At 53.5% G+C, this 52,643-nt stretch overlaps 1 protein-coding gene across 1 annotated transcript; it reads right to left on the bottom strand.

Annotated features, from left to right (window-relative positions):
• Positions 1-29,620: 29,620 nt before the first annotated feature.
• Positions 29,621-36,348, bottom strand: LOC144274629 (C-type lectin domain family 2 member B-like). The gene is made up of 5 exons (XM_077833616.1): positions 35,976-36,348; positions 34,777-34,878; positions 33,497-33,684; positions 32,755-32,858; positions 29,621-30,037 (listed from the first exon to the last, which is right to left on the bottom strand). The coding sequence occupies exons 1-5, from the start codon at positions 36,067-36,069 to the stop codon at positions 29,887-29,889; spliced, it is 639 nt and encodes a 212-aa protein (XP_077689742.1). The 5' UTR covers positions 36,070-36,348; the 3' UTR covers positions 29,621-29,886.
• Between the last annotated feature and the right edge of the window lie 16,295 nt (positions 36,349-52,643).

Below are 52,643 nucleotides of genomic sequence, written 5' to 3'. Positions count from 1 at the left end.
TCACTTAAAAACTACTCGCTTACAAAATCAGACATAAAAAATACAGAATCGTCACAGCCACTATCACTGAAACGGCTGACTTTCTCATTGTTAGTATATAATAAAATAAATCAATGGAAATATAAATCTTGTACTTCCATTTCAGTGTAGAGGGGATAGAGCAGTGTAAACAAGTCACTATCTGAAACTTTAGTTTGTACTGACTTCGCTAGTGCTTTTTATGCAGCCTGTTTTAAAACGAGGTAAATATCTGGATGAGTTGATGTATCCCCAGGAAGACCTCTGCATATGGCCAGGAGTACATGTTCCCCTGGTGGAGAACCAGTGGTCTACAGAATAGTTCACCAAAGGGGGCATGCGAGGTCTGTATCAAGGGCCAGTTTTAGGTGAAAAATGCCAATTCAGCAGTTTGCGAATTCATGTCTGGTCTGCTGAATTGTTCACGTCCAGCCCCTCCCCCCAGGTGTTAAAAAGTCGAAGCATTTCGTTTAGACACTTTCCAAACAAACCATTTTGATTTTTCAGCTTGAAACAATTTTTTGTTTAAAAATGGGTTTCAGAGTAACAGCCGTGTTAGTCTGTATTCGCAAAAAGAAAAGGAGTACTTGTGGCACCTTAGAGACTAACGAATTTATTTGAGCATGAGCTTTCGTGAGCTACAGCTCACTTCATCAGATGCATACCGTGGAAACTGCAGCAGACTCTATATATACACAGAGAATATGAAACAATACCTCCTCCCACCCCACTGTCCTGCTGGTAATAGCTTATCTAAAAGCCATTTCCAGCACAAATCCAGGTTTTCTCACCCTCCACCCCCCCACACAAATTCACTCTCCTGCTGGTGATAGAAAACCTGGATTTGTGCTGGAAATGGCTTTTAGATAAGCTATTACCAGCAGGACAGTGGGGTGGGAGGAGGTATTGTTTCATATTCTCTGTGTATATATAGAGTCTGCTGCAGTTTCCACGGTATGCATCTGATGAAGTGAGCTGTAGCTCACGAAAGCTCATGCTCAAATAAATTCGTTAGTCTCTAAGGTGCCACAAGTACTCCTTTTCTTTTTTTTTGTTTAAAAATGTCCTTCAGTTTTATTTTAAAAATTCAAAAAGTTACAACCCTTGAAATGTTCCTGGGTCTTTTTTTTTTTTAAAGCTTTTCGATTCATCAAAAACTTGGAAAAATTTTAGTTTTATTCAACCTGCTCTAGGGGCGGGTGAGGATTTTAGTGGTTATATTGTGGGTCTCTGAGTCTCCTTGTTGCTCAAAGTTTTCTTACTGTAACAAATGTATTTGGGATGAGGGCAGGATGGGCAAAAGCTTCCTAAAAGTGGGGGGGCTGCTGGCAGCCACACTGTGGCCCAGCCCCTGTGCCACCCCTTCTCCTTGAGGTCCTGCCCCCTCAAACTGCCCCTATCCCTGAAGCCCCCCCCTCACGCCACCTTTCTCCCTGAGCTCCCAGTTCATGCTGCCCCTTGCCCCCAAAACACCCCCCCCCGCTCCTTTCTCTCCCCCCTCATGCAGTCGCTCACACTTACGGCTAGTAAAAAGTGGTGGGCCCTGGTCTCCCATGGATGAGAGTGGGAGAGGATGAAGAACTCATTTCAAATATAACTCCCCCCCACCTCAAAAAAGCACAATTCACCAGCAACAGCAAAACACACACCTAACCAACCCGGGCCAGTCACGCTGTGTTGTGTGTGACATTCCCGTCCTGGGGCGGTTTATGTCTCTGAGAATGTGAACCCTGCAGGTCTGGGTGTTTCTCTGCGTAATGTGACCTCAGTGCTCCTGCTGAGAGCCATTGTTTGTAAATGTTTCAGTAGCAGACATATTTATCATTCATGGACAGACAGACATTTATTCATAATTAGAACTGGTCAACAAGATGAGTTTATTTGTCATGATGCATTGTTTGGGCCAAGTTGCAAGTGGTATTTCAGTTTTTGCACAGATCTTCTCTTCTTGCATCTGCCCCTCTCATAAGCTGTGGCCTTAATCTCGGCCCTGGAAACACTTACGTGCATGTTTAACTTTAATGACTGCTGTGAATAATTCCATTTCAATGGGACAACTCTGAGGTTGGGTTTATGCTACGGCCCTATATCGGTGTAACTACGTCATTTATTTAATTTTCTTTCTTTTATTTGTGAAAGTTCTTGAGAGCTTAAAGCAGGTAAAATACATGAACAGGTTCGGACAGTCCAAGTTTGTCAGTGCAAAGTGACAGCAGAGATGTGGTATCTGCTAGTTTTCCATAAGTCTCTCAGGGTTACCCAGGATAACTTTGGGGATCTCTGTCTTGCATCTGGAATGTTCCCTGAAAGTGTCCAAAGTGTCCAAACAGCTCAGAGATGCAGAACGATTCCCTGGATCCATTCTTATAGCTGTCTTCCCCGGAAAGCAGTCTGGCAAGTGTTCCTGTCAGCTCATTGCTAGGTTATCTGCCAAAACACTAGAGTTTTCAGGTGCCTAAATAGCCCCTGGAATCATGGTGAAATTATCCTCCCCACCACCACCAAAATTTGAAATGGTGCCCTGAGTGCACGGGACCCTACCGTGCTCCCACAGAGGAGCTGCATTAACAGGCAACTCTGCAAGTTCTCTGCATGCCTCTGCCAGTGACCCCCATGCCTCTCCATTTCCTTGGCCACGTGTATCCTGTCCCCTTGCTGGCGGCTAATCCAGAGAAAGGGGGAAAGAGCTCACCACTGCAACCACCTGAGGGATGTGTTGGGCTGAGATCAGCTGGTCAAAGCAGGCAATAGGGACAGAATTGGAGACTTGAAGCTCCTCGAGTGACCTCTGACCTTTCCAGACCTGCCCTTCAATCAGACACAGCCATTGTAAAGTTGAATGTGATAGTAACTAGACCCATTTTAAACCCTTCACCACACAAGACAAAGCCCGTAGGATTCATCATGAACTATTTATTTCTCCTCCCCTGGATTCCTGCAGCCACCAGCCACCTTGGAGCTTTCCCTCGTCTCTCCCAGGCTGGGCTCACTTGATTGCAGGAGCTCAGCGGAGGGTCCAGCTTTGCTCTTTCGCTTCCTTTCTTCACGTCTTTGGGTGGCTGCATTTGCAGCTGAGCAGCCTGATGGAAACACTGAGTCCTCTGTCTCGGCAGGCAGGCCCAGCCGCCAAAGCCAAAGACTCCCTGAGAACAGGGGCAGGTTCGCCTCAACTCTCAGGAGTGGAGGCTGGGCCCATAGGGTAGGGTTACCATATTTGAACTTTCAAAAAAGAGGACACTCGGGGGAGGGGGGGGGTTTGTAGCCCTGCCCCCTATCTACTCTCTCCCACTTCCTGCCCCCTGACTGCCCCCCACAGAACTGCTAACCCATCCAACCCTGGCTGCTCCTTGTCCCCTGATCACCCCCCCCAGGACCCCGCCCTCTGTCTAAGCCTTCCTTCTCCCTGTCTCCAACTACCTCCTCCTTAGACCCCCCCACCCTAACTGCCCCCCTAGAACTTCCCCCCGTACCTGTCTCCTGACTGCCCCGCCCCCTATCCGCACCCCCACCCCCTGACAGACCCCCAGGTCTCCCACACCTATCCAACCACTCCCTGTCCCCTGACTGCCCCCGCTGAACCCCCGACCCATCTAACCCCCCCTGCTCCCTGCCCCTGACTTTGCCCCCGAACCTCCGCCCCATCCAACCCCCCCTGCTCCCTGTCCCTTGTCTCCCCCGACCCCTTTCCATATGCCCACCCCCTGACAGGCTCCCCCCAGAACCCCGACCCATCCAACCCCTCCTGCTCCCTGTCCCCTGACTGCCCCTTGGGACCCCATGCCCCTTCTCCAGCCCCCCAGCCCCCTTACCCTGCTGCTCAGAGCAGTGTGTCTGGGGTGCGGAGCCAGACACAGTGCCGTGCTCCCCCGCAGAGCACACAGCTCCCCCCCCCCAGCCCCCAGAGTGCTGCATTGGGAGGGAAATCCCGGCCCTTTGGAGAGTTTTACAAATTCCTCCCGGAGGGTGATTGAAAACCCCAAAAGCCGGACATGTCCGGGAAAATCCGGACGCATGGTAACCCGACCACAGGGACTCCAGGATCTGCAGCTGCTGCCACCTCTATGGTGATTCCTCCAACTCATCACCAACCAGCTCTTCCCAATTCTGCCAGCCGGCCCCACGGTCTGACCGTGCAGGAGAACAGAAACCCTTTGGGACAGCAGGAGAGTCTCCTCAATGCCGCACTCTTTGCATGGCTTCCCGCGGTCACCGGGAAACGCGACTGCCCTGCCCCAGGAGTCTCTCAAGGAGCTGCCGGCGCAGTCAGCGGGCACCCACTCGTGATGGTCTCGGGCAGAGGCATTGCAGAGGGAGCTGAGCAGACCGTCCCTTCCGTGACTTCCTGAATTGCTGCCAGGACGGATTCTCCTCTGCGCTAGGGAGAGTCCCCGAGGAAAAGCAGCTGTGGTGGGGGATGGGGCAAGACAAGCTCTCCCCCTGAGCCCTTGACTAGCAGGCAAGCAGGACTCTGGGAGCCAGGGATCGGTGTGTCTTGCTGGGAGAGCAGAGCTGGAGAGCAGAAAAGGGCACTGGAGGAATTGTAGAAAAGTCAGTGTCATGGCCGGGTCATGAGCAGCCAGACCTAGTGGTCAGAGGCAGAGTCCACACTCACAAGACAGGAGTCGAGAGTCAGCTGGGTCAGGACACGGGAAGAGCAGAAGCAAAAGACCAAATTGTGTTCAGCACCTCAAGTCAGATGAGTCACCCCGAGTCCGCATGCCAGGAAATCAAGCCTGGGGAGCGGGAGCAGGAACAGCCAACACACGGTCCAGAGGGGGCGGGTGGGAGTTCGGGTGTTCAGACAGCTCCTTGTTCCCGCTGCTGGTTTAAGGAGGTCCTGGGGGCTGATTAGCTGCTCTGGGACTCCGCCAACAGAGCCTCAAACTGGGTCTGGACTTCGTCAGTCCTAGGTAAGCAGTTTTTCGTAGGCTTCCAGGTGGCGTCCTGGAGGGTAGCTGCTCCCAGGAACCCTGCAGACCCGGGTTAATGACCCATGAGACATGGCAGTGACTGATCTCTCCCTGCTCAAACCTCCTGCACGAAACAGTCTGCAGGGTCCCGGACGCATCCTCTGAGAATAAAAAAACCACAGTCATGAGGACAAATAGGCTATGGAACAGGAGCCCCCTCTTTGTTGCAACAGACCCAAGTGCCCAGAAGAGTGGACGGTTCTTACCTCCAGGAGATGCCTGGGATCTTCCATCTAAGCCTCACTGGGACCCCTGTTTCTTGGTCTGACGGGATGAGATCATCTGTCCCCACTGCTCCCTGTGCTGGGCTGGCTGCAGCACGCATCTGTGTAAGAGGCTGGGCCAGAGAGATGTTACAGTCAGGGTCCAGGCAGCCCAGAAAGAGAACAGAAGGTCTGAAACCAGAAGACGAAGCAATCAAATCCGCAGATTCGACAGAGAAGTTTTGTACCCACAAGGACATCAAAGAAGGTCTGTTAGGAAAGCTGAGATGTTAGTCTGGAAACTGCTAAGGCAAAGATTGTGACTTGTTAACGTTCAGTTTAAGTCACTACAAAGTGGGTTTGGTTTTGTTTGTCTGTTTGAAATTTGTCTTTTTCTCTTGCTTAGTTTCACTTAAATCTCTTCTTTGTTACTGTGCTTCCCAAAGCACCTCAGCGTTGTGTGTACGAGTGAAGTGTGAGTCTCCAGCCTACCCAACAGGCTGAGCTGTTCCCTGTCTCTCTGAAGGTAGCGAATAATTTCTGAGCGGTGCTGGGCCCAGAGTCCAAGGGCAGTTCACCAGACATCTCCTGTGAAGTCCAAAGAGACCAAAGGAGCAGGAGAGATTCAGGCCCCACTGATCCATGGGAACTTCCCACAGAAGAGGCTACACAGGGCTCCAGACACAGCCAGCAGGATCCCTCCCACAAGCTGGGCCATGTCCTTCCCCTCCCAGCCCCACAGCTTCCTCCCCACCCCAGCCTCAGGAACCCCTCCCACCTCCCTGCTCTCCCCACCCACTCTCCAATACCAGGCTGTTTCCAGAATGGAAGCAGGTGCGTACCAGAGTTCACTCACCGCTAGATGCTGGCCAGGCCTCGTGTCACCGCTTTCTCGCTGGGCTAGCAACCCCGCTGATACTCACTCTTGCAGTTTGTTGGCTGGAAACTCAGCCCTCCAGCCAGGTGACTGGCCTTTACTCCACTCCTTCCTGGGTCGTGTTCCTTCCAAACAAAGTCCAAAAATGTCTTGAACAGAAACAAGGCCTTCCACCCTCGTGGGGAGTTCTTCCTCCGCCTGATTTCGGCTCGGCCTGCCCTTCTTGGGTTTCTATGATCTTCTGTGTCCCCTTCCTTAGGGACGGTGAGAGAACCCAGTCCTACCCTGGACTCCAGGTTTTGGCCCAAGGCCGTCGACTGAACAGCTCGCTCTGCTTCTGTACTTTTGCTGCTGTTTTCCCTTGTTTCCTCTCAGGTGGGGCTCACTTGGTCATCAGTTTGGCCTAGCCCCAGGCTAGGCAGCCATAGGCCAAGCCACCCTGTTAGATACCCTCCTCCTTCAAATCCGGTCCAGCCCGGCTGACAGGTTTGCTGAGGGGATGGTGAAACCCGATTGCTGATCAGAAGGAGGTCAGAGTCTTTTCTCTAGGAGCTGAAGGTCCGTTTGTCCTGCTGCGGGAAGTGGAGCTGGAGAGCAGAGATGTTAGGTGAAAGAGACTGCATGATGGAGTTGGAGACTGAGGGACGGGAGCCTCCTCCCAGAAACGCTCCCAGGAGAACAGGTTTGAGGAGTTCTCTGGGGAGCCTCTTGCTAGGAAAAAAACAAGGGTGGCACATTGCTGGAGATGTCTCTGTCCCAGGGATGGGGGAAGCTCCCAGCCAGGCTATGCAGCAGGGATCCCATTTCTCCCCCAAGAAACCCATATGCCCAAAGAAGTCAATGGCTCTTACCTCCATGAGGGAGCGGGGTCTTCCCTCTCAGCCTCTTTGAGAACTACCACTGCTTGGTTTCCTCGGACAAGGGACCTGCCCCCACTGCTCCCTGAGGTGGTTCAGGTTCCGACTACACCCATCTGGGAGGCTGTCAGACGCTCCAGGGCCTAGAAGACACGGGCGGAGGAGGCTCCTCTTCATGTCAGACTCTGAGAGCCCATAGAGGGGCCAAAGGAAGAATAAAGGGCAGGAGATGAAGCTAGCCCTGAGCCTCTGTCCCATCCTCACCTCCTCAAATGTGGAGCTTCCTTAGCTTCAGTTGGGCAGACAGTCTGTAGCCCTGACCCAAAGGTCCTTCTGCGCCATATGGGGCAGGAAGATCTCTGCCTGGGAGCACGGGGAATGGGATGGGGGTGAGACCACGGAAAGAGGGGAGGGGTATGGGTGGAAGGGAAAGAGCTCCTGCCCCAGATGAAGGAATTTGGGGGGCCGAGGGAAGGACCCGGCTCCACAGAGAGGGGAGAGAGTTTCTGTGAGTGCCAGGGGCCTCCATTTCCGCTTCCACTAGCCCCGCATTTACAGTGAGACCGAGCAGTACCTGCAGCAGGGAGGGGACTTGCTGAACAGGGAGGGGAACCTTTCAGAGCATCAGAGGAGCCACAGCCCTTGCAGCACCTCGGGCATCTGGTGCAAGTGCCGGATGATGTGAAGCTGGCCCATGACCTTGGCTGTGACATCCTCGTGCTGCAGGGGAACGAGAACCTGTCAGAGACTGAGACGCTCCCCAGGAATCAGGGAGGATTAAGGGCACCTGGAACCAGCACCGTCATTTCCACCCAGCAGCTGCTCATGTCTGAGTGGTGGATTCAGCCTCCCGACCCCCAGGATGGAGGCTTGCTGTCCTCTCTAGTGACCTCCAGTGCCAACCCGCCTCCTTGTCGGGTGAGCTCCTGCCACCTCCCCATCCGTGCCCCTGACAGCTGTTCCACCTCCAACCCACCTGGGGACACCGCTCAAGTTCGTAGAACCCTCTCCTCCACCCCCACCTCCATCCCCACCCAGGTAGGGCAGGGAGGGGGCTGTAGCAGGGTGGCGGGGGGCAGGAGGGATTCTGGCAGCAGTGAAGTGGGATGGGGAGAGGTTGAGACCTTTCCCCAAGTCACCCTAGTGACAAAAGCTGAAGCCACAGGATGGCAGCCCTGGTGAAGGGGGCAGGTCAGCAGCCCCTGCTGACTGAATCCTCCCAATCTCTCGAGAGCGGGTCCAGCCCTACCAGCAGCAAGACCAGCTTCCCATGCCCATGTGCCTCAGCCCTTCCTGCTCAGTCGCCATCACCAGTCAGTCCTTGGCCTCCCAGGCTGCCGGGGAAGGGAGCAACTCTCGATGGTGGCTCAGGTGACATGGACACTAGGCTATGGGGAAATGGGTGCAGCTCTGTGGGGCAGAAAAGGTTCCCAGAGGGCTCTTAGGGGACTCTCCTGTCCTTTCCAGGAGTGATAGCAGAGCACCACATCCTAAGAACAGAAGTCCATGAAGTCCAGAAGTCCCCACTAGGCTCCTTGCCACCAGGCCAGCGAATGGCGATAGGATGGGAATGAGGCCCTGGCCCCCACCCCAAGCTCCTGAGTCGATTGCAGCTGCTTACCGTGACCCCCATCAGTTGCTGGGCTTCCCCCAGGAGGGAGTAGACGAGCACCAGCCCAGCCTGGCTGACTCGTAGCACGGGGTCGTGGATAGCCAGCACTGCTGTCTGAAGGAAGGATCTTTTCTGACCGATGGAGAAGAATTTTCTAAAGACCTAGAACCAAGAGGACATGAAGCTCAAGCAGATTGACCAGAGCCAGCCTCCAAGTCCTGGCGGTACAATGGCATCACCGTCTAGTGCCCCAAAGGGCGGGGAAGAGAGCTGCTGTGGCCAAGGCAGTTCACTCCCCAGGAGGCTTTCAGGGTCCCAGGGCTCAGGGAAGTCCCTTTATTAAAAGGTCGCAGATGCTGAGGGACCAAAGCCTCCAGTGGCTCTTTCGGGAGGGCAATTTCTGGCAGGGGCCAGGATGGGCTGGAAATGGATCTCTAATGTGTGTGAGCAGGCCCACTCTGCTGTGCAGGGCACAGAGACGACAGGGGACCCTGTGTTGCTTCCAGCAGAGAGATCTCCTGCACCTCAGCGGCTAGAGGAGTGTGTGTGTGTTGTGGGGGGCGAGGGGGTTGGAGCTGACAGACCAAAGGTCTCTTCACCCCAGCTTAGTGATTTCTCTCATTGCTGGGAATGGCCTCTGCATCTCCTTGGTTTCTTCAAGGGGAATCCAACCTGCAGCCTCACAAGGACAAGGAGACTCATGGCCCAGTCCCCATCCCAGACGCTCCTCGGAGACTGATGTTCTTCCGCTGCAGCAATTCAGCTTGTGTGAGGCGGGACAACCTCACACAGTCTCTCTCACAGGGCGTCTGTGGAGCAGCGTTCTGTGAATGCCCTTGTCGATCCAGGAGCCACTCCAGGGCCTCCTCTGTGATGTTGTGGAAATCACCCATTTCACCTTTGACTCCAGGCTGGGGGCACTGTGTTACGGTGTGTTCGAAGGTTTGGATATTCTCACCACAGTTGTGAGACGGGCGCGGGGGGGTGTCTTTGATTTTCTACTTGTGCAGCAAGTAGCCGCAACTTGGGTCAGTGACAATGTGTTTCTTTGGAACAGTGGCTGAGGTCCAGATACTCTGCCATTCCCTGGCCAGGGCTGGAGACATGAGGGGGGCACATGTGATCCATATTGGCTCTGGAGCGCACTATGTCCCCTACCCAGTTCCCAGGTTGGGGCATTCTGCTTCCTGACCGGCAATGGAATTGGGCAAAGCCCACCTCCTTTCTCTGCTTCTACAGGGTGCAGGGAATTAAACAAGGGTCTGATCAAGGAATCGTGACTGACTGACCCAGGGCTCTCCTCTCAGACACTTCTGGATCAGCCAGGGGGACAAGGAGCAGAGAGACACCCAGAGCCATAATCCTATATTAACTCACCCACCCGGGGATCCTCCTTATGCTACGTAGCAATGCAGCCACGTAAGACACTCAAATCACGGCAACTAGCGAGGTTCCAGTGTGGGACCTTTAGCACCAGCCTGTCCCACTGGTTGCTGGATGAGGAGCTCTGAGCTGGAAATAAGGAGTGGGCTCTTTTCCTGTCTCCAGGAGGCATCCACTGCAGGGAACCCAGCCAGCCCCACTCCCCGGGCTGTGTCATGCCCTGGCACAGTGCCCTTACCTCCCCCACTCTGGCTGTGTTCTTGTAGCCCAAGAGCCTTCTGTCCTGGTGCCAGTCATAGCACCAGAGATCTTCCGCGTCATGTATGGTCAGGCCTGGAAGAGAGAGAGAGAGAGAGAGAGACTTTTCTCATTCTGGTTGCAGGTTCTGTGTCCTTCCAATCCCATTGGTGGCTCCACAGTGGAGTGGAGAAGACCAGAGGCAGAGAGAGACTTGTCCTCCAGCTGGGGTCAGTCTGAGAGAAATGGTCTGGGGTCCCATTATCCACCTGTGGTCACTCTCAGTCCCCTGTTGGATTCCGTGTCCCAGCTGGGTTCCTTACCCCTCTGTCGGAGCAGCAGCTGGTAGAGCCGGTAAGTCCCCTCCCTGGCCTGCCGGCTGATGTCCTTGTCTGGATCGCTGACAAATAGAGCCAGCTGGGCCACATGGTGCCCCATCTTAGGGAACTCGGCTGAGATCTAATGGAAGGGAGAGGAGAGGGGACTCCATCAGCATTTTCCTGTCAGCTCCCTGTCCCCCCTGGGCCAGAGGGCTCCTTCCCCTTAGCCCCTCTGCAGGAGATGCTGGGGGAGAGGAGCTTGAGATCGACCCTTCATTTGCTCTGCTGCCAAGGGAGCCCGGACCTGCTTTGGGATGCCAAGCAGGGGTGGAGCTTGGTCCCCATAAAGGCCCAGGGACAACACTGAACCGGGAGAAGAAGAACTTGACTCAAGCCTAGCTCAGTCCCTGCTCTGCCTCTGCCTCCCCATGAAGAACCCTCCTAAGCCACAGCCCCGGCAGCAGCAGATCCTGCAGCCCGCCGGAGCCAGCCCGCCTCCGCCGGGAGCCAGCGAGCTGGGGTCGGAGGTCACTTACGTCAAACTCAGGGAGGGTGACTGTGTATCTCAGCAGGGCTGTGCTGCTCCTGATGGCCCTGGCTCGCTCCTGTGACACCCTGGACACGACCCACAAGTTGATATCCTGTGGGGAAAGGAGGCAGGTCAGACTCAGTGGCCAGGTGCACCTGCTTTGCAAATGAGCCCCCCACGCCCCCAGCCCCAGGGGCCTGAGACATTCTGAGCAGGGGGGAATATCTGAGGCCTTGATGGCAGAGCTTTAGAAGGGGATTCTTTCCCCCAGGACGCAGCTTGTACCCTGCAGGTCACAACTTGTCAGCGTCTCTCTCGATTGGGACAATGTTCGGGGTCGGGGCTGGTCCCATCCTCCCAGAACTCCTGATTCCTGAACAGTTCACCAGAAAGGAGACTGAACCCTCGGCCCTTCCCTGCTACGAAAATCCTTGGGGGGATGTAGGGAGTGACTGAGAACACAATTCCCCCAGGAATTTCAGAGCAGATCAGAGGGAAGGGCTGATTCCCTGGGGTCCTCCTGTTTCTCTAGGAAGAAGCGTGTGCCTCTTCTCTGAGAACCATCTCCCGAATCTCATGGGGTGTGTGTGTTGGAGGGGTGGGGGAAGGGTGGGTTTTCAGACTCTCACTCCCCAAGACAGCCAGGAGCCCTGTGGTTCGTGCTCCGCAGAACCAGGCAGAGCTCTGGCTTGAAGTCCCAGCTCCTTCCTCTGTCCCTCAAGAAGGAAGGACCTGACACTGCATTGCACTGACCTCCCCAACCAAGGATGGCCCACTGGGGACCCAGCTAGGAGGACAGAGTGGAAAATGGATCTTCCAGTCTCTCCTTACCAGTCCCCCAAAGAGTTCAGGTGAAATGGGGCTCACCTCCAAGATGAAGTGGAGTCTGTCTGTGTCTGGGGACTCTGCCAGCAGGTTCCCCAGCATGGCATCCAGGACCTCTGGGATGACTTTGTGCAGAGCCTGCAAAGCATGGGTCAGAGTTAGGGAACCTGGGCCTACACCTGCCACAGGATGGGAAGAGGGGTCTCTGGGAAGCACTGGGGAGACTCCAAACACATATCCTGGCCTCTCTCCTTCACATTCCACTGCAGGCAATTCGCAAGAATTGATGACCCCTGGACCTTTGATCCATGAGCTTAGGAGGTCTCTGCAGAGGGCCTTGTAGGCAGAAGAGTATGAAACAGCCAAGTTGCTATGGATGGAAGCTGGGCTTCTGGGCAAAACACGGCTTATGGAAGAAAGAAAGAAAGAAAGAAAGAAAGAAAGAAAGAAATGCCCCAGGGAGGGGTAATCTCTTCCCTGCTGGAGGGAAGGATCCAACCCTGCAGCTTGTTCCAACTCCGTTACCCCACCCCTAAATCTGGAGCTCCAGCGAATCAAGGGAGCAGGGACCAAGGACCACTCTGGAAAAGTAAGAGGATGGAGGAGGAGGAGGTACCTGGATGTCGGTGGTGTCCTTCTCCGTGCCCAGGGTGAAGACGGAGTGAAGGGCAGCTCGCAAGAGGTGGGTCTCTAGATCTGGCTCCAGGGCAGGTTTCATGGTGCTGGCAAGAGAGAGGAGCTGGTATTAGACTGTGCAGTACGGGGGTGGGACTGTCGCCAACACGGACACCAACCCACAGGGATAGAGGCACAGGCTGGTGAGAATGGAAACTGAGGCACTTAGCTAGGGAATGACAAGGCCAAGGCGTCCCAGACAGACAGTGGCAGGACAGGAATAGCTCCTGTTCCCTGGAGCCTGCTGCCCCTCCTGTATCTGAGCCCGGGAGTGAGCCCCTCCCCAAGGCCCCTGTCATGTTATGGGAGTGAAAAGAAGAGCCCCGCCAGGAGAGAGTGACCCTCCCCACCCCACCATCTCTGCCAGAGGCGCCACTCTTGGGAGGTGACCTGAGCGGGACAGTGACGGTGACTCCCAGCCGTGGGCCTGAGCAGCACTGGGGTGAGGGGAGCCGGCGGGGTGGGGGGTGGGGCTGTCTCGGTACCAGAGGTTGCCCACTGCAGCCAGGGAGTGGGCGAGGACGGCGCTGGGTGACGAGTCATCGGGAAGCTCCTCGATGAGCTCCTGTGAGACGCGAAGGAGACAAAGGAGCGTGTAAGATTCAGGCCCCACTGACACCTCCCAGTGAGGAGATGACACAGCCAGTGCCCCACATGGCCAGCAGGATCCCCCACCACCTCCCGTTCCTCCGATTCCTTCCTGCCCATCCGACTTGTCCCCCTTCCCGGATTCCTGCCCAGCTCACTCCCAACCCCTTCTCTCCTCCTCCCTGTCAAAACTGCCCCCATTCAGCCCCATCCCGATGACCGATCTGGGACCATGGGATTCCTTGTCCCCCACTCTCAGCTGCCCTCCAGCCCCACAATTCCCCCCCTGACCATTACCCACCAATCTCAGAATTTCTCCCTTCTCTTCTCCCAAGTCTTCAGCGACAGCAATCCCTGCCCTCTGCTGCCCCCTCCAACAGTACCCAGCCCCCACCCATTAGCCTGGCCATACCCCTGCCAATCCCATGTCTCTCTCCTCCCACCAGCTGCCGTATGGCGTGTCTCACTCACCACGATCCTCTTCACCACAGCCGCCTTGCAGCAGCGCGGCTCCAGCGTGTCCTCCCCTCTCTCCCGTGCAGCCAGACATGCGGGGTAGATGGCCTGAAGGAACAGGAGCTGCTGCCCCTCATCCTGGACCCACCAGGAGTGGGGTATAGCGAGAGAGAACCTGTTAGCGAGGGACCTTCCTGCCCCACCCACACCAGCTCCAGGGCTCAGGCCTCAATGGGAGATTGTGGGGACCCGCCGATTGTCCAAATCCCCCGCCACTCCTACGCAAGCAGGATCAGGAACTGGGACAGTGCCTGTGCGGGGAAACGACCACGGCTGTTGTGGGACAAACACCCCCATCTGGGGGTCCCACATCATGATGTAAAAGGGCCCCATTAGGGGTGGTGGATTAGGAGGGACAAGACCCTCGGCAGGGGTGGGGATGCTGGGAAGGGACAGGGCCATCTTGGTCCCAGCCCAGGTGGGGAACATTTGTACCTTATCTCTGCACTGGAGCTGCTCTCGGATGGCCTTGAGAGCAGCTTCATCTTTGGCCACGTCCACCCCTTCCTCCTGCTCCGAATCCAGGGGGGTCCCTGCACCAGGGAGGGAAGGACAGGGGCGTGGTGGGCAGAGCAGGATTCAAGACCCCCCTTCCCACCTCAGGCACCCAGGGCAGATGCGGCCCCAGACCTCCCTCTCAGGGATGCCTTCAGCCCCCAACAGCTGCCGAAGCCCAGAGCAGAGCCCCCCTCCCCTGCCCAGGACCCCATGGGAGGTGCCTGTTCCCCCGCCCGGAGCAGCAAGGACCAAGGTGGCAGCAGCTCCTCACGCCCCCACCCCCAGGTCCCCGTGCGAAGGGGCAGCTGTGTGACGGCTGCTGCTGTCCGTGGGGTTCGCGGGGCTCAGGCCAGACACCTGGGCTGGGGACCCCCCCCCGTATCCCTGGGAGAGCGTCTGGGCCCAGGGGGTTCACATCCCGTCCTCAGCCCTCCCGGACCCCAGCCTGGCTCCTCACCTGGAACAAAGCCGTGGCGCCCGTCGGCCTGTCTGCTGCCAGAGGCCCAGGTGCTGCCGCGGTCCCAGGCTGAGCTGCCGGTGCTGGGACAGGGACCTTCCCCCTCCTGGCCGGCGGGGGCTGGAAGGGCCTCAGAGAGCGGGCAGGGCGAGGCCTCCTGATGGGAAGGAGGGCTGGGCTCCTGGGGCCGCTGCTGCCCACACAACCAGCCCCAGAGCCACCCTGCCCGGCGCCCCTCCTGGGCTGGGTCCTGTCTGCCAAACCGCAGCCTGGGCCAGCTCCACCGGGGCCTGGTCGGGGCCGCTCCCAGCCCGGCGCCTGCACCGGGAGCCGGGGTCCTTTTCCAGAAGGCCGGGCACTTCCGCCGTCTGGCCTGGACGGGAGCTGCTTCCCCGCCAGCGGGGACGCAGGGCTTGCTCTGCCCCTCGGGAAAGCGGCAGCTGCTTCCCTCAGGCTCTGGGGCCACCTGCAGAGCCTTCCTCCTGAACATCCGCAGGAGCCTGGCCATCCTGGAACCGAGCGGGGAGCAGGGGTGAGTCTGGGCTCAAGGCAGCCTTTCACTCCTGGCCCTTTTCCGGCCCTCCTCCTCCCTGCTCCAACCACAGCCGCCCCCTCTGCCCCCACAGGAGTGCAGGGAGAGCCATCTACACACACGGGCAGGAGTTCGTTGCACGATCTGCTCCCAACGTTCCCCCTCGTAATCCCTGCTGCTGCAATATCCAGGAAGTCTCATCCTTTTCCAACAATGGGGTCAGACCCAAAGACCATCGGTTACTCTGGACAAGCAGCCCCCTCCTGTTGTCCCAGGCCACTCTCCCACCCAGGCTAGAGAAGAAACAGAACCCAGGAGCCCGGACTTCTCCTGCGAAACCATTCTCCATGTCAAAGTCACAAAGACCCCAGGCACAGGAAGACCAGGGCCCTCCTCGTTCCCCATTGATTTCCAGGCTCAGCAGCTCACAGGGTCTGGCCCAGCTCAGAGACTCAGCCTGGGGAACAGTGTCCCACAAGGGAAGGGCTGGGAGCCCCATTGCTGGAACCTTTCCAAACACACTGGAGACCCCTCTGGAGAAGCCCCTGCCTGGCCTAAGAGTGAGGGGCTCTTGGGGGCTGTTTGCAAATGAAATCCCCCTTTGGAGATAGTCTCTCCCCCTGTTTCTCCTCTCCCCAGACAGACAGGGGAAGACACGGAGGAACCCGAATGCCACTCACTTGCTCTCAGTGATAGTACAATGGATGGCGGATGTTCAGGGTCAGCAGACGTCCCTCGCCCTCCTCCTCACTCTCCAAGCCCAAGGCAGGCTGGAGAGGGTGGTGACCTCAGGAGTTACCCTGCCCAGCCAGCAGGCAGGGTGATGACACGAGGGCGATCGACTGGCTGTGAAAACAAGAGTCTGTCTTATTGCCAAGGGATGGAGAAACTCAGCCAGCAGCAGGGGGGTGCAGAACACGGCCCTAGGGCGGAGGTGACAGCGCCTCCAGGATCCTGACATCCCCGCACTTTACACACCTTCCTGGAGCATCCCAACCCCACTGGGCTGGAGCGATGGGACCCCAACCCTACTGACGGCAAACGGGCCTCAGCTACCAGCTCAGGGTCACACCGAGTGTCAGAGCCATGGATGGACCCCTTCACTAACCACGGCCGCACACTCCCTCCCACAGCTGGCAATTGCAACCAGGCCCTAATGTCTGGTCCCCCTGCCTTTGAGAGGGATGGTCACTCCTGCTTCTATTGATCTGTGGGACTTTGGGCAAGTTGCTCCCCCTCTCTATGGCTCTCTGGGACTCACATCCCTGAATGGGCTTTAAAAAAGACAATGGTTAAAGTTTGGCCCCAACTCGTTCTTGTTTCTTGAGACTAGCCATTTTAGCAAAGTTTAGAGTTCTTTTAGGTTTCAGAGTAACAGCCGTGTTAGTCTGTATTCGCAAAAAGAAAAGGAGTACTTGTGGCACCTTAGAGACTAACCAATTTATTTGAGCATGAGCTTTCGTGAGCGACAGCTCACTTCATCAGATGCAGTTCTTGACATTCAGCACCTGGAAACATCCCTTTCTCCTTCGCAGATGGCCTTAACATCCCTTATCTCACCCAGGCTCCCTGCTGCCTGGAGTTAGAGAATTGACCCTGTTCCCATTGGACCTACCCAAGGTGTCACACAGCGAAGCGGTGACAGAGACAGAAAGAGAAGACAACAGTCCTGACTCCTGTTCTAACTAACAGACAACAACCCCCCGGAGGCAGGGATAAAGCCCAGGAAATAAGGTGTGAACATTTGCATGGAAACCGTTTTCTGTCAGAAAATCCATTCAGACGAAACCACTTTGTTTCTTGAAATCGTAACAAGTAGGATGAAAATTCTTTGCAAAAATATTTGTTTGCAAAACTAGAGCATCTCCTGTCCGTCACAGTGCATTAAACTGTCTCGTCGTACACAAAGGGGAGACACTGTGCTCTAGAAAATTAGATGAGATGCTTCAGTCTGAGCTAAGCAGTTGCTGATTTTCACAATTTCAAAACAATAAAATACAAATGAAATCGAATATTAGGTCATAATCTGCTATGGCTCAGTGTGATCGGACACCCCCTAGTCTGCACTGCTCCGAGTGACGCTCTTCAGTGGATCCCCAGCATCCACCCATGGCGAGGTAGGTGGGAGAGGATTGTTATTCGTACTTGACAGAAGGAGAAACGAAGGCTAGAAAGGAGCAGGGACTTGTCTTAGCTGATGCAGCCAGCAGTAGCAGAGTTGCTCTCAAATGAGCTACAGACCAACAATTGTTCATAGTCATTATTCAGGAATTATTTCAGAAGAACAGGAATGTTCGAGAGGATCATGAACTGCTCCGAGACAATGAATGGAGAGCAGCGTCAACATTGGTCAAACATCTAACTGGTTGTGACTTATTTGCTTGGTCAGAAAAGAGAACAACAAAGACCAGAGTTTCCTCCCTGTCAAAAGCCCCCTCCTCAGCCAATCAAGGTTGGGACTTTGAGGGGTGGGAGGCTAAGGGTTCTCATCAAATAGCCCAAAGAATGGCCCTGGTCACCACCGAGGGGATCACTCTCGGAGCACTAGTCCAGCCTCACCTCTCTGTGAGGGCCTCCCACAGCCCCCCCCCGGCCTCCGCTCCACCCACAGAACTCCTGTTGGTGGGAGGAGAGCAGAGGAAAAGGACAAAGGAAGCAAGAAGAGAAAGGTAGGAGGGACAGAGGAAAAGGGAAAACAAAAAGGAGAAACCCCAATGTCCCCAGTAATTCTAAGGGACAAAGTCCTAGGTCGGAAATAAAATACTGCCCCCACAATCTAATGTTTTCCTTTCCTAAAAATCAGCTGGCACCTGATGGATCAGACTGAACAGGTTCCAAACCTCTCCAAGGCTCTTACCTTCTCTACAGGGACGTCTGTTTTCGAGCAAAACCACTAAAAGAAAAGGAGAAAACTCCGAAGAGGGTCCTCCTTGCGCTCGCGTACGTGAAAGTGAATGCTCTCTCAGTCCTCCAGGAGAGACCTCGAGAAGGAGACGTGCTGAAGCAAAGCCACAGGGATCTCCGAGGTGGCCCCTGTCCTGCACCCCTGTCCTGCCTGGCTGATGTCAAGATCTCTCTGTGAGGTCATCGCCTCCCCACCACCTTTGTCCAATAGGCTGAGGTCCTGCCAAAGGCCCTTGTGATGTCACTGCCACACCCACCCCTCCCCTGCAGTGCTGATGTCCTGCCCCTGTCCAGCCACATGGGATGTTTGAGCTGCTTCCCCTGGATCACCCCACGCAATGAGCGTTCATTGTGGGGATGACACCGACCACACAGTCGAACACAGAGGTTCTTCCCCAGGCCACAATTAGGTTTTCACAAGTTAGTCGACTTTATGGCCAGAAGGAACCGTTAGAGCATTTAATCTCATCCCCTGCGTATCCTAAGGCCTCCTGTATGTCAGAAGAGCTGGGCTTTTCTTTTACTCAAACATTTTCCAGAAAGGCATCTAGTCTTTATTTGAAGAGATCAAGAGATGGAGAAGCCATCATTTCTCTTGGTACTTTGTGCCAATGACGAACCACCCTCTTACAAATCTGGGTCTTATTGTCATTATACTTTTTCTGATTTCTGCTTCCATCCATGGGGTCTTGTCATGCCTTTCTCTGCGACATAAAAGAGCCCTTTTATACTCAACATTTTCTCTCCATGAAGTCAAGCAACTCACTTCTCATTCTTCTCTTGTATATACTAAACAGATTGAGCTTTTTCAATGTCTCATTATAGGGCATCATCCCCATCACTCAGTTATGAATCTTTTCTGCACCCTCTCCAATTGTTTTAACATAATATTCAAAATGTGGACACAAGAACTGGATTCAACATTCCAACATCAGTCTCACCAATGCTGTTTCACTTCCCTTTCCATCCTCACTACTCTATTCATCCAAGAATGGCTTGAACCTTTTTTAACACAGTTTCACATTGACAGATCATGTTGAGCAGCTCGTCCACTATGGCCCCCAAATCCTTTTCAGAGTCACTGCTTTCCAGCGGATTGTCCCCAATTCTGTAGGGTGCTGCCTGACTCCCTTGTTACTGGAGGTATGGGGTTGCATTTGACTTTATTAAAACCTAATTATTTAGTAAGTATTTTAGAAGAACGAGCCCATTAGAGAGAGAATCGTGAATTACTCAAAGACAATGAATGGAGAAAAGCGGCAAGAGCACTCAAATACATGTTTGGTTATGGCCTATTTCCTTGGTCTTAAAAGAGGGTAACAAGGACCTGAGCCTCCTCCCTCACAATAGCCCCACGCTCCCCCAATCAGCATTGAGACTCTGAGAAGCAGAAAGCTGAGAGTTCTCACCAGATGTGCCGGATCACCACCGGAGGGAGTCACTCTTAGAGCACCATTCCAGCCACATGTCTTTGGGAGGGCCTCCCGCAATGAGAGTTGGAGTGCAACCCCCCCCCATCCCCCCTCTGTCCCCAACTCCACACACACAGACAGGTCCTGGTGGTGAAAGGAAAGCAGGGGAAAAGAACAAAGATGCAAGAGAAGTTGAGAAAGGAGGGAGAGCCAGGAAAAGGGAAAACAAAAAGGAGAAACCCCAATGTCCCCAGTAATTCTAAGGGACAAAGTCCTAGGTTGGAAATAAAATGCTGCCCCCACAATCTAGTGTTTTCCATTCCTAGAATTCAGCCGGCACCTGATGGATCAGACTGAACAGGTTCCAAACCTCTCCGAGGCTCTTACCTTTTATACAGGGACGTCTGTTTTCGAGCAAAACCACTAAAAGAAAAGGAGAAAACTCCAAAGAGGGTCCTCCTTGCGCTCACGTACGTGCAAGTGAATGCTCTCTCAGTCCTCCAGGAGAGACCTCGAGAAGGAGACGTGCTGAAGCAAAGCCACAGGGATCTCCGAGGTTGCCCCTGTCCTGCACCCCTGTCCTGCCTGGCTGATGTCAAGATCTCTCTGTGAGGTCATCGCCTCCCCACCGCCTTTGTCCAATAGGCTGAGGTCCTGCCAAAGGCCCTTGTGATGTCACTGCCACACCCACCCCTCCCCTGCAGTGCTGATGTCCTGCCCCTGTCCAGCTACATGGGATGTTTGAGCTGCTTCCCCTGGATCACCCCTCTCAATGAGCGTTCATTGTGGGCTCAAGCCGAACACAGTAAAACATCAGAGGCTTCTCCCCATGCTTCGCTCAGTTTTTCATAAATTAGCAGACTTTATGGACAGAAGAGACAATTAGAGCATGTCATCTGACCCCCTGCATATCACATGCTTTCTGTAGAGCATAGGAGCTAGTTTTTGACTGCACACGTTCCAGAAAGGCATCTAGTCTTCATTAAAAAGAAAAGGAGTACTTGTGGCACCTTAGAGACTAACCAATTTATTTGAGCATGAGCTTTTGTGAGCTACAGCTCACTTCATCGGATGCATCCGATGAAGTGAGCTGTAGCTCACGAAAGCTCATACTCAAATAAATTGGTTAGTCTCTAAGGTGCCACAAGTACTCCTTTTCTTTTTGCGAATACAGACTAACACGGCTGTTACTCTGAAACTAGTCTTCATTAGAAGACATCAAGAGGTGGGGAATTCCCACCACTTCCCTTTCTAGTTTGTTCCTTTGGTGATTCATCCTCACTGTTGAATATGTGTGCCCTCTTTCGAATACGAATTGGTCTTTTTTGAGTTTCCAGCCACTGGGTCTTGTTATGCTTTTCTCTACTAGATTAATGAGCCCTTTAATACCCGATATTTTCTCTCCATGAAGTCACTTCAACACTTCAATGACGTCACCTCCCGATCTTTTTTACAAGCTAAACAGGCTGAGCTCTTTCAATAGCCTCAATTCGCAGGCATTTCTCTCCAGCCCTCAAAACGTTTCATTGCTTTTTGCTGCCCCATCTCCAATATTTCAAAATCTTTTTTCAAAGGTGGACGCCAAAACTGGATGCAGTATTCCATGATCAGTCTTCCGCATGGTGTGTCACCTCCCTCTGCTCCTCACTGCTCTTTTCATACATCTAATGGTGGCTTTAGCCCCGTTCACCACAGCATCACCGTGGGTGCTCATGTTGAATGGCTTGCCCAGCATGGCCCCGAAATCCTCTTCACAGTCAGTGCTTTCCTGGATACACTGCCCCATTCTGTAGATGTGGCCTGCATGCTTTGTTGCTAGCTATAGGACCCTTCCTTTGGTTCTTTTCAAACTTGTTTTCTTTGAATGGGTCCAGCTTCTCAAGGGATCCGATTGCTCTGTGTCACTGCCCTCTCCTCATCATTAATTACCACTTTGCTACTATTTTATCACCCACCAATGTTAGCAGCAGTGATTTTTTATTTGGGTTGCAGTTCACTGATATTTATTTTCAAGAATTAGTCCCTGAGAGCCTCTTCATATCCCTAGTGCCCAGAACCTGCTCCACACAGCACAGCAAGAAAAGGCCTTCCAGCCCAGCTGTGCAATAGGGGCTAAGCACAGAACAACCTTAGGACCTTGTGTCATCCATAGCTTCTGAACAACATGTGGGGGGTCATCAGCTTACAAATACACTCTAGTCCGGTAGCGTAGACAGGCCCCAAATGTATCTAAGTGTCCCGCCTTGAAAAACAGGAGAGAAGAAAACATAACCTTGATTAGCTTCATTTTATAGTCGTGGAAACTGAGGCACAGAGAAGCAAAGAGATTCGCTCATGGTCAAAAAGCCAGGAATAGAAAATGGCAGATCTGCTGATAGTCAATCCTGGGCCCTAGCCCTGTTTGTCCTGGCCTCTCTGCTTCAGCTCCAGCGACAACCCGAGTCGAGGTTTTCTTCGTCTCCGTGTCCTTTAACTTCACGTCACTGCAGAAGAAAGATTGTTTCTGACCAGCTGGCTCTAATGCATGGAGATGTCTTTCCAGAAGACGTGCTCTGGCTCAGTCCCATGTCGTGGGTTTTCTGGAGGAAGCGCTCGGTGACGTTCTAGGGCCTGTGTTACACAGCAGATGGACAGAATGGTCCTTTCTGACCTTCATTTTTTTCTTTCGCTAGGAGGGTAACACTGGACATTTTCTCTCATTTACTTTCCTTTGGAATAATTTCAATCCAGTCCAAAGGATTTCCTCTTCCATTGTGTCTTCAGCACCTTTCCTAGCAAACAGTTACTGTTCGAGCCCAGGTTTCCAGTTTCAGGCTGTCCCAGGGTGACATGGCCATGAAAGGGGTAGTAGCTCAACTGAACCTATCCCAAGGTGAAGGGAATAAGTGCAGGGGCAGAAGGAGAGGCCCCGAGACAGGACAGATTCTTCTGCTGGGCTAAGAGTATAGTTGGACAGATTAACAATATTGCTGGGTGGGTTAAGGGAACCATTGCTGTGGCCTTTTGTGGCATGTAGTAGTTTAGATAGTTTAGTGTCCTTTTTCTTTTGTAGAGAAGCAAAGTGTGTGTTGTAAATGGCTTGTCTCGTTTTTGTAAAGTCCAGCCACAAGGAGGTTTGTGTGGAAGGCTGGTTTTTTATGAGAGGATCCAGTTCTGAGAGCTCATTCTTAATCTTTCCCTGTTTGCTGTAGAGGATGTTGATCAGGTGGTTCCGCAGTTTCTTTGAGAGCGTGTGGCACAAGCTGTCAGCATAGTCTGTGTGGTACGTAGATTGTAATGGATTTTTTACCTTCAGTCCTTTTGGTACGATGTCCATCTGTTTACATTTGCAGAGGAAGATGATGTCTGTCTGTATCTGTACGAGTTTTTTCATGAAGTTGATAGATTTCCACTCCATACGGCTAAATGCAGTGCCTTGCATAATGACAGGTTTCCGAGTAGCAGCCGTGTTAGTCTGTATCCGCAAAAAAGAAAAGGAGGACTTGTGGCACCTTAGAGACTAACCAATTTAGTTGAGCATAAGCTTTTGTGAGCTACAGCTCACTTCACTGGATGCATTCAGTGGAAAATACAGTGAGGAGATTTATATATGCACAGAACGTGAAAAAATGGGTGTTACCATACACATTCATTTCCGATGAGCTATTACCAGCAGGAGAGGGGAGGGGGGGAAAAGAAAACCTTTTGTAGTGGTAATCAAGGTGGGCCATTTCACTCTCACAGATCTTGGGAGACAGGCCAGTCCTTGCCTTCAGACAGCCCCGCAACCTGAAGCAAATACTCACCAGCAACCACACACCACACAACAGAACCACTAACCCAGGAACCTAGCCTTGCAACAAAGCCCGTTGCCAACTGTGTCCACATATCTATTCAGGGGACACCATCACAGGGCCTAATCACATCAGCCACGCTATCAGAGGCTCGTTCACCTGCACATCTACCAATGTGATATATGCCATCATGTGCCAGCAATGCCCCTCTGCCATGTACATTGGTCAAACTGGACAGTCTCTATGTAAAAGAATAAATGGACACAAATCAGATGTCAAGAATTATAACGTTCATAAACCCAGTTGGAGAACACTTCAATCTCTCTGGTCACTCGATCTCAGACCTAAAAGTTGCTATATTACAACAAAAAGACTTCAAAAACCAGTCTGTGCCCGGGGCAGAGAGGCCCTTCTTTGCCCCTTCTCCCCCCGTCCCACCAGTCTCTGCCCCTGCTCGCCCAAGGATTGCAGTGGCTCTCAACTTTTCCATACGACTGTACCCCTTTCAGGAGTCTGATTTCCAGACCCCAAGTTACACCTCACTTAAAAACCATTCGCTTACAAAGCCGGACATAAAAATACAAAAGTGTCACACAGCCACTATTACTGACGTCACTGTCAGGAATGTTGGTTTGCACTGAGGTCACCAGTGCTTTTAGGCAGCCCCTTGTAAAACTAGGCCAATAGCGAGACGTGCAGAGGCAGACGAGGGTTTCCTGGGGCCCTGGGCCAGAGCAAGTGGACCCTCCTCCCGCTCCGGGGCTCCCGCCGCTTGTCCAATCAGAAGCAATATGCTAATAAGAAAAGGAGTCCTTGTGGCACCTTAGAGACTAACCAATTTATTTGAGCATGAGCTTTCGTGAGCTACAGCTCACTTCATCAGATGCATACCGTGGAAACTGCAGCAGACTTTATATATACACAGAGAATATGAAACAATACCTCCTCCCACCCCACTGTCCTGCTGGTAATAGCTTATACTTTAGATAAGCTATTACCAGCAGGACAGTGGGGTGGGAGGAGGTATTGTTTCATATTCTCTGTGTATATATAAAGTCTGCTGCAGTTTCCACGGTATGCATCTGATGAAGTGAGCTGTAGCTCACGAAAGCTCATGCTCAAATAAATTGGTTAGTCTCTAAGGTGCCACAAGTACTCCATTTCTTTTTGCGAATACAGACTAACACGGCTGTTACTCTGAAACTAGTGGGAAGAGGAATTCCCATTGCTGGAGCACAGACAGTCATAACAATAGTGTAATAAAGAATACAACTGCTGGAGAGCTTGGATCCCAAAGTGCTTTACCAACCACGCCGTACTTATGGGAATCCTTTCCTCCCACTACTGACATGCAGCCACCTCTGGGGTGAAACTCCACAACTGTTCAGCAGCACACAACACGGGCAGACGATGTCTTAGGGGAATGGTTGAAGCAGAATCCACTCACCTATTGGAAAAAGAAAAGGAGTACTTGTGGCACCTTAGAGACTGTAGCTCACGAAAGCTCATGCTCAAATAAATTGGTTAGTCTCTAAGGTGCCACAAGTACTCCTTTTCTTTTTGCGAATACAGACTAACACGGCTGTTACTCTGAAACCTGTCACCTATTGGAATTTCACAGGGCTTTTGAGGGAGGCAAATTGTAGTCCCCCGAACTGTCATTTGAACCGACTCAGGTCTCCCCCATTAAAGAAGAGCCATAGGATTTGTAATGACCATAATGGGACCTTGCTTTTAACTCCCAGCTGAATCCTGACACCAGCAGAGGTAACAGCGCCCCCAGCTGCCAGGTTGAGTCTCTGGGTTCAGTTCTGCCTTAGTCGGGGGTGTCATCCGTCTTATTTGTTTCAACACTGAGTTTCCCTTCAGGTTTCCCATTGGGAAACAGCCTGGGTCTGTCTCTGTTCAGCTTTTATAAGCTCACACGGGCAAACCTCAAGAAATTACATTTGAATGCACCAAGCCAGAGATTCCTCCCAGCCAGTGATTCCTACATCGAGCCCAGAACTTGTGACAGAGTTAAAGCAGATCATTCGTAAGAGAGCAACTCCGTGTAAAGACTTGGAGTGAATTCTCTCCTCTCTGGCCTCCCAGCACCTTGCTTTCCTGACCTACAGAGTGCCCGGCTGTTTGAGTGCTGACCCTGAGAAAAGCCCTCACTCGTACATTGAGCCTGAAGGCTTTTTACTAGGGCTGGCAAGTGATTAAAAAAAATAATCACGCTTAATCGCACTGTTAAACCATAAGAGACTATTATTTAGTTAAATATTTTTGGATGTTTTCTACATTTTCAAATATATTGATTTCAATTAGAACAGAATACAAAGAGTATGGTGCTCACTTTATATTTTTGGTTACAAATATTTGCACTCTAAAAATCAAAAGAAAAAGAATATTTCAATTCACCTAATACAAGTACTGGAGTGCAATCTCTTTATCATGAAAGTTGAACTTACAAATGTAGCATTATGTACAAAAAATAACTGCATTCAAAAATAAAACAATGTAAAACTTTCAAGCCTACAAGTCCACTCAGTCCTACTTCAGCCAATCGCTGAGACAAACAAGTTTGGTTACAATTTGCAGGAGATAATGTTGCCCACTTCTTATTTACAATATGACCTGAAAGTGGGAACAGACGTTCGCATGGCACTGCACAGGATATTTATGTGCCAGATGTGCTAAAGATTCATATATCCCTCCATGCTTAAACCACCATTCCAGAGGCCATGCGTCCATGCTGATGATGGGTTCTGCTCGATAACGATCCATGGCAGAGCGGACCGAGGCATGTTCATTTTCATCATCTGAGTCAGATGCCACCAGCAAAAGGTTGATTTTCTTTTTTGGTGGTTTGGGTTCTGTAGTTTCCGTATCAGAGTGTTGCTCTTTTAAGGCATCTGACAGCATGCTCCACGCTCCGTCCCGATCAGATTTTGGAAGGTACTTCAGATTCTTAAACCTTGGGTTGAGTGCTGAATCTATCCTTAGAAATCTCACACTGGTGCCTTCTTTGCATTTTGTCAAATCTGCTGTGAAAGTGTTCTTAAAATGAACATGTGTTGGGTCATCATCCGAGACTGCTATAGCATGAAATATAGGGCAGAATGTGGGTAAAACAGAACAGGAGACATACAATTCTACGCCAAGGAGTTCAATCACAAATTTAATTAATGCATTTATTTTTTTTAACAAGCATTATCAGCATGGAAGCATGTCCTTTGGAATGGTGGCCGAAGCATGAAGGGGCAGATGAATGTTGAGCATATCTGGCACATAAATACCTTGCAATGCCGGCTACAAAAGTGCCATGCGAATGCCTGTTCTCACTTTCAGGTGACATTGTAAATAAGAAGGGGGCAGCAGTATCTCCTGTCAATGTAAACAGAACTTGTTTGTCTTAGCAATTGGCTGAACAAGAAGTAGGACTGAGTGGACTTGTAGGCTCTAAAGTTTTACATTGTTTCATTTTTGAGTGCAGTTATGTAAGAAAAAAATCCACATCTGTAAGTTACACTTTCACGATAAAGAGATTGCACTACAGGACTTGTATGAGGTGAATTGAAAAATACTATTTCTTTTATCATTTTTACAGTGCTAATATTTGTAATCAAAAATAATCATGTAAAGTGAGCACTGTGCCCTTTGTATTCTGTATTGTAATAGGAATCAATATATTTGCAAATGTAGAAAAACATCCAAAAATATTTAATCAATTTCAATTGGTATTCTATTGTTTAACAGTGTGATTAATCACGATTAATTTTTGTATCACAGTTAATTTTTTCAGTTAATCACGTGAGTTAACGGCGATTAATTGACAGCCCTGCTTTTTACACAACTGTAGGGGAAACGTCAGCAATGTCTAGAACTAGAGCTGATACATTGTAAGCCTAGTTCATGAAAAATGTGAAAAGAAATGACAGTTTGATGTCCTTTGAAGGAAGTAGAAAAGTGAAAGTCCTCCCCCACTTTTCAAATGGAGGGAAATGTTAAGAGTAAATGTTTCTTTCCCCTCCAAAACTGAATGAAATCCTCCCTCCCACCCTCAAAGCCAGTATTTCCATTTTAAGTCCATTCCCCCCATCCAAAAATGAAAAATGGCAATCAAAATAAAACCTTTCATTTGGGTCAAAATGGCATTTTCCATTAAAAAACAACTTTGAACAAGAGTTTTCATCCAGCTGTAGTTTGAAGGTTCAGAATTAATGACACCTCGGTTTCCATCTCTCCCTCCAGAGGGATCCGAGTGCAAACTCTGCCCCAGGGACTGGCTGCTGCATGGGGACAAGTGCTACTGGCTGTCTAAGGAGCGTAAAGTCTGGACTGGGAGCCGTGACGACTGCTCGGGGAAGAGCTCTCGCATGCTCGTGATCCAGAACCGGGAGGAGATGGTAACAGAAAATACAGGCTCATCCAACTCCAGCTGGAGAAAGACGTGTGTCACTAGTTACAAACCCAGTGTAGCCTGACTCTTTCCCCCCGCCCCCGAATCAAACTCCACACTGGGGTGTTTTCTCCCCTTCTGGGGGTCTGGCTTATTAACATACAGTTCAGAACAAGAACCCCACAGCTTTCCCACCCCAGACTGCCCAGCTGGCTCCTGCAGGTGTTTCACTCCCAGGCCCTCTGTCTGAGAGTTCAGCAGAGTCCTTCTGCATAGAGCTACTCACACAAACCTCCTACCTCATCAAATCTCTCCCTGCCCAGACTGGCTGCCCTTGTAGCCCCACCAGGCCTGGCTCCTGGTCACCTGCTCCCATCACCTTTGCCTCTGAGTCCAGGGGCACCTAGTCACAGGTGAGGCTCAACCCAGGACTTCCTTAAAGGGCCAGCTCACCCTGTGCCACCAAGGACGGGTACTGGTGTTACCATGTCTGCATAGAGAGAGCCACGTTTACCTGCACTGGACCCTGCCCGCCCAGGGGAGAGGGTGAACTAACTCAGGGGCTGGTGGGGTCTCCTGCTGGCATTATGGGCAGAGCTGCTGAAGGAGAGAGCAGGCACTTCATGGGATCACTACGGGAATTCTGGCATGTTACAGGACACTCCTCCCCACCCCCTCTGCTTTGCACATCACAGGGTTTCATGCAAGATGTTGTACAAGATGCAAACGGCATCTGGATTGGCCTTAAAGTGACACCCCCGGGGGGAAATAGACCTGGGTGGACGGTTCCCCATTAGATCCAGTGGATAATGTACTTAATTTTTTTAGGTTTTGCATCTTTAGGAAGCTGCTTCTCAAACTCTTCCTTGGCCTGCCTCCTTATACTTTACAATTTACTTGCTGGAGTTTTGCTCCGTCCTAGTTTCCTCATTAGGTTTAGACTTCCAGTTTTTCAAGGATGCTTTTTGCCTCTAATTGCCTCCATTATTCTGCCGTTTAGCCAGGATAGCATTTTTTTGGTCCTCCTCCTGTCTTTTTTTATTTGGGGTACACCCTTAGCCCTGGTCTACACTGGGTGTGTGTGTGTGGGGGGGATCTAACCTAAGATATGCAACTTCAGCTATGAGACTAGCATGGCTGAAGTGGACGTATCCAGGTCGACTTCCCTTGGCATCTTCCCGGGGCTCCCCCCTCCACTCCGCCTGCACCTCTCGCGGTGCTGGAGTACCGGAGTCGACGGGAGAGCGCTCGGGGTTCAATTTATCGCGTCTAGACTAGACGCGATAAATTGACCCCCAATAGATAGATCGCTACCTGCGTTTCCGGCAGGTAGTGGAGACCTGCCCTTAGACCCGGTCGACATTACAGACTTATGACGGTATAACGATGTTGCTCAAGGGTGTGAAAAATCCACCCCACAAGCGATGCCGGTATCCTGACCTCACCCCCAGTGCAGACAGCACCACGTTGAGGGGAGCCCTTCTCCTGTCCCCATAGCTACCGCCCTTGGGGAGGGGGATTGGCTCCGCTGATGGGAGAAGCTCTCTGCTCAGCGTAGGTAGCGTCTTCCCTGCAGCGCTGTGAGTGGAGACAAGCCCCTCGTCCGAGCCTCATGCTGTTTTTAAGGAGTGTCCGTGCTGCTAGGAGACATTTGACCCTGGTGACGGCTCTGTGCAATTTCCATCCAACAAGTATCCGCATGGTTTTGTGGTTCCCCTTTTAGAAGTGAAATGTTACTGCTGTGGGCTGGTCTGGTATTCCGTCCCCTCCAGGGATACTAAATGTCATGACACTGTGGGCACTATTGCTGGGCAGTTCAGCTCCCTGCACCTCTTGGAGCAGATCCTGTGCTCCACTGAGGACTAAATCAGGAATTGCCTCTCCCCTTGCGGGGGCCAGGGCCCACTTCTCCAAGCAGCAGTCACTGGTGGGGGCTAGAAATCATCTCTCTGCATGATGCCCCGAGGTGACAGTCTGTCTGCTCCAATCACTCTTTATCCCGAGTCTGGAACAGGGTTAACAGGAGAGAATAAGGGACCCCCCCCCCCCCCCGACCACCACCTCAGACTGTCCCCTAGCTCAGTGGCGAGAGGCTCCTCCTAAGAGGTGGATTTCAGCCGTTCCATTGGCGGAAAAAGAGACGGCATGGGTGGGGGGCCAAGATGTGCAAATAGCATCTCTGGTTTTCACCTGAGTCCACAGTGCTCTGCCCAGTGATGCACAGAGCATTCCCCGATATTCCGGAATTGCTCAGATGTGATTTTGTAAAGAGATCAGTCCGGCTTTTCCGGGACTAATTCCACAGTACTCTCCTTACGAGCCCCCTACCACGGCAGCCTCCTGTGCCTGTGTAAATGCATCGGGTTTGGTGCAGATCCAGTGTCTCTCACTGGTGCATCGCAAGCTGCTGACCCCATTCTCATCATTCAGATATGCGCACTCTCCTCCTCCTCTTATCACAAACCTGCAAGACAGAAGCCAGGGAGCTGGTGTCAGGTAGGAGTTGGGTGTTTCCTGTCAGTCACAGGCAGGGAGAGATGCTCTCGCACAGTGCAGGGAGCTGCTGCACTCACAGCCCCTCATGACTACCCTTCCTGCTCCTGCCACAGGCCCCAGCTAGAAAGGAGGCAGTGGGGCAGCAAGGCCAGGAAAGGTTCGAAGATCAACAGACCTCCATGGAGCATTTATGCCGGGTGGGTACTAACCCAGTTCTACTCTCTCCCCCGCACCCCCCACACACCCAGCTGGGTCTGGATGGGCCCCTGCAGGCCCAACCCACCCAAACGGCCCCGGGCGCAGGTTCCAGGTGACTCTCAGTGTGGCGAGGAGCAGCAGTAACGCTGCACAGAAGAGCTGGGTCCAGGGCTCCCTGGACAGTTTCCATCAGCTCCCAGGCCAGAGGCCTGTCAGGACAGGCTGTATTGCAGGGGGCGGCTGGGGTGAAATGCCAGCAGCACAAACCCAGCGGCCATGGGGTGACCCCAGCCACTCACACAGAGCTTCCCGTGAGAGCTGGAGGCCAGCGCTTCTCACCTGGGAACAGGGTGGGATCCAGGCCCACAGGCACATCCTCCCCCATGATCCCATCCTGGCTACTCACAGCTGTCATGTGCTGGGCTGGGAGGAGGTCCAGCACTACTCTTTGGGCAGGCCGGGATCTCCCTGCCCTCAGGCCACCAGCCTCTGGCTTGGGGTGAGATCTGTCCCAGAGAAGGGAGAACCCAGCTCACAGCCACCTGAGCAGATGGCTGTGGATGGCTCCCCCACCAGCATCACCCCAGACGAGCTCTGAGGGGATGGCAATGATGCACCCAGAGCCTTCTGCTGGGGTGGGCGCCCGCAGGGTGGCAGATTTCAGGGTTAACACCCCACTGAGATGCCTGTTTACCCAGTTCCGGTAAATTGGCGTCACATTAGCTATCCTCCAGTCATCGGGTACAGAAGCGGATTGAAATGATAGGTTACAGACTACAGTTCGTAGTCCTGCAATTGCACATTTGAGTTCCTGGTCCTGGTGACTTGTTACTGTTTAGTTTCTCAATTTCTTCCAAAACCTCCTCGAATGACACCTCAATCGGGGACAGTTCCTGAGATTTTTCACCTAAAAAGGATGGCTCAGGTTTGGGAGTCTCCCTCACATGCTCAGCCATGAGGACTGCTGCAAAGAATTCATTTAGTTTCTCTGCAATGGCCTGGTGCCAGCTGCCATGTAGACAGACCCCAAACAGGCCTGCTAACAGATAGGCTCATGATGCAATCACAGAGACAGACTGCTGCCGACATCAGGGCATCCTTGCTGGAATATGTGAAAATATCTGGCTGGGATCAAACAACAGGTCATCAACTGACTTGTTTTCTAAGCCTCTTCTGGGCACATTTTCCAGCTTCCCATCAATCGCAAAGGGCTTTTTTAAAAATGAGATTCAGCTGTAAGTACATAAGACTGTCTACATTGGGTCAGACCAATGGTCCATCTAGCCCAGTTTCCTGTTCTCCGATACTGGAAAGCAGTAGGTGCTTCCGAGGGAATGAACAGAACAGGGTCAGTATCGAGTGATCCATCCCATTCACACCCAGCTTCTGGCAGTCAGATGTTTACGGACACTCAGGGCATGGGGCTGCATCCCTGACCATCCTGGCTAATAAGAACTGGTCGAGCTATCCTCTGTGAACTTATCTACTTCTTGTTTGCACAGTTATACTATTGGCCTTCACAAGATCCCCTGGCAACAAGCTCCACAGGTTGACTGTGTGTTGTGTGAAGAAATACTTCCTTTTGTTTGTGTCAAACCCGCTGCCTATTTTTTTAATTGTGTGACCGCTAGGTCTTGCGTTACGTGAAGGAGTAAACAACACTTCCCTCTTCACTTTCTCGACCCCACTCATGATTTTATAGACCTCCTATATCCCCCGCTTAGTCATCTCCCCTCACATGGAAGCTGTTACATATCTAATCATTTTCGTTGCCTGTCTCTGTACCATTTCCAATTCTAATAGATGCGGCAACCAGATCTGCACACAGTGTTCAAGGTGTGGGTGTGCATGGATTTATACCGTAACGTTATGATATTTTATGATACTTGAAAACCCCCATTATTATTGGGTTTTCTGCTTTTGTAGCCTCTCTAATCTGTGAATTTCAGTCACCATCCTGGTCAGTAGTATATTCTTGCTGCTAGATTTATTCTTCAAGTTTGGAATTTCTATTCTTAGAGATGCTAGGATCAGTTGGATTCGTTTAAGATTTTTACTGTACTTTACTCTATGCTTTCCTGGACATATAGTGCCACTCCCCCGCCAGCGTGACCTACTCTGCCGTTCTTTCAGTCCTGATGGTCCAGGGTCAAACCCTGCTATCGGCTCAACTGGGGTTTGGTTATTTGATCCCACCCAGATCCCACTGAAATCCCTCTTGGGATGTTGTCTGGACCATCTCTACTGTACCCCAGTTCTCATGGCAGCCCCAGGCACTCAGCATTTGTGACTATCAGGCATCTTTAATGCACATGGCCCCACTAAAGCCAGACAGATCTGAAAGCTTTGGCCAGTCTCCCAGAAGACAACACTTGCTTCCACCCACCACTAATACACAGAGTACATAGCACTGACTGGTGAGTCAGCCTGAACTCGCTATCTCAGACACCAGGGACCCAAAGCCCAGGGGATTCACAGAGAACTTACAGGTTGTTGAATTTGGTGCCACTGGCCCATTTCCAGAGCTGCCCAGGGTCCCTCCGGAGGCCAATCCAGTGGTCAAATCTGCCTTTATAGTGCAGCAGGAAAGCCTAAAAACAGCAGAGAGAGAGGTGGGGTCAGAGCACAGGCTCTGTGCACCAGAGAATCACAGGTATACACTGAAGGGCTCTGTTTTCAGGGAACAGCTGGGGATTTTCACCTCCCTCTTGCCCAGCTCTGGGTAATTCAGTATTAACTTTCCCATCCCAAACCTCGCCTCGCCTTACAGAACAGCTGAGCTCCCCTCCCCATCACAGGGGAAGGGGAAGGAAAGAGCCCAGCTGAGCTCAATAAGGGATGCTGGGAAGTGCCAGGGATGAGAGAAGAGCCGCCAAATCCTCAGCCAGAAGGGGCCAGGGCTAAGAGGAGCCCCCCCATCCTCATCTGGCTCCCCAAGAGCACTGGCTCTTCAAGTCAATCTGGGATCTCAGTACCCCTTTGGCCCCATGCCACCCAGAAGACACTCAAGCCAGCCTAGCCCAAGAGAGGGTCGGTCTCCTTTTGAGAGGGCTGACAGCGAGTGATCCCTGCAGTCAGACACGGACACTAGAGGTGCCCCGGGCCAGCCAGCCAGGCCTGGCATTCAGCAACTGGAAGCTCATTTACTCAGAGCTGCTCCTCGAGCCCAGGTTCTCCTGCAGCAGCTGCTGAGCCAAGACCAGAAGGTTGCAATTGGAGCATCTCTCACCATTTCCTGCTCACTGTTGATCTCAGCCAGGGAGGCGCTGAGCACAGAGCAGTAGGTCAGGCTGTAGGTCCAGTTCCTTTCAGCCTCAGAGAAATAGTAGCATTTCCCTCGGTATCCAATCCAGCCGTCTGGGCACGCGGGGCCAGCAAGGGGGCCCAGATCAGCTGACGGAAGCTTAGGTCTCCACACTGAGAATGAGACAGTGATACGTGGTGTGAGCGAGACCCGCCAAGAGGAGAACCTGGGGAGATCGAACCAGGGTGGGTACTGAAAGGCCGTGAGGGAGCCAGGAGGATGTTGGGAATCCAGCCCCAGAGGGGGGTTATCTGACTCTGCTCTCCCTCTCTTGGGTTCACATTCAACAGGGATGCAGCTGACAAACCGCTCATGCCATGAAGCCCAGGACAGAGAGCTGGGCCCAAGCTCAGTGTTACAACACGGGGTGGGCAGAGAGCTGCAGAGGGAGGGGACAGTTACCAGGGGGCCAGCAGGGGGGCAATAATTAATGGGTAGGAGATTAACTTCAACATGATTTGCCAGATCTAGTACCCCAAGGAGTTCTGCTAGCCTGGACTGCTGCCCCCTCCCCCTGCTCTGCGCTTTGCTTCCCTGGGCAGGCAGGTTGAGATGAAGATGGGAACAAACTCCCTTCCCTTCAGGAGACCGAACGGCCGCTGCCCGGCCTGTCCAGCGCAGCCAGCCAGCTTCACGGTCACCACAAACAGCTGCCATCTGCGCTCGCACACGCTGTCTGTGCGGGCGGGGACGTCAACAGCGCGACGAGACCCTGCCCTGCCGAGGTCACCAGTGGGTGGGTTTCACACTGCGTTAACGGGGCTGTCGGTACTGCGTTCCACGGCTCCTTTCAGTGACACGCCAGCACCTGCCCAGCACTGGGCACGACCCGGCGATGCAGGAAGGCCAGGCTGGCACCTCAGGGCGACACGCTGCAGGCAGAGGGCCCAGCTCATTGCTGCCCTGCACCGTCAATCACCCCCACTCTGCACAGGTATCCGTGACCGTGCCTGGGGCCCGGCAACAGTGACTTGGACCCAAAGTGCTCAGAGATGGGCTGGGGGGAGCTAATTTCAGTCCCAACACAGAGAGTGCCCAGGTGCAGGGGTCTGGGAGGGAGTAGGAGGGGGGTCTTGGAGGAACATCCCCCAGGAATCCTCTGTCCCAGGGGCACAAGCCAGACAGGCCAGGAGGAGAGACTGACTGTGGTGGCTCCAGGGGGAATGGGATGTGCAGAGAGGGGGAAGGGAAGGGTGAGAACTCACCTGCCAGGACAGTGATGAGAACTAAGAACATGACTGCGAGGGCGACTGCGAGCACAATTGTACATTTCTTGTAGTTACATCTCCTGCAGTTGCGACGAGGGTCTGAAACAGAAAGACCCGTCAGGCAGGGCCGCGAGGACACGTCTCCCTGGCGGCACCAGGGCTGGAGCTGCCTTAGAACAGTGGTTCTCACCCACCGGTTCGTGTACCCCTGGGGGTAAGCAGAGGTCTTCCACGGGGCACATCAGCTCATCGAGAGATTTGCCTCGGGTTACAACAGGCTACATAAAAAGCACTAAATCAGTACAAGCTAAAATTTTCTACAGACAATGACTCGTTTATACTGCTCGATAGACTATACACGGAAAGGTACAGCGTTGATAGTCCAATCGATCTATTTCATAATTAAATACGCAACAATCAGAGAGAGTCAGCAATTTTTCAGGAATAGTGGCTGTGACACTTTTGTATTTTTATGTCCCATTTTGGAAGCAAGTTGTTTTTAAGTAAGATGAAACTTAGGAGAGTGCAAGACAAATCAGCCTCCTGAGAGGGCGACAGTCCTCTGGAAAGGCTGAGAACCACTGGACTCGAACATGCACCGTTCTGCCGATTGCTCCTTCCCTCAGACGCTCTGGGAGAGGAGCCCGGAGAGTCAGGCCGGCTGGGGCTGGCAGAACAGCCCCTCCTTCCTCTCAGCCCAGTGCCCTCCCCTGGGCACTCCCAGCCAGGGTGCCAGGAGGCCTGGTGAGCTCAGGGGCACAGAGATAAGGACAACATGTCCTGGTGGCAGTTGCTCAAACTGCCCCCCTGCACCATCCCCACCCCCATTCTGCCCCCTGCCGAGCGCTGGCTGGGCCCACGCTGCCGAGTGCCCCTGTCCCCGCACACTGGGGTCTCACACTGGCCATACGCAGCAGAAGGGGGGAGAACGAACCAGGCAGAGATGGGCCAGGGCAGTCACAGGGGGTCTGACACACCCAGCCCAGGAGGGCCCTGCACGGCCCCCGCTGTGTGCGCCAGACAGCAGCTGTGAGCCGGGGATCGGTGCCCTGAGAGCCCCTGGGGGTGATCCAGTCCCTGCTGCCCACAGACGGGGTGTTGCTGGGCACTGGCTGCTGCCACTGAGAGCCTGGCCCCATGTGGGGCAGCCTCAGTGTCTCTCTCCAGCCTGTTCCCAGGCAGTGACACCCCATTACCTGGCTCCCCTCCAGTCTCCAGGTGTCCCTTGCCCTCAACAGGCCACTCCTGCAGCGGCTCTTCGCTCCCAGCAGGTCCAGCTGCTGGCCCCATCGTCTCTCTCAGCGACACTCGGGCCGCACACGCTGCTGGAGACGCTGGGCTGCGGTCGGCTCCTCTCTGTGACTGGGTCTGAGATTCAGCAGCAGCGAAGCCGAGCTGGGGCGGGGGTCCTGGCCCTGGCTCCCCGCACACCCTGCTCCGGACTCTCCAGCCGATCTGAAAGTCGAGACGGACCCAGCAGGACAGGTCAGTGGGGGGTGGGGCACGATTTGTGGTTTCTCGTTCCCTGCCCAGCAGCCCAACCCCCTGCCAGAGGCGGTGCCATGATGATTGAACCCCCTTAAACGCCATCGGCCCCTCAAACCCCAGGGCTTCAGAGACCTGATCTGCTACGGACCCGACCCACCAGGGGAGTGGGGAGAGCCACCAGACACCTAGAACAGGCCCTGCCCCCAGAGGAGAAGGAAGGGGGAAAAATAGAGCCCCCCCTCCCAGCCCGGCGAGCGGGAGGAGGACAGAGACGATGGGAGTCGGGGTTCAGGCGGGGGGGGGGGTCCAGCCCCTGTCCCCCCCAGTCTCCAGCACGCCCGGCAGGTTTCTCACCAGCTCAGCAGCGACCGTCTGCGCCGGAAGCCTCCGCAGCGTCTCTGGGTTTCGACTGGGGCCTTTGAAAGCCTCGCGCTGACTCCACCCCCCCCCACTTTTAGGAAGTGTTGGTTAGCAAAAAAAACTCCCGGGCTGCGGGGAGTTCTCTGTCCCCGCCCCCTCTCCCTCCCTCTCCCCATTTCCGGGCTGGGGGGTGTCACAGAGTCCCCGGGGATGCTCTGGAACTGCTCCCCATGAAGCCAGGCAGGACTCTGGGGCAGTCTCCTCTCTGGGAGCAGCCTGTCTGCAGGGCACCCAGCTCCCCCGGCTCCACCTTCCTGGGTCTGACCTGGGAGCCTTCAGCCTCCTCTGCCCCTCCCTGCGCTTCCCGCAGCGAGTCGCCCAGGCCGGGTCCCCCCTCCCCTGGCTCCTTGCGGGCGTGGGGGGGCGCGCCCCCTCCCTCTCCCCCTCCACAGGCTCCTTGGCGGTGTGGGGGCACGCCCCCCTCCCCGGGCTCCTTGAACACTGTGTGCAGATCTGGTTGCCCCATCTCAAAAAGGATCTATTAGAATTGGAAATGGTACAGAGGCAGGCAACGAAAATGATGAGAGATATGGAACAGCTTCCATATGAGGGGAGACGACTAAGGGGGGGATATAGGAGGTCTATAAAATCATGAGTGGGGTCGAGAAAGTGCAGAGGGAAGTGTTGTTTACTCCTTCACGTAACACAAGACCTAGCGGTCACACAATTAAATGAATAGGCAGCAGGTCTGACACAAACAAAAGGAAGTATTTATTCACACAACACACAGTCAACCTGTGGAGCTTGTTGCCAGGGGATGTTGTGAAGGCCAATAGTATAACTCTGTTCAGACAAGAAGTAGATAAGTTCACCGAGGATAGCTCTACCGTTCCTATCAGCCAGGAAGGTCAGGGATGCAGCCCCATGCTCTGAGTGTCCATAAACATCTGACTGCCAGAAGCTGGGTGTGAATGGGATGGATCACTCGATATTGACCCTGTTCTGTTCATTCCCTCGGAAGCACCTACTGCTGGCCAGTATCGGAGGAAAGGACACTGGGCTAGATGGACCATTGGTCTGACCCATGTGGCCAGTCTTAGGTACTTACAGCTGAATGGCATTTTTAAAAAAGCCCTTTGCGATTGATGGGAAGCTGGAAAATGTGCCCAGAGGAGGCTTAGAAAACAAGTCAGTTGATGACCTGTTGTTTGATCCGGGTCAGATATTTTCACATATTCCAGCAAGGATGCCCTGATGTCGGCAGCAGTCTGTCTCTGTGATTGCATCCTGAGCCCATCTGTTAGCAGGCCTGTTTGGGGTTAGTCTACGCGGCAGCTGGCACCACGCCATTGCAGAGAAACTAAATGAATGCTTTGCAGCAGTCCTCATGGCTGAGCATGTGAGGGAGATTCCCAAACCTGAGCCGTTCTTTTTAGGTGACAGATCTGAGGAACTGTCCCAGATGGAGGTGTCATTCGAGGAGGTTTTGGAACAAATTGAGATACTAAACAGTAACAAGTCACCAGGACCCCAGGAACTCAAATGTGAAATGGCAGGACTACTAACTGTAGTCTGTAACCTATCATTTCAATCCGCTTCTGTACCCGATGACTGGAGGATAGCTAATGTGATGCCAATTTACCCGAACTGGGTAAACAGGCATCTCAGTGGGGTGTTAACCCTGAAATCTGCCACCCTGCGGGCGCCCACCCCAGCAGAAGGCTCTGGGTGCATCATTGCCATCCCCTCAGAGCTCGTCTGGGGTGATGCTGGTGGGGGAGATGCTCACAGGTGGCTGTGAGCTGGGTTCTCCCTTCTCTGGGACAGATCTCACCCCGAGCCAGAGGCTGGTGGCCTGAGGGCAGGGAGACCCCGGCCTGCCCAAAGAGTAATGCTGGGCCTCCTCCTAGCCCAGCACATGACAGCTGTGAGTAGCCAGGATGGGACCATGGGGGAGGATTTGCCTGTGGGCCTGGACCCCACCCTGTTCCCAGGTGGGAAGCGCTGGCCTCCAGCTCTCACGGGAAGCTCTGTGTGAGTGGCTGGGGTCACCCCATGGCCGCTGGGTTTGCGCTGCTGGCATTTCACCCCAGCCGCCCCCTGCAATACAGCCTGTCCTGACAGGCCTCTGGCCTGGGAGCTGATGGAAACTGTCCAGGGAGCCCTGGACCCAGCTCTTCTGTGCGGCGTTACTGCTGCTCCTCGCCACGCTGAGAGTCACCTGGAACCTGCGCCCGGGGCCGTTTGGGTGGGTTGGGCCTGCAGGGGCCCATCCAGACCCAGCTGGGTGTGCGGAGGGTGAGTAGGAACTGGGTTAGTACCCACCCGGCATAAATGCTCCATGGAGGTCAATTGATCTTCGAACCTTTCCTGGCCTTGCTGCCCCACTGCCCCCGTTCTAGCTGGGGCCTGTGGCAGGTGCAGGAAGGGGAGTCATGAATGCAGCAGCTCCCTGCACTGTGCGAGAGCATCTCTCCCTGCCTGTGACTGATGGGAAATGTCCAACTCCTACCTGACACCAGCTCTTTCTTTCAGGTTTCCGATCGGAGGAGGAGGAGACTGTGCGTATCTGAAGGATGTGAATGGGGTCAGCAGCTTGTGATGCACCAGTGAGAGACCCTGGATCTGCACCAAACCCGATGCATTTACACAGGCACAGGAGGCTGCCATGGTAGGAGGCTCGTAAGGAGAGTACTGTGGAATTAGTCCCGGAAAAGCCGGACTGATCTCTTTACAAGATCACATCTGAGCAATTCCGGAATATCGGGGAATGCTCTGAGCATCACTGGGCAGAGCACTGTGGACTCAGGTGAAAACCAGAGATGCTATTTGCACATCTTGTCCCCCCACCCGTGCCGTCTCTTTTTCCGCCAGTGGAACGGCTCAAATCCAGCCTTTCCAGCCTACCTCAGCTGGACCCGGAACTCTGCCTAACTGAGCCAAGGCACCAGCCTCAGCTTTCACTGCCCTGACGTTCCCCCACAGATTAGGCTGGCTCACCTGTGTGTTAAGATAGGTATTAGCGTTATAAGAATGTGTTGAGCCTTTATTGAACGCTTGTGAGCTGCTGCAGCATTAATCTCATTTCTTCTAATTTCTGTATCCCACATTGTAAGGTAATATTGGAGCGTTTGTTTTGGGAGCCTCTGTGACTGTGTAAATCACCAGACAGGAGAGTGAATTAAGGCATTCAGGAGTGTGAAGTGCTGATCTCCAGCAGCTCAGAGCACAGGGGAGGAGGTGGGATACAAGAAGGAACTGAATCTAGCTTGTTGATGCTGGGGGCAGGGTTTTCTAGGCATAAGCAAGAGATCCCCAGCTGCTTAGCCTGGGTTAGCCCTAAAGGACACAGAGTTTATTATGGACCAGTGATACACAGACTGCGGCTCACGAGCTGCAAGTGACTCTTTAATGTGTCTCCTGCCACTCTTCGTAGCACCTGATATTAAAGCACTGTGATTTAATTGTTAACCAGTCAGGATGCTTTTACTATGTTATTAGCCACTAAGTTATTTGCTGCGAGCATTTATATACAAACCTAAATATTTCCCCTGCCCTTCTGTTTAAATAGGAGTAATTCTATAGTAAATGAAACAATGAATTCCCGCTACTGTGGCTCTTTTGGGTACGGCTGATCACTAATTTCGCTCCTGAACCACTGAGCTCGGAGCATCACTGCAATAGATGCTTCTGTTACCTTTTGAAACTTTGTAGCTTAGTTGTGTGTGTATGTTCACCCGCTTTAGCCTTGTAAATAAATCTTATTTCCTTTTTAATAAATTGTCCTATAATCAGACTGGCTACATGCGCGGTCTTTGGTGTGACGTCTAAGGTGCAGTTCACCTGGGGTGCCTGGACCTGTGGGACTGGGAGTAACCTGAATACTGTTGTGATTCTGAGTGTAAGAGACCATCTGTCTCTCAGAGGCAGGCTCACCTGGGTTGCGAGACAGATCGGAGTACCCAAGGAGACTGCATGGCTAGGCTGTTAGGATGCCGGAGGAGGTTACCCTGCATGTTTGGTTGGTGAAATCTAGGTCTAGAATTCTCAGCCAGTTTGGATTTGTGCCCTGGTTCCCAGCAGTCTGCCCTGAGGCTGGCGCCACTCTCTCAAGACACTGCAGACAGCGCTATTGCACGGCCTTGGCTCCAGTTCCCTCCTTGCAGGAGAGAGGAGCTGAGCCTGCCCAGAGATGGAGTTTGGGGGACAGATGTACGTGACCCAGGGACCCCTTGGTGCCAGTGGCAGGCAGCGCAGAAGGTTTTACAGGAATCCCCTGGGTCTGATCTTTACATCAGTCGTTTTAAACCTTTCCAGATGACTGTACCTCTTTCAGGAGTCTGATTTGCCACCTCACTTAAAAAGTGCAACTCCGGTTTCACCTCACTTAAAAACTACTCGCTTACAAAATCAGACATAAAAAATACAGAATCGTCACAGCCACTATCACTGAAACGGCTGACTTTCTCATTGTTAGTATATAATAAAATAAATCAATGGAAATATAAATCTTGTACTTCCATTTCAGTGTAGAGGGGATAGAGCAGTGTAAACAAGTCACTATCTGAAACTTTAGTTTGTACTGACTTCGCTAGTGCTTTTTATGCAGCCTGTTTTAAAACGAGGTAAATATCTGGATGAGTTGATGTATCCCCAGGAAGACCTCTGCATATGGCCAGGAGTACATGTTCCCCTGGTGGAGAACCAGTGGTCTACAGAATAGTTCACCAAAGGGGGCATGCGAGGTCTGTATCAAGGGCCAGTTTTAGGTGAAAAATGCCAATTCAGCAGTTTGCGAATTCATGTCTGGTCTGCTGAATTGTTCACGTCCAGCCCCTCCCCCCAGGTGTTAAAAAGTCGAAGCATTTCGTTTAGACACTTTCCAAACAAACCATTTTGATTTTTCAGCTTGAAACAATTTTTTGTTTAAAAATGTCCTTCAGTTTTATTTTAAAAATTCAAAAAGTTACAACCCTTGAAATGTTCCTGGGTCTTTTTTTTTTTTTTTTTAAAGCTTTTCGATTCACCAAAAACTTGGAAAAATTTTAGTTTTATTCAACCTGCTCTAGGGGCGGGTGAGGATTTTAGTGGTTATATTGTGGGTCTCTGAGTCTCCTTGTTGCTCAAAGTTTTCTTACTGTAACAAATGTATTTGGGATGAGGGCAGGATGGGCAAAAGCTTCCTAAAAGTGGGGGGGCTGCTGGCAGCCACACTGTGGCCCAGCCCCTGTGCCACCCCTTCTCCTTGAGGTCCTGCCCCCTCAAACTGCCCCTATCCCTGAAGCCCCCCCCTCACGCCACCTTTCTCCCTGAGCTCCCAGTTCATGCTGCCCCTTGCCCCCAAAACACCCCCCCCCCCGCTCCTTTCTCTCCCCCCTCATCCAGTCGCTCACACTTACGGCTAGTAAAAAGTGGTGGGCCCTGGTCTCCCATGGATGAGAGTGGGAGAGGATGAAGAACTCATTTCAAATATAACTCCCCCCCACCTCAAAAAAGCACAATTCACCAGCAACAGCAAAACACACACCTAACCAACCCGGGCCAGTCACGCTGTGTTGTGTGTGACATTCCCGTCCTGGGGCGGTTTATGTCTCTGAGAATGTGAACCCTGCAGGCCTGGGTGTTTCTCTGCGTAATGTGACCTCAGTGCTCCTGCTGAGAGCCATTGTTTGTAAATGTTTCAGTAGCAGACATATTTATCATTCATGGACAGACAGACATTTATTCATAATTAGAACTGGTCAACAAGATGAGTTTATTTGTCATGATGCATTGTTTGGGCCAAGTTGCAAGTGGTATTTCAGTTTTTGCACAGATCTTCTCTTCTTGCATCTGCCCCTCTCATAAGCTGTGGCCTTAATCTCGGCCCTGGAAACACTTACGTGCATGTTTAACTTTAATGACTGCTGTGAATAATTCCATTTCAATGGGACAACTCTGAGGTTGGGTTTATGCTACGGCCCTATATCGGTGTAACTACGTCATTTATTTAATTTTCTTTCTTTTATTTGTGAAAGTTCTTGAGAGCTTAAAGCAGGTAAAATACATGAACAGGTTCGGACAGTCCAAGTTTGTCAGTGCAAAGTGACAGCAGAGATGTGGTATCTGCTAGTTTTCCATAAGTCTCTCAGGGTTACCCAGGATAACTTTGGGGATCTCTGTCTTGCATCTGGAATGTTCCCTGAAAGTGTCCAAAGTGTCCAAACAGCTCAGAGATGCAGAACGATTCCCTGGATCCATTCTTATAGCTGTCTTCCCCGGAAAGCAGTCTGGCAAGTGTTCCTGTCTGCTCATTGCTAGGTTATCTGCCAAAACACTAGAGTTTTCAGGTGCCTAAATAGCCCCTGGAATCATGGTGAAATTATCCTCCCCACCACCACCAAAATTTGAAATGGTGCCCTGAGTGCACGGGACCCTACCGTGCTCCCACAGAGGAGCTGCATTAACAGGCAACTCTGCAAGTTCTCTGCATGCCTCTGCCAGTGACCCCCACACCTCTCCATTTCCTTGGCCACATGTATCCTGTCCCCTTGCTGGCGGCTAATCCAGAGAAAGGGGGAAAGAGCTCACCACTGCAACCACCTGAGGGATGTGTTGGGCTGAGATCAGCTGGTCAAAGCAGGCAATAGGGACAGAATTGGAGACTTGAAGCTCCTCGAGTGACCTCTGACCTTTCCAGACCTGCCCTTCAATCAGACACAGCCATTGTAAAGTTGAATGTGATAGTAACTAGACCCATTTTAAACCCTTCACCACACAAGACAAAGCCCGTAGGATTCATCATGAACTATTTATTTCTCCTCCCCTGGATTCCTGCAGCCACCAGCCACCTTGGAGCTTTCCCTCGTCTCTCCCAGGCTGGGCTCACTTGATTGCAGGAGCTCAGCGGAGGGTCCAGCTTTGCTCTTTCGCTTCCTTTCTTCACGTCTTTGGGTGGCTGCATTTGCAGCTGAGCAGCCTGATGGAAACACTGAGTCCTCTGTCTCGGCAGGCAGGCCCAGCCGCCAAAGCCAAAGACTCCCTGAGAACAGGGGCAGGTTCGCCTCAACTCTCAGGAGTGGAGGCTGGGCCCATAGGGTAGGGTTACCATATTTGAACTTTCAAAAAAGAGGACACTCGGGGGAGGGGGGGGGTTTGTAGCCCTGCCCCCTATCTACTCTCTCCCACTTCCTGCCCCCTGACTGCCCCCCACAGAACTGCTAACCCATCCAACCCTGGCTGCTCCTTGTCCCCTGATCACCCCCCCCAGGACCCCGCCCTCTGTCTAAGCCTTCCTTCTCCCTGTCTCCAACTACCTCCTCCTTAGACCCCCCCACCCTAACTGCCCCCCTAGAACTTCCCCCCGTACCTGTCTCCTGACTGCCCCGCCCCCTATCCGCACCCCCACCCCCTGACAGACCCCCAGGTCTCCCACACCTATCCAACCACTCCCTGTCCCCTGACTGCCCCCGCTGAACCCCCGACCCATCTAACCCCCCCTGCTCCCTGCCCCTGACTTTGCCCCCGAACCTCCGCCCCATCCAACCCCCCCTGCTCCCTGTCCCTTGTCTCCCCCGACCCCTTTCCATATGCCCACCCCCTGACAGGCTCCCCCCAGAACCCCGACCCATCCAACCCCTCCTGCTCCCTGTCCCCTGACTGCCCCTTGGGACCCCATGCCCCTTCTCCAGCCCCCCGGCCCCCTTACCCTGCTGCTCAGAGCAGTGTGTCTGGGGTGCGGAGCCAGACACAGTGCCGCGCTCCCCCGCAGAGCACACAGCTCCCCACCCCCTGCCCCCAGAGTGCTGCATTGGGAGGGAAATCCTGGCCCTTTGGAGAGTTTTACAAATTCCTCCCGGAGGGTGATTGAAAACCCCAAAAGCCGGACATGTCCGGGAAAATCCGGACGCATGGTAACCCGACCACAGGGACTCCAGGATCTGCAGCTGCTGCCACCTCTATGGTGAATCCTCCAACTCATCACCAACCAGCTCTTCCCCATTCTGCCAGCCGGCCCCATGGTCTGACCGTGCAGGAGAACAGAAACCCTTTGGGACAGCAGGAGAGTCTCCTCAACGCCGCACTCTTTGCATGGCTTCCCGCGGTCACCGGGAAACACGACTGCCCTGCCCCAGGAGTCTCTCAAGGAGCTGCCGGCGCAGTCACTGGGCACCCACTCGTGATGGTCTCGGGCAGTGGCATTGCAGAGGGAGCTGAGCAGACCGTCCCTTCCGTGACTTCCTGAATCGCTGCCAGGACGGATTCTCCTCTGCGCTAGGGAGAGTCCCCGAGGAAAAGCAGCTGTGGTGGGGGATGGGGCAAGACAAGCTCTCCCCCTGAGCCCTTGACTAGCAGGCAAGCAGGACTCTGGGAGCCAGGGATCGGTGTGTCTTGCTGGGAGAGCAGAGCTGGAGAGCAGAAAAGGGCACTGGAGGAATTGTAGAAAAGTCAGTGTTATGGCCGGGTCATGGGCAGCCAGACCTAGTGGTCAGAGGCAGAGTCCACACTCACAAGACAGGAGTCGAGAGTCAGCTGGGTCAGGACACGGGAAGAGCAGAAGCAAAAGACCAAATTGTGTTCAGCACCTCAAGTCAGATGAGTCACCCCGAGTCCGCATGCCAGGAAATCAAGCCTGGGGAGCAGGAAGAGCCAACACACGGTCCAGAGGGGGCGGGTGGGAGCTCGGGTGTTCAGACAGCTCCTTGTTCCTGCTGCTGGTTTAAGGAGGTCCTGGGGGCTGATTAGCTGCTCTGGGACTCCGCCAACAGAGCCTCAAACTGGGTCTGGACTTCGTCAGTCCTAGGTAAGCAGTTTTTCGTAGGCTTCCAGGTGGCGTGCTGGAGCGTGGCTGCTCCCAGGAACCCTGCAGACCCGGGTTAATGACCCATGAGACATGGCAGTGACTGATCTCTCCCTGCTCAAACCTCCTGCACGAAACAGTCTGCAGGGTCCCGGACGCATCCTCTGAGAATAAAAAAACCACAGTCATGAGGACAAATAGGCTATGGAACAGGAGCCCCCTCTTTGTTGCAACAGACCCAAGTGCCCAGAAGAGTGGACGGTTCTTACCTCCAGGAGATGCCTGGGATCTTCCATCTAAGCCTCACTGGGACCCCTGTTTCTTGGTCTGACGGGATGAGATCATCTGTCCCCACTGCTCCCTGTGCTGGGCTGGCTGCAGCACGCATCTGTGTAAGAGGCTGGGCCAGAGAGATGTTACAGTCAGGGTCCAGGCAGCCCAGAAAGAGAACAGAAGGTCTGAAACCAGAAGACGAAGCAATCAAATCCGCAGATTCGACAGAGAAGTTTTGTACCCACAAGGACATCAAAGAAGGTCTGTTAGGAAAGCTGAGATGTTAGTCTGGAAACTGCTAAGGCAAAGATTGTGACTTGTTAACGTTCAGTTTAAGTCACTACAAAGTGGGTTTGGTTTTGTTTGTCTGTTTGAAATTTGTCTTTTTCTCTTGCTTAGTTTCACTTAAATCTCTTCTTTGTTACTGTGCTTCCCAAAGCACCTCAGCGTTGTGTGTACGAGTGAAGTGTGAGTCTCCAGCCTACCCAACAGGCTGAGCTGTTCCCTGTCTCTCTGAAGGTAGCGAATAATTTCTGAGCGGTGCTGGGCCCAGAGTCCAAGGGCAGTTCACCAGACATCTCCTGTGAAGTCCAAAGAGACCAAAGGAGCAGGAGAGATTCAGGCCCCACTGATCCATGGGAACTTCCCACAGAAGAGGCTACACAGGGCTCCAGACACAGCCAGCAGGATCCCTCCCACAAGCTGGGCCATGTCCTTCCCCTCCCAGCCCCACAGCTTCCTCCCCACCCCAGCCTCAGGAACCCCTCCCACCTCCCTGCTCTCCCCACCCACTCTCCAATACCAGGCTGTTTCCAGAATGGAAGCAGGTGCGTACCAGAGTTCACTCACCGCTAGATGCTGGCCAGGCCTCGTGTCACCGCTTTCTCGCTGGGCTAGCAACCCCGCTGATACTCACTCTTGCAGTTTGTTGGCTGGAAACTCAGCCCTCCAGCCAGGTGACTGGCCTTTACTCCACTCCTTCCTGGGTCGTGTTCCTTCCAAACAAAGTCCAAAAATGTCTTGAACAGAAACAAGGCCTTCCACCCTCGTGGGGAGTTCTTCCTCCGCCTGATTTCGGCTCGGCCTGCCCTTCTTGGGTTTCTATGATCTTCTGTGTCCCCTTCCTTAGGGACGGTGAGAGAACCCAGTCCTACCCTGGACTCCAGGTTTTGGCCCAAGGCCGTCGACTGAACAGCTCGCTCTGCTTCTGTACTTTTGCTGCTGTTTTCCCTTGTTTCCTCTCAGGTGGGGCTCACTTGGTCATCAGTTTGGCCTAGCCCCAGGCTAGGCAGCCATAGGCCAAGCCACCCTGTTAGATACCCTCCTCCTTCAAATCCGGTCCAGCCCGGCTGACAGGTTTGCTGAGGGGATGGTGAAACCCGATTGCTGATCAGAAGGAGGTCAGAGTCTTTTCTCTAGGAGCTGAAGGTCCGTTTGTCCTGCTGCGGGAAGTGGAGCTGGAGAGCAGAGATGTTAGGTGAAAGAGACTGCATGATGGAGTTGGAGACTGAGGGACGGGAGCCTCCTCCCAGAAACGCTCCCAGGAGAACAGGTTTGAGGAGTTCTCTGGGGAGCCTCTTGCTAGGAAAAAAACAAGGGTGGCACATTGCTGGAGATGTCTCTGTCCCAGGGATGGGGGAAGCTCCCAGCCAGGCTATGCAGCAGGGATCCCATTTCTCCCCCAAGAAACCCATATGCCCAAAGAAGTCAATGGCTCTTACCTCCATGAGGGAGCGGGGTCTTCCCTCTCAGCCTCTTTGAGAACTACCACTGCTTGGTTTCCTCGGACAAGGGACCTGCCCCCACTGCTCCCTGAGGTGGTTCAGGTTCCGACTACACCCATCTGGGAGGCTGTCAGACGCTCCAGGGCCTAGAAGACACGGGCGGAGGAGGCTCCTCTTCATGTCAGACTCTGAGAGCCCATAGAGGGGCCAAAGGAAGAATAAAGGGCAGGAGATGAAGCTAGCCCTGAGCCTCTGTCCCATCCTCACCTCCTCAAATGTGGAGCTTCCTTAGCTTCAGTTGGGCAGACAGTCTGTAGCCCTGACCCAAAGGTCCTTCTGCGCCATATGGGGCAGGAAGATCTCTGCCTGGGAGCACGGGGAATGGGATGGGGGTGAGACCACGGAAAGAGGGGAGGGGTATGGGTGGAAGGGAAAGAGCTCCTGCCCCAGATGAAGGAATTTGGGGGGCCGAGGGAAGGACCCGGCTCCACAGAGAGGGGAGAGAGTTTCTGTGAGTGCCAGGGGCCTCCATTTCCGCTTCCACCAGCCCCGCATTTACAGTGAGACCGAGCAGTACCTGCAGCAGGGAGGGGACTTGCTGAACAGGGAGGGGAACCTTTCAGAGCATCAGAGGAGCCACAGCCCTTGCAGCGCCTCGGGCATCTGGTGCAAGTGCCGGATGATGTGAAGCTGGCCCATGACCTTGGCTGTGACATCCTCGTGCTGCAGGGCAACGAGAACATGTCAGAGACGGAGACGCTCCCCAGGAATCAGGGAGGATGAAGGGCACCTGGAACCAGCACCATCATTTCCACCCAGCAGCTGCTCATGTCTGAGTGGTGGATTCAGCCTCCCGACCCCCAGGATGGAGGCTTGCTGTCCTCTCTAGTGACCTCCAGTGCCAACCCGCCTCCTTGTCGGGTGAGCTCCTGCCACCTCCCCATCCGTGCCCCTGACAGCTGTTCCACCTCCAACCCACCTGGGGACACCGCTCAAGTTCGTAGAACCCTCTCCTCCACCCCCACCTCCATCCCCACCCAGGTAGGGCAGGGAGGGGGCTGTAGCAGGGTGGCGGGGGGCAGGAGGGATTCTGGCAGCAGTGAAGTGGGATGGGGAGAGGTTGAGACCTTTCCCCAAGTCACCCTAGTGACAAAAGCTGAAGCCACAGGATGGCAGCCCTGGTGAAGGGGGCAGGTCAGCAGCCCCTGCTGACTGAATCCTCCCAATCTCTCGAGAGCGGGTCCAGCCCTACCAGCAGCAAGACCAGCTTCCCACGCCCATGTGCCTCAGCCCTTCCTGCTCAGTCGCCATCACCAGTCAGTCCTTGGCCTCCCAGGCTGCCGGGGAAGGGAGCAACTCTCGATGGTGGCTCAGGTGACATGGACACTAGGCTATGGGGAAATGGGTGCAGCTCTGTGGGGCAGGAAAGGTTCCCAGAGGGCTCTTAGGGGACTCTCCTGTCCTTTCCAGGAGTGATAGCAGAGCACCACATCCTAAGAACAGAAGTCCATGAAGTCCAGAAGTCCCCACTAGGCTCCTTGCCACCAGGCCAGCGAATGGCGATAGGATGGGAATGAGGCCCTGGCCCCCACCCCAAGCTCCTGAGTCGATTGCAGCTGCTTACCGTGACCCCCATCAGTTGCTGGGCTTCCCCCAGGAGGGAGTAGACGAGCACCAGCCCAGCCTGGCTGACTCGTAGCACGGGGTCGTGGATAGCCAGCACTGCTGTCTGAAGGAAGGATCTTTTCTGACCGATGGAGAAGAATTTTCTAAAGACCTAGAACCAAGAGGACATGAAGCTCAAGCAGATTGACCAGAGCCAGCCTCCAAGTCCTGGCGGTACAATGGCATCACCGTCTAGTGCCCCAAAGGGCGGGGAAGAGAGCTGCTGTGGCCAAGGCAGTTCACTCCCCAGGAGGCTTTCAGGGTCCCAGGGCTCAGGGAAGTCCCTTTATTAAAAGGTCGCAGATGCTGAGGGACCAAAGCCTCCAGTGGCTCTTTCGGGAGGGCAATTTCTGGCAGGGGCCAGGATGGGCTGGAAATGGATCTCTAATGTGTGTGAGCAGGCCCACTCTGCTGTGCAGGGCACCGAGACGACAGGGGACCCTGTGTTGCTTCCAGCAGAGAGATCTCCTGCACCTCAGCGGCTAGAGGAGTGTGTGTGTGTTGTGGGGGGCGAGGGGGTTGGAGCTGACAGACCAAAGGTCTCTTCACCCCAGCTTAGTGATTTCTCTCATTGCTGGGAATGGCCTCTGCATCTCCTTGGTTTCTTCAAGGGGAATCCAACCTGCAGCCTCACAAGGACAAGGAGACTCATGGCCCAGTCCCCATCCCAGACGCTCCTCGGAGACTGATGTTCTTCCGCTGCAGCAATTCAGCTTGTGTGAGGCGGGACAACCTCACACAGTCTCTCTCACAGGGCGTCTGTGGAGCAGCGTTCTGTCGATGCCCTTGTCGATCCAGGAGCTGCTCCAGGGCCTCCTCTGTGATGTTGTGGAAATCACCCATTTCACCTTTGACTCCAGGCTGGGGGCACTGTGTTACGGTGTGTTCGAAGGTTTGGATATTCTCACCACAGTTGTGGTGGGCGCGGGGGGTGTCTTTGATTTTCTACTTGTGCAGCAAGTAGCCGCAACTTGGGTCAGTGACAATGTGCTTCTCTGGAACAGTGGCTGAGGTCCAGATACTCTGCCATTCCCTGGCCAGGGCTGGAGACATGAGGGGGGCACATGTGGTCCATATTGGCTCTGGAGCGCACTATGTCCCCTACCCAGTTCCCAGGTTGGGGCATTCTGCTTCCTGACCGGCAATGGAATTGGGCAAAGCCCACCTCCTTTCTCTGCTTCTACAGGGTGCAGGGAATTAAACAAGGGTCTGATCAAGCAATCGTGACTGACTGACTCAGGGCTCTCCTCTCAGACACTTGGGGATCAGCCAGGGGGACAAGGAGCAGAGAGACACCCAGAGCCATAATCCTATATTAACTCACCCACCCGGGGATCCTCCTTATGCTACGTAGCAATGCAGCCACGTAAGACACTCAAATCACGGCAACTAGCGAGGTTCCAGTGTGGGACCTTTAGCACCAGCCTGTCCCACTGGTTGCTGGATGAGGAGCTCTGAGCTGGAAATAAGGAGTGGGCTCTTTTCCTGTCTCCAGGAGGCATCCACTGCAGGGAACCCAGCCAGCCCCACTCCCCGGGCTGTGTCATGCCCTGGCACAGTGCCCTTACCTCCCCCACTCTGGCTGTATTCTTGTAGCCCAAGAGCCTTCTGTCCTGGTGCCAGTCATAGCACCAGAGATCTTCCGCGTCATGTATGGTCAGGCCTGGAAGAGAGAGAGAGAGAGAGAGACACTTTTCTCATTCTGGTTGCAGTTTCTGTGTCCTTCCAATCCCATTGGTGGCTCCACAGTGGAGTGGAGAAGACCAGAGGCAGAGAGAGACTTGTCCTCCAGCTGGGGTCAGTCTGAGAGAAATGGTCTGGGGTCCCATTATCCACCTGTGGTCACTCTCAGTCCCCTATTGGGTTCCGTGTCCCAGCTGGGTTCCTTACCCCTCTGTCGGAGCAGCAGCTGGTAGAGCCGGTAAGTCCCCTCCCTGGCCTGCCGGCTGATGTCCTTGTCTGGATCGCTGACAAATAGAGCCAGCTGGGCCACATGGTGCCCCATCTTAGGGAACTCGGCTGAGATCTAATGGAAGGGAGAGGAGAGGGGACTCCATCAGCATTTTCCTGTCAGCTCCCTGTCCCCCCTGGGCCAGAGGGCTCCTTCCCCTTAGCCCCTCTGCAGGAGATGCTGGGGGAGAGGAGCTTGAGATCGACCCTTCATTTGCTCTGCTGCCAAGGGAGCCCGGACCTGCTTTGGGATGCCAAGCAGGGGTGGAGCTTGGTCCCCGTAAAGGCCCAGGGACAACACTGAACCGGGACAAGAAGAACTTGACTCAAGCCTAGCTCAGTCCCTGCTCTGCCTCTGCCTCCCCATGAAGAACCCTCCTAAGCCACAGCCCCGGAAGCAGCAGGTCCTGCAGCCTGCTGGAGCCAGCCTGCCTCCGCCGGGAGCCAGCAAGCTGGGGTCGGAGGTCACTTACGTCAAACTCAGGGAGGGTGACTGTGTATCTCAGCAGGGCTGTGCTGCTCCTGATGGCCCTGGCTCGCTCCTGCGACACCCTGGACACGACCCACAAGTTGATATCCTGTGGGGAAAGGAGGCAGGTCAGACTCAGTGGCCAGGTGCACCTGCTTTGCAAATGAGCCCCCCACGCCCTCAGCCCCAGGGGCCTGAGACATTCTGAGCAGGGGGGAATATCTGAGGCCTTGATGGCAGAGCTTTAGAAGGGGATTCTTTCCCCCAGGACACAGCTTGTACCCTGCAGGTCACAACTTGTCAGCGTCTCTCTCGATTGGGACAATGTTCGGGGTCGGGGCTGGTCCCATCCTCCCAGAACTCCTGATTCCTGAACAGTTCACCAGAAAGGAGACTGAACCCTCGGCCCTTCCCTGCTATGGAAATCCTTGGGGGGGTGTAGGGAGTGACTGAGAACACAATTCCCCCAGGAATTTCAGAGCAGATCAGAGGGAAGGGCTGATTCCCTGGGGTCCTCCTGTTTCTCTAGGAAGAAGCGTGTGCCTCTTCTCTGAGAACCATCTCCCGAATCTCATGGGGTGTGTGTGTTGGAGGGGTGGGGGAAGGGTGGGTTTTCAGACTCTCACTCCCCAAGACAGCCAGGAGCCCTGTGGTTCGTGCTCAGCAGAACCAGGCAGAGCTCTGGCTTGAAGTCCCAGCTCCTTCCTCTGTCCCTCAAGAAGGAAGGACCTGACACTGCATTGCACTGACCTCCCCAACCAAGGATGGCCCACTGGGGACCCAGCTAGGAGGACAGAGTGGAAAATGGATCTTCCAGTCTCTCCTTACCAGTCCCCCAAAGAGTTCAGGTGAAATGGGGCTCACCTCCAAGATGAAGTGGAGTCTGTCTGTGTCTGGGGACTCTGCCAGCAGGTTCCCCAGCATGGCATCCAGGACCTCTGGGATGACTTTGTGCAGAGCCTGCAAAGCATGGGTCAGAGTTAGGGAACCTGGGCCTACACCTGCCACAGGATGGGAAGAGGGGTCTCTGGGAAGCACTGGGGAGACTCCAAACACATATCCTGGCCTCTCTCCTTCACATTCCACTGCAGGCAATTCGCAAGAATTGATGACCCCTGGACCTTTGATCCATGAGCTTAGCAGGTCTCTGCAGAGG

This window comes from Eretmochelys imbricata, chromosome 14, assembly GCF_965152235.1.
Source record: "Eretmochelys imbricata isolate rEreImb1 chromosome 14, rEreImb1.hap1, whole genome shotgun sequence".
In the NCBI taxonomy this organism is placed as follows: Eukaryota; Metazoa; Chordata; order Testudines; family Cheloniidae; genus Eretmochelys; species Eretmochelys imbricata.
This window is presented reverse-complemented; position numbering and strand designations above follow the sequence as displayed.

Bases quoted from the DNA above. Each gene is read 5' to 3' on its own strand.
- LOC144274629 (XM_077833616.1), bottom strand. From the start codon at position 36,069: ATGGGGCCAGCAGCTGGACCTGCTGGGAGCGAAGAGCCGCTGCAGGAG. The intron at 34,879-35,975 runs GTAATGGGGTGT...TTTCTGTTTCAG, and splicing joins GGAGACTGGAGGGGAGCCAG to ACCCTCGTCGCAACTGCAGG. The intron at 30,038-32,754 runs GTAAGTTCTCTG...TCTGTCTTGCAG, and splicing joins GGCACCAAATTCAACAACCT to GTTTGTGATAAGAGGAGGAG.